The following is a 72,089-nucleotide window of genomic DNA, read 5'->3' on the forward strand; positions in this document are numbered from 1 at the left end:
TCTCAGTTAAACTAAAACCATACTATAAACCAATAGCTATATTAAGTAACTTTGGCAAAATATACATAGTAACTCAGTATATTTCGGAGAAACTGGATAAGGGTGGACAAGTGGATGTAATCTTCACGGACTTTTCTAATGCCTTTGACCCTGTTGACCACAACTTGCTGTTGAATAAGTTCAGTTTCTTTGGCATGTCTCCATCATTTATTAAACTTATTGAATCCTACTTGGTGGCACGAATTAACTATGTCTTATAATGATTACATATCATATGAGTATGTGTCAACGTCAGGTGTGCCTCAAGGTTCCAACCTGGGATCTCTTCTTTTTATATTATTTATTGACGATTATTGAGGGCACTTACATGTCCTAGACTTGGATTTGCAGATGACTTGGAAAATTTATTCTTCTATTGATAATCTTAATGGCACGAACTTCTTCAGACGAACCTAGCCGAGATTTACAGAGGGCGTGTAGAAAATAATATCCTTTTATACATTATTAAGTGCTGCTTTGTGACTTTCACTCGCAAAATAAATCATTTGTTTCCTACTTATTATATCAATGGACAAAATCTTATTAAAAATGACACCGTTAAAGAACTGAGGTAATCTTTGATTCACAGTTAACTTTTTCAGAACACACTGAAACTCTTGTGTCATCAGTCTCAAAATCTCTAGGATTTGTAATACGAATTTCTAAATATTTTAGAACTCCAGCTCTAATGAAATCATTTTGCTTTTGTTTTGTAGTCAGAAAACTCGAATATGCTGCAGTAATATGGTCATCATATTACTTATTTACAACACGAACTTATCATTGAGCGTATTCAACGTCGATTTCTGAAGTTTCTGTCATTTAAACTGTAAGGTTATTATTCTCAAAGAAATATGGAATATGGTGCTTCTTCTTGATCAGTGTAAGTTTCCATCATTGGCAATGCGAAGAGATATACCTACATTCTGCGAAATTTCTTTGGAAAATTGTACAAAATAGAGTTGATTGTCCTCACATCCTATTGATGATCAATTCCTATGTGCTACGTCGCCACGTCTGAATAATCGTCATGCGGTGAGATTTTATTTACCTAAACCAAAGACTAACATGTTAAAATAATCTCCATGTGCTAATAAGAATATAAGATGATATTTTTGCTAATGGGATCAAACCAGTAAATTTTTAAGTTATGTTTTTGTAAGTATTTAAGTTTATTTTTTCTATTATTGTGTTCACTGGTAATTTAATTTAATGTAAGTTAATTTTATTGAATTTGATTTTATTCTACATGTACACAAATATGTATTTTGTCTTGTTAATGGAAGACTGTTGGGCAAGAAAGTTATTATTAATATTATTATGTATTACATATTAATATTATTATTAAGTACCGTGTTGAAGAGGATGAGCAACTCCAAATGACTGAGCCAGCGCTCGCCCACGTGTCCTGAGTTGGGTGGAGTTTGGCAATAATAAGCGATTAACAAAAATAATGGCAGATATACTCCGGGCGGCAAGTAGGTATAACTGCTGTCCATTATTAACATCGTGGATAAAGTCCAGCAAAAGATAAATGCAAACGCCGTCAATTATTTTATGAGAGGTATTTAGTACTTTAGACCGCAATCTGCAATAAAACCATTACACAATTCCATTAGGGGTTGCTCCTAGAAACGGAAATTCATCGTCGATATAAAGGCCGTAATTTCTAATTTTTATATTTTCTTGTGTTTCCATTTTCAGTAGGGCTATTCTTTCATTTTCTTTGTCGTATTGAATGGCTTTCAGATGGCGCAGTGACGATTAATATAATAGAGACTCTACTAACTTTACACAGCTAGTTGTCTCTTCTTACAAACTTTGTAAAAGTTTGAAGCTGTTAGCATTTTTCGTGGTTCCCTTAGCCAGATACCACTATCAGCTTGCAGCCCTAGTGGCCAATTCCAAGCAAATTTTTGTCCCTGGGTTTTGTTGAGTTTTTGCAAGAATATTTTTTTCTTTCAATCGTATTCTTCTTCGGGCATATCCGCCTTCTGATAATGGTCACCATAATCTGGGTCGCATGAGACAGAAACTGCTTTCGCTTCTCTCCTGTTTTTCCGAAAATTTTTATATTTTCGTTGTGTCTTTGCGCGATTAGCTCTGCTTTCCTCCATTTGCTTTACAATACTTCGCGGGCTTCCGTATATTGTTCGTTGAAAACTGGAATGAATCTGTTTGGTGTTAAATGCCCCAACAGGTCCATTGCATCCAGCTTTATATGACCTTTTAGAAACATAGCAAATGCACTTTCCTGTAAATAAGAAAATATTTACTAAATAATACTAAATATTAAATAAGACGAATTTAATTCATTTTAATACACTTACCTCTCACAAATTTAGCAATTACTGAATTGAATTGTACCATGGCATTACTATCAACATTTAAGCTAAAATATACAAAGCCTTATTCTACAGAATGACCAGACCGAATTTTTTAATTTCTTTAAAAAATGCGTTACAAACGTGTGCTAAACTTTGACCCCTCTGGTTATTTTTTTTTATCTTTTAATAAGACAAGTGCGTTTTTAAATTTAGATTATCGTTGTGTTTAAAGTTGTGAGAACGGTAGGACAAATAGCGTTTTTTGGGTTTATTTGCTTGGGGTTGATCATCTCTGAAGCCCAACTTTCTTTCTTGATCTTCCACATCTTCCGTACGCGCAAGCGTATCGTTCTTTTAAAAACCCAATTTTTATCTCGCGAATGTTGTGGACTTCAAGTTTGCATCTGGTTGTGTATTGTGGAATGAAATAAAAAATAAAAAAGAAAGTACGGATAGTGTCGTGATCCAAGTTTATGTAATAATTCTTGATTTTGTATAGTTTCGCCTGTTTTGTTATTTTCGAAGAAAACATGCCAATCAAAATTGCAGGATTTATTTTTATAATTTTATATTCTGGTAAGAATTCTTTTATTTTTCTTGTTTCGTTGTACCTTTTATACTTTTATTAAAAATATTCATTTGTTCATAAATAAAATTTAAGTTTATTGCTATTATATTGTTAAAATTATAGTTTATAAATTTAAGTATAAACTCAGGAACTATGGAAATTAATGTAATTATGCTTATTAGTATTGCAAGTAATTGACGTGGTAGTTCGACTTGTTCCTATATTTTAGTCTTGAAGCTATAGGTACTTAAGGCATCTGCTTACACCACTCAAACTTCTCATTCTAAAAATCCAACCAGTGGTATTAGAACATGCCATTTTCGAAACTACCGTAAAGGTAGCTGGATCACTAAAGAACAGTTGGTAATAAAGGTTCGAGGGAACTTTACTGCGACTGTGAGATGGAGAAATAATCAGAATATCATTTATCATAGAGGGTCATGATAATCATTGACTTACATTAAAGGTCAAGTCAAAAATATCAGTGTCGTTAGGTCAGCTTATCTTTTTTTTACGAGAAGGAAAATTTGCCGCACGAGCCGAAGTCGAGTGCGCAAATCCGCCGAGTAAAAAAACGCCACTTTACTCACGAGTCGCATACAAAATTTTTTTCGCGTTCGTAACAAAACTCAACACCCACCAACTTCAAAAACTTTATATTTTGGAACATAGATATTAAATGTAGCCGTATTTGCCGTCTTGACAATTTTTTCGGGGGTGCACGAGAAATCTTAATCGCTGTCCGATTTCATTGTCCGACCACACAAATTACCACAACACACCGAGAAAATTAATATTATACAAACCATTTGTGTTGATGAATTATGATAGCAACGGCAGGCTTCTATATTTTACTTCCGTTAAAAAATGACACGCTACGACACTTTTTTTCACTCAAATACGTGAAAAAATGAAACGCTATGACACTTTTTTTCACGCTTCTAGTGCGATGAAATAAACGTATCCTTTATAAACAAAAATTAATAAAAAATGTTACACTTTTTTTAACGAACGTTAAAAAATGATATTTAACAATAAAATAATGTTGGGTGAGAAAACGTTTGCTCATTTTAATACAGATCTGCTTAACGCAGATTATTGCAATAAAATTAAGAAATAATTAAAATATTATTACTTGCACAAATTATCTGCTAGTCGACACTTTTCGTTTTCATCTTTCATCTTCGAGCTTTTGAAAAACTTAGATTAGCTAGTATTGCCTCAAACTTCACTTAATTTTAAAAAAGCAAAAAGCAAGTCACCAGTTTAAAAATTATTAATTTAACTACTGATCGTTATTTTATTAAAGAACCACTATTGACACATAATGTACAAATTAGCAAAAAAAAAAATGAAGACAAATAAACGCAGAATTAAATGTAATTTAACAAAATAACTCTCTTAGCTAGAAGCTTACAGGTTTTAGTTCTCTAGTATAATTGTATATTGGCAGAGGTCCATTCTTTTAGTTTAGTTTCACATTTGGTATGTTCAGTTAAATATTGTCTACCAGTAATGTACTTTTCAAAAACTTTATTTGTTGTTTTTCGTTTTCAGTTAACTGCAGTCCTTCGGAATCAAACGATTTTGATTCAGTCAGCGATTACAATATGCAAAATGACTACTATGGTGGAAGTTATGAAGACTATAATATGGAAGAAACGGCAACCGTAACGACTGAGCCTCCGTTACAAATAAATACACGTGATGAAACATTTATTAGAGATATTGGTGCAAAAGTTGTCTTACCTTGCGAAATTGCTGGTATCAGTAAGTATTATAGTAAAACATGGCAGGATTTTCGTAATACCAAAGTATCAAATTAATTGTGTAATTATTTCTCCCCTTGTGCCACTTTGTCATTGTTACAGAAACAGAAACAAACTTTTGTAGGCCAAATTTAAAAAGATTGGTCGAAAGTTGTTTCAACACAATTTCCCTCGCTTCTGAAGTAGATACTATGAAACATTTCCAGCATTTTAGAAAAATTATAAAATTTGATTTTGCGGATTTTATTTTTTTTATGAGAACCCCTATAAGTTGAAATAAACATATGTAAGTATATAATGTTATAGTAAATGTAAAGAAGCGTGCTACGCGTATGTTTCAAAAGAGTTTTTACTTTACAAGTTTTTGTGATGACGTCATCAACATTTTTTAAAGGATACGTACTTATATCTACTTGGATTGGTGCAGTGTACCTAATACTATAATAATTTTACAAAGTCTTGTAAAATAAAAACTCATTTGAAACATACGCCTAGCACGCTTCTTTACATTTACTGTAACATTATATACTTACATATGTTTATTTACTGTTATTAAACAGTATTGTATTCCCAAATTTTCGGGAAAAAAGAATGAGCCGTTCTTGATTTGACCAATAAAATAAATTGATTTATTCATACACTTTTTGAGCCACCTGCATAAGCAAATCTAAAAAATATGAAAGTCTAATCAAGTATGGAGTGACAATATTTTGCATAACTTGAAGAGGATTTATTCGACAAAATTTTGAGATGACGTCATAAATTTTTTAAATGAATACATTTTGATTAACGACGTACCAACATTACGATAACCTTAAAACGTTTGCAAGATTTCAAAGTATTCAGTTTCGCAGCTACTGATTTATTCAATAAAAATAAACTGAGTCATTCATTAATTTTTTTGAGACACTCTGTATAAGCAAATCTAAAAAATATGAATGCATTGATAAATTAATAGACTTATATTATTTTGCCCATTTTAGATAGGTAAAACAGGTATTCGGTAAAATTTTGAGGAGACGTCATCAATTTTTGGGGGAATAAACAAATATATTTTTTACAAGATTTCAAAGCATCCGGTATTTCAGATTCAAAATTAAATTGCAAAATGTTATGTAATTTAGTTTTTTCCCCAAAAATCCCGGCGGTTCGAGTAAAAACTCAACACGGATTCATAAACTACGCGTAGGACTATGTTATTTGATACAATTTAAAACCTATGTACTATGTATAATTTTGAGATGACGTCATCATTTTATTACGCGACGTGAAACTGCGCATTGAGGCGTTAGCCGAGATGGGGCAACACGTCAAGTAATAAAAGACATTTTTGCCTCCCATAGCATACAAGATTTTTTGTAATTTAGTGTTCATTTGTAGATATTTTTTCAAAAAATTTTGATTTAACTGTTAATCGTAATAAGGATCGTAGATTGCAGTGTTCCGTTGATACGGAAATGAAAGCGTTGCTATTTACATATTTTTGCAAAAACGCAAAAAACAAATTATGCGTTGTACTTTTTCGTTAATTTCATCAGTGTTTTTGTGTGTGACGCCGTCTTTGTATTAATAATCTTACGAAACATGAGTGATTCAGAAGATGATGTGCCGTTTGAGGCTGAAAACGTTGCCAAAGAAGCAATTTCAAATTTATTACCGTCAAACTCGAAGGAATTGTATGAAATGGCTTACAAACGCTATGAAGATTGGTGTTAGCTGAAGAATGTCAAAATTACGTCAGAAAAGGAAATTCTTGCGTACTTTTCCAAAAAAGTAAAAAGCCAAAAAGCGTCTACAGTGTGGAACCAATATTCAATGTTGCGACCAACGATAGGAATAGCAAAATGTAGATATAAGTAAATTTATACATTTGATTGCTTTTTTAAAGCGAAACGCTGAAGGTTATAAACCGAAAAAATTGGTCTAAAGAGTTTAGACAGTACTTCTCTCGCTGTCGGAAACGTGACGACTGCATGCCTATTATATTTTTTTTTCGCAGTAGATTTCAAAGAATTCGGTTTTGTAGTTCCTGAGTAAACCAATAAAATAAATTTCCGCATTCATTTTTTTTTTGAGTCACCCGGTATATGCAAATTCAAAAAATATGAATGGAATGATAAATTACAAGTACAGACACATCATATTTTGTATATTCTAGACAGGGGGTAAGCAAATATGTATATTTTGACTAAACACTTTTTATGCTCTTTATAACCTTAAAACATCTGCAAGATTTCAAAGCATTCGGTTTTGTAGTTCCTGATTAACTCAATAAAATAAATTCACGCAATCATTAATTTTTTTGAGTTACCCTGTATATGCATATCGAAATAATTTGAATGGAATGATAAATCACCATATTTTGTACATTTTAGATAGGATTTATTCAGCAAAATTTTGTGGTGACGTCATAAATTTTTTAGGGGGGACGATCAAATACATTTTGATCAAAAATTTACCATGCTTATGATAATTTTAAAACATCTTCAAGATTTCAAAGCATTCGGTTTTGTAGTTCCTGAGTAAATAAGTAAAATAAATTTACGCATTTATTAATTTTTTTGAGTCACCCTGTATATGCAAATCCAAAAAATATGAATGGAGTGATATATCACAAGTACAGACTTATCATATTTTGTACATTTTAGATAGGATTTATTCGGCAAACTTTTGAGCTGACGTCATCAAGTTTTTGGAGGGGATAACCAAATATATTTTGACTAAAGGTTTATGATGCTCTTTATAGCCTTAAAACATCTGCAACATTTCAAAACATTCGGGTTAGCAGATTATATATTATATATCATTCCATTCATATTTTTTGAATTTGCATATACCGGGTGACTCAAAAAAAATAATGAAATCTACTGCGAAAAAAAATATAATAGGCATGCAGTCGTCACGTTTCCGACAGCGAGGGAAGTACTGTCTAAACTCTTTAGACCAATTTTTGTTACTAGTGATCAAAAGAGTAATATTTCGTAACAGAAAATGCACTAAATTACAAAAACGAATGATCAATTCACGGAATCAATTTTCTGTAAATATTTTTGACACTCTTCAGTTAGTAAGTACAATACGAAAATGACGATCTCTCGTTGCCGTTTGTCTGTTGTGTGTTAATCGCGGAAAAAAATCGAGACGTTCACATACAAAACTGACGCTCTAATTAACATAATTCTGTTTGTTTCAACGACGGTGATGGCATGCATTTACAGTAACCCTGCTCGTCAAACTGTAAAACAATAAAACCATATTTAGAAACTGATTTACACTTATTTAAACAGAACTTTCTTCGCCTCTGAATTACAATCATGCAAATGCAGTTTCTTAGATAAATTATAAACTACAGGTACAGGGGAAGAAATACAGTATAATAATAACAGTAAGGACTTCGACGTGCAGTATCGGTCCGAGCTGACCGAGTTTGGACTTGTAGTAGTGTTTTAACAAACAGTTAATTTTAAAAGTTCGAACCGCATCCAGAATTTCAAGTTGTGCTTCTCCTTCAAGTCATCGACGTAATTTGAGGCCACTTTGGTTCTTCACTTGAAGAGCCGAACAGTATGTCACAAGATAGTGTCATGAACAGTTGATTGATAAGCCAGCAGAAATAGTGGAAGATCCCCAATTTTTCTGATGTTCGGCTACCACCTTCAAGAGATATTCTTCCAAGGTACGATTGAACCGTTCCATCTAACTGCGGATGCAAAAACGTAGTTCGTGTCTTCAGTAACCCTTTGAAATAGGTTTGACTCGAAGTTTGCGTTGAGAGGAGTGTCCGTTCGAGGGGATCGTACCGGTATTGTCTGGGGAAGGGAGGTCTATGGAGGACAGAAATGATCCCCGGAACTAAACACTCTGGGGGGTGGTGGAAATCCGATCTGGGGTTTTCCCTTGTCCAGATATGCAGGTTGGGGCTGCCATGCCTTAGTGATTGCCGGCTTAGACGACCGTGAAGGCAGTTCATTGAAGGCGGGTTGGAAATAAGCGTGCCCTCCCGAAAATAAAGTCCTGGCGTGGGGTCGTCAAAATAGCCTCACGAAGAAGCTCCTACGTGTTTGTCCCGTGCGTGTAGACCCTTAAAGAGGGATGAAGGAATCCTGGAGGTTGAGCCCTCCTTTCTGCGATCTAGTTACCAAGGTTGAGCGATATGCATCTTTGGTCTGGATTTTCACCAAAACAGGAGGTCGAGACTAATCGATCTCAGATCAATCGGGTGCATCGTCCGATCAGACCGCCGACAGGGTGATTCCTTGGGGGAAATGTGATCTGAGTACGAGTAGCGGCACTTGCTGAGGCTGTGTACCGCAGGATGAGCTTCCCTGGAGGCTATATCCTTCTGCTAGCTATGACATCGAAGTCTGACTTCCCCTTGTTGAACTCCGTGGTGGGTGGGGACGTAGAAGGACGAAATCAAAATCCAAATGTATGGATAACTCAACAAAAAAACACACTGAGGAAGTCCCTTGGGGTACACCTCAAACTGAAAATCCAGCCACTATGGGGCTGCAGCCTCCTAAAAGGAAGCGAATCTGCAAGGCAGAGGAAGGCTCGCTTGCAAACGGAGGCGGCAAATGCTGATCCGTCGAAATCAGGCCCATCTTCCTCTGGGTTAAGCCCCTCAGGGTCAAAAAAGGGAGTGCGCTCTTCAACCTCCGCACCTGCGGTAGCACAAAAGGAAAATAGAATGAAGAAACAGAAGACCGCCTCTTAAGAGCACAGCTACAGGGAGGTAACTGCAAGTCACATCCGTGCATCTGTAATTGATGTACAGCATCCACTTGGTAAGCTAACTACTGACTAGGTGAAATTAGTACAAAATGAACTGATGGGAGCACTTGATAGACAACTTGAATAGTGCCTGGCATCGGGAAGACATGCAGCCACTTTCAAGGGCATTAAGTACACAGGGGAAATCTTAAGGATAACCTGTGAGGACGAGGTGTCTCTGGAGTGCGTAAAGCAAACAATGCGCTCTCTAACACCCTTGTGGGCAGGCACACAACTTTACGTGGCCCCTGTGGCTGAGCTACGAGTACCAAAGCTGGTGAGGGCGACTCTCCTGTGGATACCGGACCACCGGTGGATTAAAACGTCGTACTTCACCGCGTAGGGGATCAGAACCAATGGACCCGCTTAAAAAAATGGTTTCTTTTCCATCACGAAGCCAAATCCGAGGCTGCCTCTCAACGCAACCTGTTCGTGTTTGGTCTTGGGATGGATGAGACCCACACAATCAGGGAGAGAAAGGGCAGGATCAACTATATGCTATCCTCCTTCAATCTAAAACTTAAGGAGAACGAGGCGTCGACTAAGGAAGGGCAGACCCCTATGGAAGAGGCAAAAACCCCAGGGAATGGAGCCTCTACCAGTGGGAGCGGGTCCGCCTGAGACATAAGCCTCCTGTCTCCTAAGATAGGAATGAGATTTTTCGTTGTAGGGATGGCGCTTTTTAACACTACAGCAATAATCCAAGAACCCTGGATAGTAAAATCCAGGAACGCGGGGCTGAACAATTTAAATAGCACTGTTGTTTCAGGTGCCACAATAGAATTTCCAAGGACATGTATTTACATTTCCAGGAATATTAAAGTCGTTCTCCTACGTCAGGTCAGCTCTAGGGATGTGACTGCGGTAAATGTTAAGTGTAACATAGGACGAGGCGAAGAACAATCTGGTAATAGTATCCGTGTATTTACCACACCACAAGGAGCACATGAACCATGCCCAACATGGGAGATGGTCAACTTGGTGAACAACTATGACATCGTAAATGTAAACCTCATCATCGGTACCGATGCAAATGCCCACTGTCTGGTGTGGGGAAGCAAAGATACTAATGAAGGAAGACGAACATTAGCTAAATATCTTTTAGCAACAAATCTAGAGATTCTCAATCGAGGTTGCGAACCAATTTTCGTAACATCGCTTAGTCAGACAGTAATAGAAAGTACACTGGCTACATGGGTTATCTCACAATATATAATAGAATGCCACGTCTGTAAAGAGGGGTTAATGTCAGACCATAAATGGATTATGTATATGTTAAAATGTATAGACATAGAGACATAGACGTACAGGAACCTTAGGCTGACGGACCGGGTTTTATACAGTGAAGAACTGGAAGACCAACTGGGGATTTCCGTACAGTTGATATCTATAGAATATAAATCGACAGAAGACATAGAGAAGACTTTGACCATTATTATCAATGACTGTCTAATGTTGCCCCCTAAAGGAGAAAGCCCTGGGCAAAGGTACACCATAGTGGAACCAAAGGCTCAGCCTCCTTCAATCGGGATTAAGAAAACTTTTCAATGGAACAAAAAAATACTAAGAAAACTGAAGACTGGGGAGCCTATTAAGAGGACCGGAAATAGTTTAACACAGAATTAAGAAAGAAGAAACGAGAAACACATCAATCAGGTTTCCTAAAGAAAGAAGATGGTACTTTTACAGCCACCTGTAGAACTTTTGCTGTAGACTATGTTTCCAGATAGCACAAAAATTACTTATCATGCCAAAAGGGATGTGGCCGGTACGCAACTTTCCCCGAAGGACCGGTCGCTGGTGGCAAAGGTAGTCACGCAGGCCAGAATGGAGTAGGCAGTTGACAGCATTTCCCCATTTCTGGGGGTGGACGGTATCTATCCTTCCCTCTTGCAGACGGAAATGAGCAAATTACGCCCTGTCTTGGTGCCAATGCTTCGGGAGTGTGTGGCTTTCAGCTACATACTGGCTGCATGACAAAACGCAAAAGTTACATTTATACTTAAGCCAGGACGACAAGATTACATTTTGGCTAAATCCTATAGACCAGTTAGCTTAACATCATTCTTGCTGAAAACGCTAGAAAGACTAAGCGAAAAAGACATTCTGGAGATCCCTTTAAACAAACAATCTCTACATCCGAACCAATATGCCGATATCCCAGGAAGATCCACGGATACGGTCTTACACACACTTGTAAACCGTATAGAGTGAGAACAAATTCTCCACCTTAAGGATGTTCTTGGATGTTGAAGGAACGTTCTATAAAACGACCTTCAAAAGCATAGGATTAGCCTTACAGCAGTACGACGTGAACCCCACCCTGAGTAGCTGGGTGACTGGTATGTTGAGTAAGAGGGAAGTATTGATTATTGTAGGTGGCATTGAGATCGAAGTTGTTGTAGACAGGGGATGTCCTGTATTTTGTCCTGTACTGTGGAACACTGTCATTGACAGCCTGATACGTCGCCTCAATGATCTTGGCTACCATACAATTGGATACACAGATGATCTAACCATTTTGCTAACAGGAAAATACGTAGATGCATTACGTAAAATAATGCAAGCTGTAATAACAATAGTCGAGGAATCGTGTAGCAAGCATACCCTGTCCGAAAATAGAGAGAAGACGAAACTAATCATGATCACTAGGAGAAGGAAAATTGGCACACTACAGAGGCCAAAAATATTTAAAACATCGCTTCAACTTTTAGACGAAGTCAAATACTTGGGAGTTGTATTGGACTGACGACTAAGCATGTAGATGATAAAATGGAAAAACCAACCTCGGCACTTTGGCAATGTCGTAGGGTGGTGGGAAGGTCTTGCGGTTTAAAACCCAAGATTGCCCTCTGGATCTATTCTATACGGCAATAGTCAGACCGATGTTGTACTACGGGACTTTAGTTTGGTGGCTCAGAGCCAACGAATGTACAGTCAAAGTCGTTTATAGCGACTCCGCTTGTAGCGACAAGCCGGATATAACGACGGAATTGATCCAGTTTGTTTGGAAACCCATATACAGTAGGGTAAAAAAAGTCGGATATAACAACTTCGCTTGTAACGACGAATCCGGCAATAGCGACCAAAACTTGCTGGACAATACTTTTTTTCCTCCGGTTATAACGACAATTGCACTAGAATTAGTGAATGTCGATCATAATTTAGAAACTTGTGGTGACATAAGTGAAGAGGACATTGTAAAAAACTTGTCAGAAGACCTTAGAGAAGATTTGGAAGAAAATGACGATGAAGACGTTGATGATCAAGTGCCATCATGTGCGGAAGCCCTTCAAGCTGTTTCTATTATAAAAAAATTCGTTACTTTTGAAGGTTTAAAAGATAGTAAACTATTGAGCTGTACACTAGACACTAAACTGACAGGTATTTATTACAAAAATAAATGTACCGGACAGAGTAAAATAACAGATTTTTTTACGTAAATTAAGTAACATTTCAGTATATATTTGTAGGTTCATATATGTATGTATATGTGACTACTGAAGTATGTACCTACTTATAACTACTACATGATCCTTGGATGTATTTTCCTTTCTGACTTGCGCCTATGTACGTGTATTAAATATTACAATTTGTTTAAATAAAGTTGTAATATTTATAAAATTAGCATTCATCGGTTATAACGACTTCCGGTTATAACGACGAAAATTTCAAGGTCCCTTCGATGTCGTTATAACCGGATTATACTGTATTTGCATATCTGAAAATAAACTAAAATGTATTTATTGTAATTCGTCCCCACTTGTGTCACTTTTAGAATCATTACCAACTTCTATTGTAATTTCTGGTCCTGTCCCTTTCAATAACATTGCTCGTCCACTCCATTCATTAATAACTTTTTCAGTGCGTTCAATACATTTTTTCCATGCATTTGCATCACACTTACTTAAAGAATGTTCCCACATATGCAATATTTAATCATCACCATAACCTTCTTCACCTATTTGTTTATTGTGGTAAGTTAGCCCAAATTAATTCAATAACGCTAAACTGACAGCGGTAAGGGGGAAGGCGTTTTACTGCATGTCCATTTTGTTGCAGCAATCGATATAATTACTTAGGTTTTCATGTTGTTTGGCTAAGTATAATAGTTCATTCTTATGCATAAACGGTTAATATCTTACACTGTTCTTAACTAGCCATTGCTGAATATCAGATTTTCGCTAGGATGTACAAGGTTGTTTTTCAGCGGTAATGGATAACGCTTCATGGTATGATAATCGGTGAAGGTTCTTTTAAATTTGGTATCAACTTCTCATCACACCATTTAGTGACCATCTCAGCATTCATTTCTCCGTGATAGTCCATTAAAGTTACATCCTGCATGCAATGTAGTGTAGCACTTGCCATCATGACCTTGTGGCCTTACAACGTTCTTACTGCTACTATACTGCCAAGATTTTATGGCATTTATCTTTCATCTAAGATCACATTTCTCTTGAATTCGGATTCTAAATTTTCTATATACTTGCGTAAAAAATGGGCCCTCTGCGAAGTACTGACTGTTTTTAGTTTACTTGTACATTTCGATGAGATCTCTCTTGTGTGGTTCTCGTCGGATCTGGCAATCGAGCACGGTAATCACGTTTCATACGTCCCTGGCTTAGAACATTCCATACTTTTCTTAGGAGGCGCACCATTCTCTCGACCTTCAACTAGGCCATCTACTATTCGCTGTGAGAATTTTTCCAACAGCTTTTGCACCTTGTCCATTTCTTCCCTCTCTAATTCTGCCATTCTGACTTTTGGGTACGTTATTGCAGTCTCCACTTCCAGCCCACGAATTAGGGCATCAGATGATGTCTGGCACCTGGATACTCGTAGAATCTTCTAAACTTCGACCTACCGTTGATAAAGCTCTCAACCGCAAGCCTTCCATTTATATTTTTTAAATCTGCTTACACAGGGTGGCTCAAAAAAAAAATTAACGAATTAGTCAGTCAATTTATTCTATTGATTAAATCAAGAACGACTCACTCTATTTTCCCAGAAAATTTTGGGAATACAATACTGTTATTACTAGTATTACACTACACCAATCCAAGTTGATATAAGCTTTCTTGCAAATATGTTAATAACCTCATCACAAAATTTTGTAGAGTAAATACTTATTTGAAACAAACGCGTAGCACGCTTCTTTACATTCACTTTAACATTACACATGCATATGTGCATTTCAATTTATGGGGGTTCTCATAAATAAATAAAAATCGGAACATCAAATTTTTTAATTTTTCGAAAATAATGGATAAGTATGTTTCATTGTACCTTATTCCAGGTACGGGGGAAGTTCTGTCGAAATCGAAACAACCTTCAGGCTTTTTTTTATATTCAATTCAAGATTTGATATACAGTGCTCTGGAAAACTGTAACATAATAGAATCTAAATTGCTAACCAGTATCTATCAGTTCCTCTCTACCGCAGGCTTCAACGGTTCAGAAAATTCGCGTCATGTGGAAATATTTATTTTATTTATTAGATTATGCAATATTTATTACAATATTATTAATTATTGTTTAGTTTATGATTCCCTTGTTGAAGTCTCAATTAAACATTTGTCACTCTTTTTCTGTGTAATAACTTTTGCCTTATCTTCTACAAAATAATTAATCTGACACCGTTCACTGCTTTTCCAATTTCTTTTGGGATCTTAGGAAGTTGTCACATTAAGTTCTCAGTCATGTATGCTCTAATAAATAAGTAAAAACATCATCTAATGATACATTAATTAAAAATATTAAAAATTCAAATATGACCGGCAATTTATAGATTCCTCGCGTTAGATAAAGAGGTGCTGAGATTTTATTATCAGCACTGATGCCATAATGTTTTGATACGTATCTCGCTTATGGATGATAAATTCTCACAGCTATATGAATTTAAGCTAAATTACTGGCATAATTTTTTTTTCGTTATAACAAGTTACTTCGAAAAAAACAAGCGATTCTGTTCTCTCAACTCATTAAAGTTTGTAAACTTCGCCATTTTATGTCCTTGTATAAATCTAAAGAACTACATATTTATCCACTTGATCAGTTTCTATTGTCCTCAAACGTGCAGTAGACGGCAAAAAAATTGTTATCTATTTTATGGAGTTTTGATATTTTAAGAACGAGAAAATCTTCAAAGTATGTACTAATTAACCCATTAAATATTTTCAGATTATGTGCAGTTCTGGACGAAGAATAATCCCGAAAGCAAGGAGATTCTTTTTCAAGGGGGACTTAGAATGACTGCTACACCAAATATGAAACTGTTAACAAATGGATCACTTGAAATTTCAAATTTACATGCACAAGACACGGGCGAATACGAATGTAAAGCAATGGATACGAAGCAAAATAGTCCAAAAATTCGACACAAAGTTATATTGAACGTACCTCCCCAAATTGAGCTTCTAGCAGCTAAGGACAATGTTACAATTGTACGTATATACATATTTAATTTTAAATTGTTTTGTGAAAGAATAATTTTTCATATTACAGTTAAAAAATGGGGACACATTGATACTAATTTGTAAAGCAAGTGGTTCTCCGAAGCCAGTTATTTCATGGCATAAAGGCCCTTCGAAATTTGATATACAAGGTGACGTTTTAGAAATTCCAAATGTTAAACATCATGATGGTGGTACATACAAGTGTGTAGCGGACAATAAAATTAGAGAACCAGCTTTTAGCTTCATAAATATTGAAGTAGAATGTAAGTATAAAGTTTGTAGTAAACATTCCATAAAAGATCAAGCGATCGCTAACTATAGAAAAAATGATGAAGTTCGAGACTGAGAGTCTGTCTGTCTGTCTGGTGTCTGTATCCATTTTTATTAGCCACGTAATCTCCGGAACTGCTGGGCCGATTGTTGCCAAATTTTGTATGTATATTAGAAATATCATGTAGATGGTCGAATGCTAAGCAAAATTTGGTTAATGAAAAAACGAAAATGAAGATTCTTCATTCATAAAGTACAACAGTGACACCGTTGACGTTTCTGATCGGGACGATCAGAACTAAGGAGGGGGCAGTGTTAGGAAATAAACCCAGACGCCGCCCCGGGCTTTCTAGTATGTACTATCACGGCCAAGAAAATGGAAACACCTGAATTGCTCATGTCATCGATTTTTTCTATTTAAGTGCAATTTCTCTGTCACGTTGACGTTAAAAGGCGTTAGAAAATCAGAGGCGTTCATTTTAAAGCGGATACAAAATAAATTTAACAAATTAAATTCTATTTAGCACCATTAATAAATTTAATATTTTGCTGCTGCTTCATTTTTCCTTATTACAGCATGTAATCTTCTATTCATAGACAAGACCGTGGTCCTTACATAGTTCTCATCAACATCGTGCCAAGCTTGTACTATTAATTCCATAATTCATTTTTTGTAAAGACCAAAAGTTTTCGACAGTGTTTAAGTTGGGACTTCTTGCAGGCCAGTCTAAGACATCTATTTCGTTGTTTTCGATTCATTCTTTAACAATTCTGGCTCTATGAATAGGACAATTGTCTTGTTGAAAAATGAAGTTATTTCCAGGAAATCTTTCTCTAGTGGTTGGCAACATAGGTAATATCATTTAATATATTTCGGTTAAACATCACCAGTTAGACGATTTTCTATATTGACACAGGCCCCTTTTCCTGGTGCGCTTGTCCACGCCCCCAGTTTACCGAAAATCGTCCCGTGTTACTTAAATTACAAATATATTTTTGTTCAAAACGTTGATTTCTTGGCCGATACACCCTGACCCTTCCATTATTGCAAGACTGGAAAGTCTTCTCGTCTCAGAAAACAATTCTATTCCAAAAATCGTCGTCTCTGTCTAAGTATTGAAGAGCGAATCCGATTCTCTTTCCTTATGATTGTTCTTCAGTTAAAATTGGTTTTCTTGCTGCTGCTCTATTGAACAACCTCGTCGACGAGCAGTTCTAATTGAACCTGGGAAGTTCACTTCTAGACGCCCTTCGACCAAAGATGAAAATGGTGATTGTTCCATATAATCAACCAGTAATTAACCAGCGGTTATCTTTGGCTGTCCAGATCCTACACGACGTTCGACCGTATTATGTTAGTTCCATTTTTTTTTAATTTCAGAAATACACCTATGTCAGGTGCGATCCGTCGCAATGACCACCCTTCTTCTAATTTCGCAATGATTCGAGTTTTTTCTCTGGTATTCAAGTGTCTGCGCATTTTTCAAAATTTTCACGAACTGACACTGACAGTACAATTTTTTTGAACAAAATTGTTGCGCCTATGATTTTATAACATCGGAAAGACATTTTCACAAAATAAAAAAAATGGTGTTTCCATTTTTTTGGCTGTAATAGTACGACAATGATGAGTGACTCATCGTCGGTGGCAGCGGACAAGAGACGCTCGCTAAAAAAACTCGAAAGCGGAAGTCGCGATGGATACTCCAGAAAAACTTTGATCGCGAAATATCAAGGGAAGTATGGGTTTAAATAGAGGCCACCTTTGGGAACGATTCATTCAGTCAATGAGAGAATCCAGTTAAGTTGCGCCGGAATTATTTTGTACATAATCGCTGTCATGTAAATTGGTGTTACTGAGAAATAAATTGTTGAGGCTTACCCACGCCGATTTTTAATTACCGATCAACGTAACAGTACTTTAAATATTTTTTACATTGTCCGTACGTTGCAGGGGCTTTGGGGATGTTATTTATGTCGCTGGTTTTTACTTTAGAGAGGTTATCGCAAAACGAAAATCGTAAAATCAAATTTTATAATTTTTTTAAAGATTTGTTGGATTATACCTCAAGCGCGAAGTTCTGTTGAAGTAGCATTCGAGCACGTTTTTCTTTCTATAATTTGCAAAGTAAAATTCGTTTTCCATGATAAACGCTTGGAAGCTAGATCTTAATTTGATGTGTGTACTAAGTTTATTTTTAATATTAATCAAATTCACTGCACTAAGAATGTTAAAACGTATATGTATACAAATTTAGTAACATTGTTGTTGATTTTTTCAGCTCCTGAACCGTCAGATTCGCCTTCCCTGACTCCAGCAAATTTACTTGTTAGCGTAGCTGTATTTGCAGTTTTTCAAATGAGGTCAGTATGGAAAAGGATATAAAAGTCCGTAAAATACCAAAATGCAACTGGGTATAACTTTCAGTACACTTATCGGTGGTTTAAAAGTGTAAAACAAAAAAAAAATATTTAGAAATTATTTTTAAGTAAGTTATAAAATACAATTACTCTTTTAAAAATTAAACTTTTGTACCGGAAACCGGAAGTTTAGTAACTGTACATATGTATACATACCTATTATACGCAGAGTTTTGTAAATTTTTGTGCTGATTTATTGAATAGGAAAGCTCTTCGTTAAATTTATCCAGTTAATCAAAAACAACACTAGTAAGTGCTACAAAATTTTACACATTAGAAATATGTCTTACAAGTAGAGCCCAAAAATTGATAAAATAAATCGTTGTTGCTTATTATACTTCTACATTTACGCAGAATTTTAAATATTTCAAAACGTGAAAGAACAAAATTTAATCGAGGATAGCATATTACGAAGTTTTTGAAATTTTTTTGTAGGTGGTTCATGAATTGATCTATTTAAATCCGCTTTTGTAATTTTGATGTATATGAATGTATAAATTAAATGAAACATAACATGAGTACTGTTTTTTTATTAATATCTACCATTGTGATTGGAAAATCAATCGTCATTGTATGCCATATCAAAGTCACAAATTTACCAGCCACAGGAAATTCTCGTGAGAGTTAATTTTTATTCACTTCGGCGTTGGGATATTGGTCGAGTTAATTTCGTATACTCTACATGTAAATGATTCGGTAATCGCGAAATACAAAATTTTCAAATTGCACAATATTTTTTTATAAAATCATTTGGTGTAAAATGATGGTGCTTCCCTTCCTGCGAAGAAACCCTACGGCGCAAACGTCAAGCGCCACAAGTAACTACCGATTAAATTTCTATATACCGTAAAATGTCTATATATGGGACATTACCACCACAGAACAGTCCACCTTTATGGGACACAAGGTCAATTTTTTAAATTTAGCACTATATTTAAAATAGGAACTGTTGGAAAATGATGTTTATATCGAGAACCAGAACAAGAAGATTAAAGAGAACGAGAGCAAGAAAAAGAAGTCGATTGTTTCAGATTTTAGTCTTTAAATGATTTCTTAACTTTCACAAAAGAAATATTTCTGTTTTTGTAGTATTGGTAATTTCTGCCTGTTTGATATCTGATTGGTGATTTTTTTTTTAAAGGCTTCTACCTGTTGGACAGTATTATTGTTGTTGTTATAAAATGTTATGATATAGCATTATTCCTAATGGTTATGCAACCACCATGACATAGCCGCTAAGCCAGTAGCCAACTAGTCGATGTGTCTCCGTACAGGAAAACAAAGACAACCGAGGGAACAAGAGATGGTGGAAAAGAAGACGGCCTCGGTCCCTTTACGATTCGTGCCAGGCACGGATACAGGATTTCGTTTGGGGGGAGGGGGGGGGGGGCAATTTTTGTGAGATTTTACCTATCTCCCAGAAATTCGTTCTAAACAAAAAATTTATAAATTTTTAACTAGTGTACTCTTTTTCACATAACATGGGTGACATTTGGTTGTTTTCGTTACACGTATAGTGTACAGTAGAACCTCGATAATCCGAATTAATTGGGAAAAAGGTGTGTTCGGATCAACGATTTGTTCGGATCAGCGATTTTCCCAAAAATCTGAAAGGAAATTGAATACAACTTCATACACAGTTGAAAACAAACTTCAAGAAATAAACCTTAATTTTATTAATCAAAATTAAAGAATTCTTAAGCAACAATGGATAATAGATACATTCTAAAAAAATATTACTCCGTGACCATAAACACGCTATCGTTTTGGAATCAACACGCCGGAATCTATACCCTGACTTTTTTCAGAATTTTTAGACGAATTTTTCAAAAATGAAATTTTCCATTTTGTATTCTCGACGATTTTCGAAATTTAACTAAATACATTTTCTTGTAAATTTTGGGCCTCAGAAGTCACTTCTGGCTTCATTTCTTCGATAACTTAAACAATTTTTCCAGATTCGTCCAGTTGAAAAACTCATGGCAATTTTTAAAAATTTCGAAAAATTCGAATTTCACACCGAATTTTCGAAAACATTGCTTGGTTACCATTAACATGCTATATTTTTGGAATCAGCACGTCGGGATATACATATATCCCTGAATTTTTTCAGAATTTTTAGGAAACTTTTTCAAAAATGAAATGTTCCTCATGCAAATTTCGACCCATTTTCGACGATTTTCGAAATTTAACTACCTAAATACCTTTTCTTGTAGATTTCGGGCCTCATTTCTTCGATAACTTCAACCTTTTTTCCAGAATTAGTTAATTAATTCAGTGTATTGAAATATAGCAATTTTTAAAAATTTCAAAATATTCCATACAACATATGTAGAAAGATCTTGCGTCATTTTTGCAAGTAGGTGCGTGTTTCCAAGTTCAGTTCGGATTGCAGAGTTTTTGTTCGGATTAAAGAAGCATCGACTTCAAATAGCCTCTGTTCGGACTACTGGATATTCGGATAATCGTGAATTCGGATTATAGAGGATGTAGGTACTGTATTTACAAAATGAAATACGATTTCAAAATTTTGAAATTGGTCAAAATAAAGTACCTCGGTCGTGTGTCAGGAGGGGGGGGGGATAATTGCACCCATTGCCCCCCCCCCCTGGATCCGCGCCTGATTCGTGCGGTCCAGTGAAGCAGTTGATTGCAGTATCGTTATTGTTCATACCTTACCTCCGTTGTTATATTATTAAAATAAAACGTTAAAACACAGTACGCATCTTCAGTAATATTTGGTGTACTCCGACCAAGTGTAGAATACTTTACTGTCGCTATTTTTTTAAACTAAAACATAGTTAACTGTTTGGTTTTGATAATTTGTAAATGTACGTCAACCGTTCATTAAAAGCAAAAACCAACAAATTCAAAATAAGAGCTCGTTAGGGTGTCTTTCTATACAGAAACATGAAACATCATATATCAAAATCACATTATTTCATGATATCATTCATATCGTCCAGCCCCGTAGCTACGGGGGGGCAAGATGGAGCTGAGCCCCCCCTAGCAGTTGTGGTTGCCCCCCCCCCCCTGGAATACTTAGACATTATAAATTTCAAATTAGTAATAAAATTTCAATATAATGCTGATTGCTAAAGCATATTTAGTAGCCCCACCTGGCCACCCTTTATTTTCTTACAGGGTATGTTATTTGGCAATATATACGAATTTTTAGATGCAGTACAACTGTTTGTAAATCTACATTCTCTGAATCGATCGCAATGACGCATCAAAGATTGGCAAACTTGGTTTTTCTGGCTTTTGAAAAGTACCGTACCAATTCTTTGGACTTGGACAGGTTTTTACGAAAATTTAATTGCGGAAAAAACGACGTTTACGATTATTTTAATGAAAAAATAAAGCAGTTATCTGAGTACATTATTGAAATATATATATTTACATGAAGCCCCCTCTGTCGACAAACTTGCCCCCCCTGAATAAGTTTTCTAGCTACGGGGCTGATATCGTCATATTAGTTTTTCCGTCGTTTGAATATCAACTCTGCGCACCTGATGTTCACCATGACATACAAAAATATAAAAAAGTCTACGTTAATTTGAGGCTTGCTTATTACCGATTATATATTTTTTAAGACTTTAAGTACCTATAATCAATGAAGAGTCGAAATACTATAAGAAAAATGTGGGTCACCACAGTCTGCCATTTGAGTTTTGACCAGTAACGTATCATTTTCGTTTTGGAATAATGTACTGTAATACCCCAAACATCCAGTCGAAATGAGCCATCTGCACAAAATTATAAACTTTCAAAAATTTAAAGTTTGGCCTTGAGTTGTAATCGTCAACAAAATAGAAACTTACGTTGTGCTTTGAAAACGACGGAATGCGTTCAAATGCTAAGTGGAAAACACTAGGTACTCGTGAAAAAGTGACCTTATCTCAAAATGCAAAATATGGAGGACACATCGTTTATTCCTCCTTCCTGGCGACAGCCTTCTCAACTTTCAATAATCAAATGTTAAAAACTGATATCCAAATCTTTGAATATTATGAACTTACACCCAAAGAAAGAAAAATTCTATTCAAAATAATGGTCCTAGTGTCAATTTATTACGACGGTATTGTGGCAAATTTAAAGTTTGGTAGTCGACCCAGAAAGGGACTGAAGTTAAAATGATTGTAAACTATGCAAACGAGTAGCGGCAGCGGGTACGGGGCGCTTTCTCGTGAATGTCTGTTTCCACTAACAATAGCTACAACATACTAAGCGCTTCTAACAAGAAGAAACCCACCGCACCGATGAGGCTATGCCCCAGTCCTCGCAAAGGAGACTAAGCAAAATCCAGTATTGTAGATAAACATTCACATGAACAATGACAATGAGAGAACAACTGTAACGTTCGGCCACACGATCGTGCGTTTATCTCGATTATGGTTTAAAATACGTAGACTTAGACAAAGCCACAACTGGTACTATAATAAACTCAAAGTCATTTAGTAGATAAAGGTGCCACATTGGAATGCCACATTGTCGACGTCATAATGGAGCTTTCAAATGGCGCAAAATTTGTCCGTTTTAAATGCTCGAGTAACGCACTGAAAACAGAAAAATCGTGCCCGCTTCGTCTTTAAAATTTCATTGCCGTATTAATAAAAATTTTTAAACAAAAACGTTGTCTTTACAAGTCATTGCCATTTTTTATTAGTTTATTACCTTTTTTTATTGCAAAAAAAAAAATGTATTAATTGGTTTACTTTTCCCAAACAAATTTATATTTAATTCATTATAATGTTCAATTTACGAGAACATTATGACTAAACACTAACACTAAATTCGCAGAGTCGAATTTTTTAATTTACATGCACAGGATTATTCACAGTATTCACGAGAGAAAAGCTCCATGCCTAAAAAAATTCAAAATGTAACCAACACTACTATTGTATAGCAGTCTTTGATAATTATAACATAATTAGCTGTTTGTTGTGAGAATTTGGAAATAAATGTCAATTTTTAGGTTACAACCAAAACAAATTCAAAACAAGAGCTCGCCCTATACGGATAATGTTTAAACGCGAAATTGAAGCCGTATTTTTCTGCACTTACCATATCAAAATCATGTCAGTCAATCAGTCATTTCGTCGGTTTAATACATTTTGCATCAATTCTTCTGAAATATCCAGTTTTAATATGGATGATACAACAAAACAGATAACTATGTTTAACGTAAAAAAAAGTGATATAGTTTCCTCAAACCTATAAGGCGTTTATGGCTTTGACGTTTAAAGTACTTTACAGCCGACCCTTCATAAAGCTTAGTAAATGTAAACCATGCCACGTTCCAGGGACGGCCGAGACGCGAAGGACCGGACTAAGAGTAATTTTGTTTTTAACGTTTCTTCCGTACCTTAATTATTTAATCATTATTCTGCACATTTGAAAATATTATTAAGATACTGTAAGCAAAAAACATAAAATCTGTAATAAGTAAAACTGGCCCACTAAGTTTTTTGATAAATCAACTAATTTTGACGATGTCACCGTCCTTTGTTTCAAATCCAGAGGGTACATTCATATTGCTGTTATATTAAAAATAATACATGACTACAGAGCGAAAAGTATGCAGAAACATTTTGAGAAATATGATCATTTAATATGCATGAAATTTATGCAAATATGCTGTAACTTTATTAATATACATATGCCGAGATATGCAGTTGCATATCCTCCAAAAATTGAAAAGAAGTGTAATAACACAACTAAATTTATTTACAAATTATAAAAAGAGGTTTATCAAACTTAATTTTTTTAATAAAAAATACATAGATAAATAAAATTTTTTAAAATTATTGTCTTACACTAAATAGTGACAAATAAATAATAGTTATTTATGTACCAAGTCAGTAAAGTGATTCTTTATGGAACGAGTCTGAGATTATGAGCCGAGCGAGCGAAGCGCGCGAGGCGAGTAACAGGCGAGTTCGATAAAGATCCTTTACTGACGTGGTGCATACAAATTTTTATCGCCAACCTTAAAAATTTATAATTAAAAATAATGGAAATGTTATGACTTATCACATTTTATTATGACAGTAAACATATAATAACAATGAGTCAAAAGATATCTACTTATTACTTGTTATATTAAATGTAAATGTACAACCTGACGGATTATAAAAATTGAGTCCTGAAGTCGAAGGAGTTTGAAGTGAAAATGTTTGAGGATTAGCCGTGCTAATAATTTCATTAGGTGAATCTTGAGTAAAATTATCATTGGTATAGTAGCCTGCATAGATATTGTAGCCGTCCATAGAGTCGAGATTTGCGAATAAAAATAAAATAAAACCGGCTCAAACGGAGCCAACGACGGCTTGCAAGTTCTGTCACTACGGCACGCGTCATATCACACAGGGGTGTATTTAAGGCTGTTTGCACAAAATCTTAGGGTTACTGTAATCTTACTATTTTCTATCTACGACAAACGATTTGTCACACAGCTACGAAACCGATGAATTAGAGAAAGATGGAAGTTTGAAAATTTATTTCAACAAGTGTAATAACCGTTTGGTGCAACACAATTGGTTCAAGCAAACTAAAATATGACAGGAAACAAACAGTCCACGTGGACTAGTTTATAGGCGTGTTTGCTGCTATATAAGATGACCAGGTTTTTCGCTCCACCTGCCTCCGCAACGATGAATATACCATACCACAACTTGTGTACAGTGAACAGAGCTTCGATTTTATTGACGAGATTCAGCTCAGAGATTAAACAGATTATATCATAACGGAAAAAATGACATTTAACATTAAATACGTCTCTGTGCAACGTGTGCCAGAGTGATGTCAGACTTTGCAAGCCATCGTCGGCTCCGTTTGAACCGGTTTTATTTTATTTTTATTCGCAAATTTCGACTCTATGGACGGCTACAATATCTATGCAGGCTACTATAACAAATATGTTGTCAGTTTGACTTTCACCTAAAATTGTCTCTGCGATTTTCTTTTTATTGAGCACAGATTCCTCAACATAGGACTCTGCAATCGTATCGCTTTTCCACCCTCCGTGGCGTTTTAAATTTTCCTTACTGCCGCCTGCGTTGGCAAAGAGAGTGGCAGATGTTCGACGGAAAAAATGTCCCGTATAAAGTGATGGTTCTGGCAAATGCAAATACGTAGCAATTTTGGTTGGTATACTTCCAAAAGTATGGATCCCTACTGGCTGGACTGTACATTTGTGATTTCTATAAGTTAGAAAAAATCGGTCGTGGGGCGTCTGCTTAGGACGCAAAGCTAAATATTTGTTAAATAATTCTATGGACTTCACTTTTCCTTCAAATTCTGATGTGATTACAAATAATCGAGGCCTGTTGGTTTTTGTTTTAGTTATGTGAACAACAAGAATTGTTTCTTTGTGCTCGATGTCACTTACTTTTAAATTCAGAAGTTCATCATTACGGCAAGCCCCAGCAATGCCAAACACAACACAAATCTAAAATAACACTAGTTTACAAGGTTTTATATCCAAAGACACAAATAGTTGAATCTAAAGGATTTGGGTTCGGGAAATTCAAATCTGAAAGCAGAAAAAATCCATCACGTCAGGTTTTTGAGATATTTATATAAAGATACCCCGGATTTTTTTTCTTTTATACAACTCTTATAACTTTTTTATTTTTAAATATATATGAACATATAGTTCTTTAAGCAAATTTGTATCATTTTAAAAGACCATTTAGGTAAATAAATAACATGAGTGTCAATTTTTCAAGCTACTAGATTGTCATCAATGTGTTATTTAAAATTTTTCAAGTATTGATTTTAGAATAATTGGTTGCTTTTGACTTATCTACGGGAAGTGATAATAAAAATGTGAGGTGTGACCTCACAAAGATCTTTTAAAATGATACAAATTAGCTCAAAGAAATACAGGTTTATCTATAAGAATAAAGTTACAGGGGTTGTATCAAATAAAAGCAACACCCAGTATATATTATAAACATTATGACTGAAAAATTAAAAATGGTTAACACTGACGTTCTTTTATTGGCAGTACTGTCAGTTTCCCTTATAATAGACCAACAGTAACACATTTTCGTCCCAAAAACCTCTATACCTTCATTTTAAGCATATTTGAACAGGTCTTCCCGCTTTAGGTACTATAATTTTACTACAAATGTAACAAAACTGATTTGCACTTACTTTCCACGATCTCGAAGACATTTTTAATGCGACAATTGTGCATTAACATGAATTAGTTTAACACAAACTTGAAGGTAAAGCAAAGTTCATTCTTTTGGATTTATGAAAAAACCTGACGTGATAAGGATTATCCGTTTTTGGATTTGTTATCAGTAAGTAATTTAGAAGTAAAAAATATTTTTTTTATTTTTGGATACGAAAAAAAGTTTAAATTTGTAAACTAGTGTAATTATTACATTTATATCAAATTGGGTTTAAAAAGTTTGCATAAAATACCTTCATCATCAAGTAGATTTCATCCGGAGCATTTAGTAAAAATTTAAGTATTTCAACTTGTGAAAGAGTTTTAGACTTTTTTGGAATATGATTTCTTCCTTTTTGTTTTAAAAAAGCCGTAAGTTTCTTGTATTTACTAATGTCGACGTCATTTTTTACAGAAAGGGTTGCTTTCACCATGGAATAATACGACCACATTGAAGAAGGAGAATACTTTTTAGATAAATCGGAAAAATATGCCAGTAAAACGTTTTCATTATATTTTGTAGTTTCATTTTTGTGGTAGAAGTTCGAAAGACGTCTCTAGCGACTTTCAGGCGGCGTGCATTGAATGTCTTCTTCCATTATTTTCTATATAATTCGCGACAGAACTTTTCTCGTTGGAACCGTGACAGTGACAGACAGAATGTCATACAGTCATGGTTATGTTGACAATTATAAGCGGCAGGTAAAGTGCTTGATTTTTACAGTAAAATAAAGTGTTTGTTTACTCCCGAAAATCGCTATGGTAATGCATGTCTCTATTGCCGGTTGGCGATAAATAGTATATTATTAGCCAAGGTTGCAGAACCAAGCATTCTAGACCGAGCGCAAATTAGAACCCGAGACGCGCAGTGTCGAGGGCTCTAAGTGCGAGGTCTAGAAGTGGCTTTGCAACCGTGGTTAATATACTATTTTTTTCACTAGTAGAAACCATAAGACAATAAACTGAAAAACAAACGTTCAATTTTTTGACGTAACATGATTTTGTTTTGATTTCTAATCAAACTTGATCTAAATCTTCAACACAAAGAAAACCGTTTATACTTGTCGCTGAGTTAATCATTTTATCTTCTACCGTCTACCAACTACCATGCGTATACTCAAGTAATGTTTGTAGCACACATTTGTTCATTTTTTAAGAAATAATCACATCAAACATTTCGTACATAACCTCAATTTTTCTTTTTGAACCCGTGGTAGCAAAAGTTGAATTTGCTACCACTAAATGAGTCGACATTTGCATGCGTCCAAGCTGCTAGTGAAAAAAATAATAAATAGGCCATTTAATTAGTAATATCTGGTTGACCGAGCTTCACTCGGCTCGTTTGGTAGTATTAGATCAGATTAGGACAGATAAATATGCGTAGAGTATGCATTTTGAAGTAGACGCGCTAATTAAAAATACACATTAAAAAAGAAATTCCATAAGCAGCCTTTGTTTTAAACACTGATAAGTGACATGTAGAGATTAAAGAACAGAAAACTGGAATTATTGTTTGACATTTATTACAATCTCATTTGTTACCCAAGTTTTCTCTCTGTCGTTCTTTTTTTTTCCTAGTTCTCTCTCTCGACTCTAGAAAAAGGTCACAACTACATTCTTACTGCCAGAAGAGTTTCGCCTCTGGTCTGGTTAACATACTGAGTTACCGTGCTCTTTTGCGTTATTCCTAATTTCTCAATCTCAACCCTGCTCCCGAAGATGCCACTTACGAAAGTGTGCGAAACGTTGAGGCCAAAAACTCAAATAACACGCTCCCATCCCGGAAAACGATCACACATTGACTCCGACCGTGGAACCTCTGAAATGAATACTTGACAAAATAATCTCAATTGAACTCACTTTCATGTGCCTTTTATCCACTCACTGTTTAGTTTTCGGTAAATTTTCTCACCTCAGAAGGTGAATTTTAACGTCCTCTATACAGTGGAGTATGTTTCGGTACGTACAATAATTGAAGATAAAAAGGTACGTCAAACGTACTGTCAGACTGTCACCCAAACTTCTCTTATAAAACAATCTCGTGTTCGTGTAGTGTCATCTGAAGTTGCCTAGCAACAAATATAATTCACCGCCTGAAAATTGCTGAAAATGCATGAAGCTGTAATTTTCAGAAGTTAAAACTACGATGAATCGATTTCTTGACCCAAAAAACCCCCAACCTGTAAATTTCATCGAAATCGTTAGAGCCGTTTTCGAGAAACCCATTACATATATATATATATATATATATATATATATATATGTTAATGATAACTTTCGACCTCAAATTCTCTCACGTATATATACTTTTGGGCTCAAATTGGAAGTTTCGGCCTCGCCGTAGCTTTTGAGGCCGAAGTGACTCACACATTCAACGTAACATTTGGACTCACGCATATCCAGTGACATCTTTTAACAGTAATTTTAACAATTTTGGTTTGAGAAAAGATTGTTAAGTATAAAAGTTGGTTGCATAGATGATTTACTTAACAAAGCTAATATTATGATTAGGTTTTATATAAATGCGGGAAGTTGTTTGAAGGTAGTAATTTCCAGAAGAATGTTGGAAATTTATCTAAAATTAAAGAAAATATAAAGCAACTGAAAACAATTGGACAGTAGAAGAGCCAAAAATTCAGAAAGAAGTTAGAGAGTAAGAAATAAAAAAAAAAGATACACAACAGCTATAGAATGTAAGAAACGGAAAGTTGAGGACATGGAATGAAGACAGGGAAATTTGGATGAAAAATTTTACAAAGAGAGTTGGAATTAACTGAGCAAGGAAGCATAAAGAGAAGGGGTGGTAATTATAAAAAAAATAGAGAGGGAATGGAAAAGAAAAGCGGGGAGGACAAATGGGGTTTAAAATTGCTTGTTTGAAATATTGCATTATTAAGAAAAATAAACAGAATTTATTTAATGAGTACATAAAATTTTGATTTTGTGTGATTAACAGAAACATGGATACTAAAGAGTAAGGGGAATAAATTGAACAAGGAAAAAGGAAAAGTTGAGGGTGAAGCAAGTGGGGGATCCATAACAGGGGTGACAAAAGATATAAAACAAATCGAAGAGCGGGTAATAGAAGTGGAACGCATAGTGGAAAGAAAGATAAAAGAAAAAAAGAATTTGCATATTGTATTGCATTGGAATTACAAAAAATTTGAAGAAAAAAATTTAAGAAAAAATTGAAGAGTCTAACGAAGAATTTCTTCTGATAGGAGATGGTTTTAACGCCAAAATAGGCAACAAAAGCAGGGAATATAGCGGAGAACGCACAGAAAAATCTAAAGATAAAATTTTAAATAAAGACAGAAAATTTCTATGGAAATTAATTGAAGAAAGAGTTTGGTAGTCTTGAATGGGGTGAAGGAGGGGGATGAAGATAAAGAATTTACCTGTATATGTAACCCAGTAGCTGATGAAGAAGCCGAAACATTTAAATTAGGAGAAAGAATTGATTCCGACCACATGCTATAAGAAGTAAAATTGAGGGATAGAAGTAGAAAAGTCGGAGTCACAAATAAGGAAGTAGATAAAAAGGAGAAGGGAACTGAGCATTATAAAAGATGTTGGAAATTGAATTCAAAAGAAGTAAGCTAAAATAAAATAGAAGAATTAAAAATAACAACTGAAAAAGCAGCAATAAGAAAAGCATTTATAACGAAGAAATCAGAAAAGAGAAACAAATGGCGGGTTAATAGATGCAGAGATTTAAAAACATAAGAAAGAAAATGTTTACGAAGGTGTAAAAAGGGAAAGATAAAAAAGAAGAGTACTGTCCAGCAAGAAATAATAACAGGTCGGTGTGAATAAAAAAAAGAAGAGATTCCGAAAGAAGAAATAAAATAAAAGCCATAAAATCAGAGCAAGAACAAAAATAAGGAAAAACAAAAACATGATCAGTGAAGAAATGCTAATAATACAATGGAAGTACCATTTCATGAAACTAATGAGTGGAAATGAGAGTACTGTAGCGCAAAAGAGTTAAACCGAGAATGCTGAGAGAGTTGGAGGGTCGAAAAGAGGGAAAAGACCAGGGAGGAATGGATTGGTAAATGATGTATGGACGTTTAGAACGGATGATTTGATTGAAAGACTGTGTGAAATAATGAATGAGATGTGGAAAAGTAAAGGTCTCCTCGAAAGTGGCAACAAGGACAAATATGTCCAATGGCGAGTATAAAGGAACCTAGGTACAATGGGGGTTATACTCGTCTAAAGATAATATCAGAAACAACGCCAAGGTACCTAGAGAGAGAAAGAACGAAGGAGAAAAAGTAATTGCTAGACAGAGGGGTGGACATGAAGAAAGAAACAATAACTTTTGCTTAAGCGAAAGCAGAAGAATATATAGGATGTGTGGAGAAGTGCAAGAGACTTTAGAATACATGCTACAAGACTAGAGCGAAATTAAAGAAAAAAGGAAAGTATAACAGAAATATTGAATGAAGATGGAAGAGAAGCAGGGTGGATGAAAGGAGTGGAAAAGAGCGGAGTAAGGCTGGAGCAAAGGGGATGCGATAAAAGAAGTAAATTGTAAAATCCTTGATTGTTGACCATTATTATTGCTATATCACACCAAAATTGTATAAATAAAAATAAATAATTGGCAGAGTGGTGAACTATCTAGCCTAAAATTATTTTCATCTTTTGTACAATTCGGCCTCACAGAATCGTAGAAAACAACTTTCAAACTTACAACCCAAGCTAAAATTAACTTAATAGCAGTTATTTTAATAACAAATAAGAGAAATAAACCTACAAGAAAAAGTCATAATTATGTTATTAATTATGAAGTAACTATTAAAAAAATCTAAAGATTGTGATGCCAAAAGTTACTTAAAATCAAATAATGGCTTTCATCCATAGAAACTTTTGGTCTCATAATTACATGACGAATAACTTTCGGACTCATGTGCTAACATACATTAAAGTACAAGGTACATGAATAAATCTAAAATCGGAAACCCAAAATTTGGTCAAATCGAGGCAGTAAAATTCATGTGAATCAATATTCGGTGCTATATATTCAGGCACACCCCCAAGTGTAAAGATTCAGATTTTTTCCATAATACGAAACATTTTGTATGAAGTTAAAACAAAATTAGACTGTGAAGGGTAGAAGTATCTGTAGACGCATTCATAAAAATATTTTTATTCAAAGTTAAAGTGATAATTTACATTTTTTAAATACTTGCTACTTAGCCAAATATAAAGGACGACAGGTCCAAAGTTGCTATTAATGAGCCAATTATTTTGATATGTTTGTTTCCATATTAGCGTGGGTATAAAGTTGGGTTAGGTAGTTCTGCAATCAACCAATTATTTATTTTTATTTATACTAATTTTGGTGATACCAGTTTCAGGGTTCATCCCCTTCCTCAGCCACCTCGTCAGTAAACCTATAACACTTTAAAAAAGTCAATATTTGGTTAAATTTTTAGACTTATTAGTGTTAATATTATCAGGAATTTGATCTGCCGTTTTTTGAGCCTAAAATACTTGATTGTTGACCATTATTCTTGCTATACCACACGAAAATAGTATAAATAAAAATAAATAATTGGCAGAGTGTTGAACTATCTAACCTAAAATTATTTTCATCTTTTGTAGACTTTGGCCTCACAGAATCGTAGAAAACAACTTTCAAACTTACAACCCAAGCTAAAATTAACTTAATAGCAGTTATTTTAATAACAAATAAGAGAAATAAACCTACAAGAAAAAGTCATAATTGTGTTATTAATTATGAAGTAACTATTAAAAAAATCTAAAGATTGTGATGCCAAAAGTTACTTTAAATCAAATAATGGCTTTCATCCATAGAAACTTTTGGCCTCATAATTACATGACGAATAACTTTCGGACTCATGTGCTAACATACATTAAAGTACAAGGTACATGAATAAATCTAAAATCGGAAACCCAAAATTTGGTCAAATCGAGGCAGTAAAATTCATGTGAATCAATATTCGGTGCTATATATTCAGGCACACCCCCAAGTGTAAAGATTCAGATTTTTTCCATAAAACCAAACATTTTGTATGAAGTTAAAACAAAATTACGACTGTGAATGGTAGAAGTATCTGTAGACGCATTCATAAAAATATTTTTTATTCAAAGTTAAAGAGATAATTTAAATTTTTTTAAATACTTGCTACTTAGCCAAATATAAAGGACGACAGGTCCAAAGTTGCTATAAATGAGCTAATTATTTTGACATGTTTGTTTCCATATTAGCGTGGGTATAAATTTGGGTTAGGTAGAGTTCTGCAATCAACCAATTATTTATTTTTATTTATACTACTTTTGGTGATACCAGTTTCAGGGTTCATCCCCTTCCTCAGCCACCTCGTCAGTAAACCTATAACACTTTAAAAAAGTCAATATTTGGTTAAATTTTTAGACTTATTAGTGTTAATATTATCAGGAATTTGATCTGCCGTTTTTTGAGCCTAAAATACTTGATTGTTGACCATTATTCTTGCTATACCACATGTAAATAGTATAAATAAAAATAAATAATTGGCAGAGTGTTGAACTATCTAACCTAAAATTATTTTCATCTTTTGTAGACTTTGGCCTCACAGACTCGTAGAAAACAACTTTCAAACTTACAACCCAAGCTGAAATTAATTTAACAGCAGTTATTTTAATAACAAATAAGAGAAATAAACCTACGAGAAAAAGTCATAATTGTATTATTAATTGTGAAGTAACTATTAAAAAAAATCTAAAGATTATGATGCCAAAAGTTACTTTAAATCAAATAATGGCTTTCATCCATAGAAACTTTTGGCCTCATAATTACATGACGAATAACTTTCGGACTCATGTGCTAACATACATTAAAGTACAAGGTACATGAATAAATCTAAAATCGGAAACCCAAAATTTGGTCAAATCGAGGCAGTAAAATTCACGTGAATCAATATTCGGTGCTATATATTCAGGCACACCCCCAAGTGTAAAGATTCAGATTTTTTCCATAAAACCAAACATTTTGTATGAAGTTAAAACAAAATTACGACTGTGAATGGTAGAAGTATCTGTAGACGCATTCATAAAAATATTTTTTATTCAAAGTTAAAGAGATAATTTAAATTTTTTTAAATACTTGCTACTTAGCCAAATATAAAGGACGACAGGTCCAAAGTTGCTATAAATGAGCTAATTATTTTGACATGTTTGTTTCCATATTAGCGTGGGTATAAATTTGGGTTAGGTAGAGTTCTGCAATCAACCAATTATTTATTTTTATTTATACTACTTTTGGTGATACCAGTTTCAGGGTTCATCCCCTTCCTCAGCCACCTCGTCAGTAAACCTATAACACTTTAAAAAAGTCAATATGTGGTTAAATTTTTAGACTTATTAGTGTTAATATTATCAGGAATTTGATCTGCCGTTTTTTGAGCCTAAAATACTTGATTGTTGACCATTATTCTTGCTATACCACATGTAAATAGTATAAATAAAAATAAATAATTGGCAGAGTGTTGAACTATCTAACCTAAAATTATTTTCATCTTTTGTAGACTTTGGCCTCACAGACTCGTAGAAAACAACTTTCAAACTTACAACCCAAGCTGAAATTAATTTAACAGCAGTTATTTTAATAACAAATAAGAGAAATAAACCTACGAGAAAAAGTCATAATTGTATTATTAATTGTGAAGTAACTATTAAAAAAAATCTAAAGATTATGATGCCAAAAGTTACTTTAAATCAAATAATGGCTTTCATCCATAGAAACTTTTGGCCTCATAATTACATGACGAATAACTTTCGGACTCATGTGCTAACATACATTAAAGTACAAGGTACATGAATAAATCTAAAATCGGAAACCCAAAATTTGGTCAAATCGAGGTAGTAAAATTCATGTGAATCAATATTCGGTGCTATATATTCAGGCACACCCCCAAGTGTAAATATTCAGATTTTTTCCATAATACGAAACATTTTGTATGAAGTTAAGACAAAATTAGACTGTTAATGGTAGAAGAATCTGCAGACGCATTCATAAAAATATTTTTTTATTCAAAGTTAAAGTGATAATTTAAATTTTTTAAGTACTTGCTACTTAGACAAATATAAAATACGAGAGTTCGAAAGTTGCTATAAATGAGCTAATTATTTTGATATGTGTGTTTCCATATTAGCGTGGGTATAAAGTTGGGTTAGGTAGTTCTGCAATCAACCAATTATTTATTTTTATTTATACTATTTTGGTGATACCAGTTTCAGGGTTCATCCCCTTTCTCAGCCACCTCGTCAGTAGACTTATAACACATTAAAAATGTCAATATTTGGTTAGATTTTTAGACTTATTAGTGTTAATATTATCTGGAAATTGATGTGCCGTTTTTTGATCCTAAAATACTTGATTTTTGACCATTATTCTTGCTATACCACACGAAAATAGTATAAATAAAAATAAATAATTGGCTGAATGTTGAACTATCTAACCTAAAATTATTTTCATCTTTTGTAGACTTTGGCCTCACAGAATCGTAGAGAACAACTTTCAAACTTACAACCCAAGCTAAAATTAACTTAATCGCAGTTATTTTAATAACAAATAAGAGAAATAAACCTACAAGAAAAAGTCATAATTGTGTTATTAATTATGAAGTAACTATTAAAAAAATCTAAAGATTGTGATGCCAAAAGTTACTTTAAATCAAATAATGGCTTTCATCCATAGAAACTTTTGGCCTCATAATTACATGACGAATAACTTTCGGACTCATGTGCTAACATACATTAAAGTACAAGGTACATGAATAAATCTAAAATCGGAAACCCAAAATTTGGTCAAATCGAGGCAGTAAAATTCATGTGAATCAATATTCGGTGCTATATATTCAGGCACACCCCCAAGTGTAAAGATTCAGATTTTTTCCATAATACGAAACATTTTGTATGAAGTTAAAACAAAATTAGACTGTGAAGGGTAGAAGTATCTGTAGACGCATTCATAAAAATATTTTTATTCAAAGTTAAAGTGATAATTTACATTTTTTAAATACTTGCTACTTAGCCAAATATAAAGGACGACAGGTCCAAAGTTGCTATTAATGAGCCAATTATTTTGATATGTTTGTTTCCATATTAGCGTGGGTATAAAGTTGGGTTAGGTAGTTCTGCAATCAACCAATTATTTATTTTTATTTATACTATTTTGGTGATACCAGTTTCAGGGTTCATCCCCTTCCTCAGCCACCTCGTCAGTAAACCTATAACACTTTAAAAAAGTCAATATTTCGTTAAATTTTTAGGCTTATTAGTGTTAATATTATCAGGAATTTGATCTGCCGTTTTTTGAGCCTAAAATACTTGATTGTTGACCATTATTCTTGCTATACCACACGAAAATAGTATAAATAAAAATAAATAATTGGCAGAGTGTTGAACTATCTAACCTAAAATTATTTTCATCTTTTGTAGACTTTGGCCTCACAGAATCGTAGAAAACAACTTTCAAACTTACAACCCAAGCTAAAATTAACTTAATAGCAGTTATTTTAATAACAAATAAGAGAAATAAACCTACAAGAAAAAGTCATAATTGTGTTATTAATTATGAAGTAACTATTAAAAAAATCTAAAGATTGTGATGCCAAAAGTTACTTTAAATCAAATAATGGCTTTCATCCATAGAAACTTTTGGCCTCATAATTACATGACGAATAACTTTCGGACTCATGTGCTAACATACATTAAAGTACAAGGTACATGAATAAATCTAAAATCGGAAACCCAAAATTTGGTCAAATCGAGGCAGTAAAATTCATGTGAATCAATATTCGGTGCTATATATTCAGGCACACCCCCAAGTGTAAAGATTCAGATTTTTTCCATAAAACCAAACATTTTGTATGAAGTTAAAACAAAATTACGACTGTGAATGGTAGAAGTATCTGTAGACGCATTCATAAAAATATTTTTTATTCAAAGTTAAAGAGATAATTTAAATTTTTTTAAATACTTGCTACTTAGCCAAATATAAAGGACGACAGGTCCAAAGTTGCTATAAATGAGCTAATTATTTTGACATGTTTGTTTCCATATTAGCGTGGGTATAAATTTGGGTTAGGTAGAGTTCTGCAATCAACCAATTATTTATTTTTATTTATACTACTTTTGGTGATACCAGTTTCAGGGTTCATCCCCTTCCTCAGCCACCTCGTCAGTAAACCTATAACACTTTAAAAAAGTCAATATTTGGTTAAATTTTTAGACTTATTAGTGTTAATATTATCAGGAATTTGATCTGCCGTTTTTTGAGCCTAAAATACTTGATTGTTGACCATTATTCTTGCTATACCACATGTAAATAGTATAAATAAAAATAAATAATTGGCAGAGTGTTGAACTATCTAACCTAAAATTATTTTCATCTTTTGTAGACTTTGGCCTCACAGACTCGTAGAAAACAACTTTCAAACTTACAACCCAAGCTGAAATTAATTTAACAGCAGTTATTTTAGTAACAAATAAGAGAAATAAACCTACGAGAAAAAGTCATAATTGTATTATTAATTGTGAAGTAACTATTAAAAAAAATCTAAAGATTATGATGCCAAAAGTTACTTTAAATCAAATAATGGCTTTCATCCATAGAAACTTTTGGCCTCATAATTACATGACGAATAACTTTCGGACTCATGTGCTAACATACATTAAAGTACAAGGTACATGAATAAATCTAAAATCGGAAACCCAAAATTTGGTCAAATCGAGGTAGTAAAATTCATGTGAATCAATATTCGGTGCTATATATTCAGGCACACCCCCAAGTGTAAATATTCAGATTTTTTCCATAATACGAAACATTTTGTATGAAGTTAAGACAAAATTAGACTGTTAATGGTAGAAGAATCTGCAGACGCATTCATAAAAATATTTTTTATTCAAAGTTAAAGTGATAATTTACAATTTTTAAATACTTGCTACTTAGCCAAATATAAAGGACGACAGGTCCAAAGTTGCTATTAATGAGCCAATTATTTTGATATGTGTGTTTCCATATTAGCGTGGGTATAAAGTTGGGTTAGGTAGTTCTGCAATCAACCAATTATTTATTTTTATTTATACTATTTTGGTGATACCAGTTTCAGGGTTCATCCCCTTTCTCAGCCACCTCGTCAGTAGACTTATAACACATTAAAAATGTCAATATTTGGTTAGATTTTTAGACTTATTAGTGTTAATATTATCTGGAAATTGATGTGCCGTTTTTTGATCCTAAAATACTTGATTTTTGACCATTATTCTTGCTATACCACACTAAAATAATATAAATAAAAATAAATAATTGGCTGAATGTTGAACTATCTAACCTAAAATTATTTTCATCTTTTGTAGACTTTGGCCTCACAGAATCGTAGAGAACAACTTTCAAACTTACAACCCAAGCTAAAATTAACTTAATCGCAGTTATTTTAATAACAAATAAGAGAAATAAACCTACAAGAAAAAGTCATAATTGTGTTATTAATTATGAAGTAACTATTAAAAAAATCTAAAGATTGTGATGCCAAAAGTTACTTTAAATCAAATAATGGCTTTCATCCATAGAAACTTTTGGCCTCATAATTACATGACGAATAACTTTCGGACTCATGTGCTAACATACATTAAAGTACAAGGTACATGAATAAATCTAAAATCGGAAACCCAAAATTTGGTCAAATCGAGGTAGTAAAATTCATGTGAATCAATATTCGATGCTATATATTCAGGCACACCCCCAAGTGTAAATATTCAGATTTTTTCCATAATACGAAACATTTTGTATGCAGTTAAGACAAAATTAGACTGTGAATGGTAGAAGAATCTGTAGACGCATTCATAAAAATATTTTTTTATTTAAAGTTAAAGTGATAATTTAAATTTTTTAAGTACTTGCTACTTAGACAAATATAAAATACGAGAGTTCGAAAGTTGCTATAAATGAGCTAATTATTTTGATATGTGTGTTTCCATATTAGCGTGGGTATAAAGTTGGTTTATGTAGTTCTGCAATCAACCAATTATTTATTTTTATTTATACTATTTTGGTGATAGCAGTTTCAGGGTTCATCCCCTTTCTCAGCCACCTCGTCAGTAAACTTATAACACTTTAAAAAAGTCAATATTTGGTTAGATTTTTAGACTTATTAGTGTTAATATTATCAGGAATTTGATCTGCCGTTTTTTGAGCCTAAAATACTTGATTTTTGACCATTATTCTTGCTATACCACACGAAAATAGTATAAATAAAAATAAATAATTGGCTGAATGTTGAACTATCTAACCTAAAATTATTTTCATCTTTTGTAGACTTTGGCCTCACAGAATCGTAGAGAACAACTTTCAAACTTACAACCCAAGCTAAAATTAACTTAATAGCAGTTATTTTAATGACAAATAAGAGAAATAAACCTACAAGAAAAAGTCATAATTGTGTTATTAATTTTGAAGTAACTATTAAAAAAATCTAAAGATTGTGATGCCAAAAGTTACTTTAAATCAAATAATGGCTTTCATCCATAGAAACTTTTGGCCTCATAATTACATGACGAATAACTTTCGGACTCATGTGCTAACATACATTAAAGTACAAGGTACATGAATAAATCTAAAATCGGAAACCCAAAATTTGGTCAAATCGAGGCAGTAAAATTCATGTGAATCAATATTCGGTGCTATATATTCAGGCACACCCCCAAGTGTAAAGATTCAGATTTTTTCCATAATACGAAACATTTTGTATGAAGTTAAAACAAAATTAGACTGTGAAGGGTAGAAGTATCTGTAGACGCATTCATAAAAATATTTTTATTCAAAGTTAAAGTGATAATTTACATTTTTTAAATACTTGCTACTTAGCCAAATATAAAGGACGACAGGTCCAAAGTTGCTATTAATGAGCCAATTATTTTGATATGTTTGTTTCCATATTAGCGTGGGTATAAAGTTGGGTTAGGTAGTTCTGCAATCAACCAATTATTTATTTTTATTTATACTATTTTGGTGATACCAGTTTCAGGGTTCATCCCCTTCCTCAGCCACCTCGTCAGTAAACCTATAACACTTTAAAAAAGTCAATATTTCGTTAAATTTTTAGACTTATTAGTGTTAATATTATCAGGAATTTGATCTGCCGTTTTTTGAGCCTAAAATACTTGATTGTTGACCATTATTCTTGCTATACCACACGAAAATAGTATAAATAAAAATAAATAATTGGCAGAGTGTTGAACTATCTAACCTAAAATTATTTTCATCTTTTGTAGACTTTGGCCTCACAGAATCGTAGAAAACAACTTTCAAACTTACAACCCAAGCTAAAATTAACTTAATAGCAGTTATTTTAATAACAAATAAGAGAAATAAACCTACAAGAAAAAGTCATAATTGTGTTATTAATTATGAAGTAACTATTAAAAAAATCTAAAGATTGTGATGCCAAAAGTTACTTTAAATCAAATAATGGCTTTCATCCATAGAAACTTTTGGCCTCATAATTACATGACGAATAACTTTCGGACTCATGTGCTAACATACATTAAAGTACAAGGTACATGAATAAATCTAAAATCGGAAACCCAAAATTTGGTCAAATCGAGGCAGTAAAATTCATGTGAATCAATATTCGGTGCTATATATTCAGGCACACCCCCAAGTGTAAAGATTCAGATTTTTTCCATAAAACCAAACATGTTGTATGAAGTTAAAACAAAATTACGACTGTGAATGGTAGAAGTATCTGTAGACGCATTCATAAAAATATTTTTTATTCAAAGTTAAAGAGATAATTTAAATTTTTTTAAATACTTGCTACTTAGCCAAATATAAAGGACGACAGGTCCAAAGTTGCTATAAATGAGCTAATTATTTTGACATGTTTGTTTCCATATTAGCGTGGGTATAAATTTGGGTTAGGTAGAGTTCTGCAATCAACCAATTATTTATTTTTATTTATACTACTTTTGGTGATACCAGTTTCAGGGTTCATCCCCTTCCTCAGCCACCTCGTCAGTAAACCTATAACACTTTAAAAAAGTCAATATTTGGTTAAATTTTTAGACTTATTAGTGTTAATATTATCAGGAATTTGATCTGCCGTTTTTTGAGCCTAAAATACTTGATTGTTGACCATTATTCTTGCTATACCACATGTAAATAGTATAAATAAAAATAAATAATTGGCAGAGTGTTGAACTATCTAACCTAAAATTATTTTCATCTTTTGTAGACTTTGGCCTCACAGACTCGTAGAAAACAACTTTCAAACTTACAACCCAAGCTGAAATTAATTTAACAGCAGTTATTTTAGTAACAAATAAGAGAAATAAACCTACGAGAAAAAGTCATAATTGTATTATTAATTGTGAAGTAACTATTAAAAAAAATCTAAAGATTATGATGCCAAAAGTTACTTTAAATCAAATAATGGCTTTCATCCATAGAAACTTTTGGCCTCATAATTACATGACGAATAACTTTCGGACTCATGTGCTAACATACATTAAAGTACAAGGTACATGAATAAATCTAAAATCGGAAACCCAAAATTTGGTCAAATCGAGGTAGTAAAATTCATGTGAATCAATATTCGGTGCTATATATTCAGGCACACCCCCAAGTGTAAATATTCAGATTTTTTCCATAATACGAAACATTTTGTATGAAGTTAAGACAAAATTAGACTGTTAATGGTAGAAGAATCTGCAGACGCATTCATAAAAATATTTTTTATTCAAAGTTAAAGTGATAATTTACAATTTTTAAATACTTGCTACTTAGCCAAATATAAAGGACGACAGGTCCAAAGTTGCTATTAATGAGCCAATTATTTTGATATGTGTGTTTCCATATTAGCGTGGGTATAAAGTTGGGTTAGGTAGTTCTGCAATCAACCAATTATTTATTTTTATTTATACTATTTTGGTGATACCAGTTTCAGGGTTCATCCCCTTTCTCAGCCACCTCGTCAGTAGACTTATAACACATTAAAAATGTCAATATTTGGTTAGATTTTTAGACTTATTAGTGTTAATATTATCTGGAAATTGATGTGCCGTTTTTTGATCCTAAAATACTTGATTTTTGACCATTATTCTTGCTATACCACACTAAAATAATATAAATAAAAATAAATAATTGGCTGAATGTTGAACTATCTAACCTAAAATTATTTTCATCTTTTGTAGACTTTGGCCTCACAGAATCGTAGAGAACAACTTTCAAACTTACAACCCAAGCTAAAATTAACTTAATCGCAGTTATTTTAATAACAAATAAGAGAAATAAACCTACAAGAAAAAGTCATAATTGTGTTATTAATTATGAAGTAACTATTAAAAAAATCTAAAGATTGTGATGCCAAAAGTTACTTTAAATCAAATAATGGCTTTCATCCATAGAAACTTTTGGCCTCATAATTACATGACGAATAACTTTCGGACTCATGTGCTAACATACATTAAAGTACAAGGTACATGAATAAATCTAAAATCGGAAACCCAAAATTTGGTCAAATCGAGGTAGTAAAATTCATGTGAATCAATATTCGATGCTATATATTCAGGCACACCCCCAAGTGTAAATATTCAGATTTTTTCCATAATACGAAACATTTTGTATGCAGTTAAGACAAAATTAGACTGTGAATGGTAGAAGAATCTGTAGACGCATTCATAAAAATATTTTTTTATTTAAAGTTAAAGTGATAATTTAAATTTTTTAAGTACTTGCTACTTAGACAAATATAAAATACGAGAGTTCGAAAGTTGCTATAAATGAGCTAATTATTTTGATATGTGTGTTTCCATATTAGCGTGGGTATAAAGTTGGTTTATGTAGTTCTGCAATCAACCAATTATTTATTTTTATTTATACTATTTTGGTGATAGCAGTTTCAGGGTTCATCCCCTTTCTCAGCCACCTCGTCAGTAAACTTATAACACTTTAAAAAAGTCAATATTTGGTTAGATTTTTAGACTTATTAGTGTTAATATTATCAGGAATTTGATCTGCCGTTTTTTGAGCCTAAAATACTTGATTTTTGACCATTATTCTTGCTATACCACACGAAAATAGTATAAATAAAAATAAATAATTGGCTGAATGTTGAACTATCTAACCTAAAATTATTTTCATCTTTTGTAGACTTTGGCCTCACAGAATCGTAGAGAACAACTTTCAAACTTACAACCCAAGCTAAAATTAACTTAATAGCAGTTATTTTAATGACAAATAAGAGAAATAAACCTACAAGAAAAAGTCATAATTGTGTTATTAATTTTGAAGTAACTATTAAAAAAATCTAAAGATTGTGATGCCAAAAGTTACTTTAAATCAAATAATGGCTTTCATCCATAGAAACTTTTGGCCTCATAATTACATGACGAATAACTTTCGGACTCATGTGCTAACATACATTAAAGTACAAGGTACATGAATAAATCTAAAATCGGAAACCCAAAATTTGGTCAAATCGAGGCAGTAAAATTCATGTGAATCAATATTCGGTGCTATATATTCAGGCACACCCCCAAGTGTAAAGATTCAGATTTTTTCCATAATACGAAACATTTTGTATGAAGTTAAAACAAAATTAGACTGTGAAGGGTAGAAGTATCTGTAGACGCATTCATAAAAATATTTTTATTCAAAGTTAAAGTGATAATTTACATTTTTTAAATACTTGCTACTTAGCCAAATATAAAGGACGACAGGTCCAAAGTTGCTATTAATGAGCCAATTATTTTGATATGTTTGTTTCCATATTAGCGTGGGTATAAAGTTGGGTTAGGTAGTTCTGCAATCAACCAATTATTTATTTTTATTTATACTATTTTGGTGATACCAGTTTCAGGGTTCATCCCCTTCCTCAGCCACCTCGTCAGTAAACCTATAACACTTTAAAAAAGTCAATATTTCGTTAAATTTTTAGACTTATTAGTGTTAATATTATCAGGAATTTGATCTGCCGTTTTTTGAGCCTAAAATACTTGATTGTTGACCATTATTCTTGCTATACCACACGAAAATAGTATAAATAAAAATAAATAATTGGCAGAGTGTTGAACTATCTAACCTAAAATTATTTTCATCTTTTGTAGACTTTGGCCTCACAGAATCGTAGAAAACAACTTTCAAACTTACAACCCAAGCTAAAATTAACTTAATAGCAGTTATTTTAATAACAAATAAGAGAAATAAACCTACAAGAAAAAGTCATAATTGTGTTATTAATTATGAAGTAACTATTAAAAAAATCTAAAGATTGTGATGCCAAAAGTTACTTTAAATCAAATAATGGCTTTCATCCATAGAAACTTTTGGCCTCATAATTACATGACGAATAACTTTCGGACTCATGTGCTAACATACATTAAAGTACAAGGTACATGAATAAATCTAAAATCGGAAACCCAAAATTTGGTCAAATCGAGGCAGTAAAATTCATGTGAATCAATATTCGGTGCTATATATTCAGGCACACCCCCAAGTGTAAAGATTCAGATTTTTTCCATAAAACCAAACATTTTGTATGAAGTTAAAACAAAATTACGACTGTGAATGGTAGAAGTATCTGTAGACGCATTCATAAAAATATTTTTTATTCAAAGTTAAAGAGATAATTTAAATTTTTTTAAATACTTGCTACTTAGCCAAATATAAAGGACGACAGGTCCAAAGTTGCTATAAATGAGCTAATTATTTTGACATGTTTGTTTCCATATTAGCGTGGGTATAAATTTGGGTTAGGTAGAGTTCTGCAATCAACCAATTATTTATTTTTATTTATACTACTTTTGGTGATACCAGTTTCAGGGTTCATCCCCTTCCTCAGCCACCTCGTCAGTAAACCTATAACACTTTAAAAAAGTCAATATTTGGTTAAATTTTTAGACTTATTAGTGTTAATATTATCAGGAATTTGATCTGCCGTTTTTTGAGCCTAAAATACTTGATTGTTGACCATTATTCTTGCTATACCACATGTAAATAGTATAAATAAAAATAAATAATTGGCAGAGTGTTGAACTATCTAACCTAAAATTATTTTCATCTTTTGTAGACTTTGGCCTCACAGACTCGTAGAAAACAACTTTCAAACTTACAACCCAAGCTGAAATTAATTTAACAGCAGTTATTTTAGTAACAAATAAGAGAAATAAACCTACGAGAAAAAGTCATAATTGTATTATTAATTGTGAAGTAACTATTAAAAAAAATCTAAAGATTATGATGCCAAAAGTTACTTTAAATCAAATAATGGCTTTCATCCATAGAAACTTTTGGCCTCATAATTACATGACGAATAACTTTCGGACTCATGTGCTAACATACATTAAAGTACAAGGTACATGAATAAATCTAAAATCGGAAACCCAAAATTTGGTCAAATCGAGGTAGTAAAATTCATGTGAATCAATATTCGGTGCTATATATTCAGGCACACCCCCAAGTGTAAATATTCAGATTTTTTCCATAATACGAAACATTTTGTATGAAGTTAAGACAAAATTAGACTGTTAATGGTAGAAGAATCTGCAGACGCATTCATAAAAATATTTTTTATTCAAAGTTAAAGTGATAATTTACAATTTTTAAATACTTGCTACTTAGCCAAATATAAAGGACGACAGGTCCAAAGTTGCTATTAATGAGCCAATTATTTTGATATGTGTGTTTCCATATTAGCGTGGGTATAAAGTTGGGTTAGGTAGTTCTGCAATCAACCAATTATTTATTTTTATTTATACTATTTTGGTGATACCAGTTTCAGGGTTCATCCCCTTTCTCAGCCACCTCGTCAGTAGACTTATAACACATTAAAAATGTCAATATTTGGTTAGATTTTTAGACTTATTAGTGTTAATATTATCTGGAAATTGATGTGCCGTTTTTTGATCCTAAAATACTTGATTTTTGACCATTATTCTTGCTATACCACACTAAAATAATATAAATAAAAATAAATAATTGGCTGAATGTTGAACTATCTAACCTAAAATTATTTTCATCTTTTGTAGACTTTGGCCTCACAGAATCGTAGAGAACAACTTTCAAACTTACAACCCAAGCTAAAATTAACTTAATCGCAGTTATTTTAATAACAAATAAGAGAAATAAACCTACAAGAAAAAGTCATAATTGTGTTATTAATTATGAAGTAACTATTAAAAAAATCTAAAGATTGTGATGCCAAAAGTTACTTTAAATCAAATAATGGCTTTCATCCATAGAAACTTTTGGCCTCATAATTACATGACGAATAACTTTCGGACTCATGTGCTAACATACATTAAAGTACAAGGTACATGAATAAATCTAAAATCGGAAACCCAAAATTTGGTCAAATCGAGGTAGTAAAATTCATGTGAATCAATATTCGATGCTATATATTCAGGCACACCCCCAAGTGTAAATATTCAGATTTTTTCCATAATACGAAACATTTTGTATGCAGTTAAGACAAAATTAGACTGTGAATGGTAGAAGAATCTGTAGACGCATTCATAAAAATATTTTTTTATTTAAAGTTAAAGTGATAATTTAAATTTTTTAAGTACTTGCTACTTAGACAAATATAAAATACGAGAGTTCGAAAGTTGCTATAAATGAGCTAATTATTTTGATATGTGTGTTTCCATATTAGCGTGGGTATAAAGTTGGTTTATGTAGTTCTGCAATCAACCAATTATTTATTTTTATTTATACTATTTTGGTGATAGCAGTTTCAGGGTTCATCCCCTTTCTCAGCCACCTCGTCAGTAAACTTATAACACTTTAAAAAAGTCAATATTTGGTTAGATTTTTAGACTTATTAGTGTTAATATTATCTGGAAAATGATGTGCCGTTTTTTGATCCTAAAATACTTGATTTTTGACCATTATTCTTGCTATACCACACGAAAATAGTATAAATAAAAATAAATAATTGGCTGAATGTTGAACTATCTAACCTAAAATTATTTTCATCTTTTGTAGACTTTGGCCTCACAGAATCGTAGAGAACAACTTTCAAACTTACAACCCAAGCTAAAATTAACTTAATAGCAGTTATTTTAATGACAAATAAGAGAAATAAACCTACAAGAAAAAGTCATAATTGTGTTATTAATTGTGAAGTAACGATTAAAAAAATCTAATGATTGTGATGCCAAAAGTTACTTTAAATCAAATAATGGCAATCATCCATAGAAACTTTTGGCCTCATAATTACATGACGAATAACTTTCGGACTCATGTGCTAACATACAGTAAAGTACAAGGTACATGAATAAATCTAAAATCGGAGACCCAAAATTTGGACAAATCGAGGCAGTAAAATTCATGTGAATCAATATTCGGTGCTATATAATCAGGCACACCCCCAAGTGTAAAGATTCAGATTTTTTCAATAATACGAAACATTTTGTATGAAGTTAAGACAAAATTAGACTGTGAATGGTAGAAGTATCTGTAGACTCATTCATAAAAATATTTTTTTATTCAAAGTTAAAGTGATAATTTAAATTTTTTAAGTAGTATAAATAAAAACAAATAATTGGCTGAATGTTTAACCATCTAACCTAAAATTACCTTCTTCTTTTGTAGACTTTGGCCTCACAGAATCGTAGAAAACAACTTTCAAACTTACAACCCAAGCTAAAATTAACTTAATAGCAGTTATTTTAATAACAGATAAGAGAAATAAACCTAAAAGAAAAAGTCATAATTGTGTTATTAATTGTGAAGTAACTATTAAAAAAATCTAAAGATTGTGATGCCAAAAGTTACTTTAAATCAAATAATGGCTTTCATCCATAGAAACTTTTGGCCTCATAATTTCGGACTCATGTGCTAACATATCTTAAAGTACTAGGAACATGATTAAATCTAAAATCGGAAACCCAAAATTTGGTCAAATCGAGGCAGTAAAATTCATGTGAGGCAATATTCGATGCTATATATTCAGGCACACCCCCAAGTGTAAAGATTCAGATTTTTTCCATAAGACGAAACATTTTCAATGAGGTTAAGACAAATATTGGTGGATTGAGAAATAAATCTAAGAAATAAATTCATAATGATGTTGTTAAGTGTAAAATACCTATGAAAAAAGATCTAAAGACTGTGATGCCAAAAGTTACTTTAAGTCAAATAATAGTTTTCATCCATAGCAACATTTAGCCTCATAATTGCATGTTAGGTAACTTTCGGACTCGTGCGCTTCGTATATGTGAAAACAGGTAATTAACCCATCATTCCGGGCACAATTTTGTTTTTGGAACGAAGTACTAGATTAATAAATTTAAAATTGGAAACCCGAAATTTCAACACAAGCCGGTGAAATTCATGAGGTGTATTATTTCACGATATGGATTCGTAAAATTTAAGGCACAATCTCAACATTCAAATTGTAATTGATAGACTCCGGCTTTATCTAGTTAAGTAATTTTATCTTTGTTGTTCAGTAACTGATTTCTGGTTGAATTAATTTTTATAAATGAAATATTAACATTTTTATTCACTCTATTTAGTATGTTTTTAATTTTGTAAGATAATGTTTCAATAAAATCCAGAAAATAATATCTACCTATGTCTTCCTTAGTATCATGGTCCGTTTTGAACAACGAGCAACATTGTTTTTTTTTTAATTTTGTATCTTATTTTGTCAATTAGATTGTGGATTAATTTTACTTTAAAGTCATTATTTATTGCAATTTGTTTTATGGACTGAAGTTCTTTATTATAGTTTTCATGGTTTAGATTAGAATTGAACAATATTTCAATTAAAGATGCAAAAGTTGATATTTTATGAATCCATAGGTGGTTGGAAGAATTGCAAATAATGTTGTCTGTGTATGTTTTATTGGCCCAATATCTTACAAAATTAAAAACATTCTTGGAGAAATATTAAACACGAGAGGCCAAAAGTTGCTATAAACGAAGTCATTCTTTTCATCTTTAGTACACTTTGACCCCATATGGATTCATACAAAACAACTTTCAGGCTCACAGTCCAAGGAGACATTAAATTAGTAACCCTTGTTTTAAGAATACCAAATCGTCTTTCAAATATCGGCGGATTGAGAAATTAATAAATCAAAGGGACAGATTTATAATTATGTTGTTTACTGTGGAGTATCTACGAAAAAAATCCAAAGACTGTGATTCCAAAAGTTAATTTAAATCAAATAATAGTTTTTATCCATAGCAACATTTGGGTTCATAATTACTGCTCCATTAAAATATTAAACTGGTTTTTCAAATTTCGCTTGTTTCTTGGATAAAATAATATAAAATACGAGAGGCCAAAAATTGCTACAAATGTAATTAATGATTATAAAAGAGTATAAGTAATTATTTTCATCTTTAGTACACTTTTGTCACACAAATTCATACAAAACAACTTTCAGGTTCACAACTCAAGCTAAAGTTAAATTAATTGTCGTTGTTTTAAGATTATCAAATTGTGATTCAAATACCGGAAGAAAGAAAAACAAATCTAAGAAACAATTTCATGGTGATACTATTAACTGTAAAGTACCCATGAAAAAAATCTAAAGAATGCGATATCAAAAGTTACTTTATATCAAATAATACATTTCATGCATAGTAACATTTGATCTTATAATTACATGTTTCGGAATAATGAGCTTCATATCTATCATTTCAAGTACAATTTTTGTTTTTGGAAATGAAATTCCAAGTGATTAGAAAATAAAACAGAAGCTCAAAAATGTATGGAAACGATGCATGACGTTCCAAGATATTAATTCCTAAAATTTAAAGCACACCCTTAAGCAAATATCCAGATTGGCTCCATAAGTAGAAAAATAATTTAAGAGATTAACAAAAACTTGTACTGCTAATTGTAGAAGTGCCTGTACACACAACCATAAAAGTAAATTTCTTACTCCAACTTAAACTGGTATTTTAAAATTGACATGTACGCCTTTCTTGGAGAAATATAAAAAGAGAGGTTAAAAGCTGCTAAAAAATAGTAATGTTTCTTTTTTCGAAATCGCGCAGTAATGTGCTTTTTCTATGTTCAAAAATCGGCACAGAAATTAAATGCGGTGTTGTCATATTAGTATTATCTACCTCCACAATTACATTTTACAAGGTTATAAATTGTTTTTCGGTTTAGCAGTAATTCTATACTCTTTGATAACCCTTTTTATTAGTTATTAGAAACACATCCGGTTTATTAATTTTATAAATATAATTTATTAACTAAATTTGCGCGTAATCTCGCAACGTCGCAACCTTGCATGGCAACAGCGGATTTCTTGAAGTGCAGCGACATTCTATGGCAGCGAACAATGTGTATCCACATAACCTGTAATAAGTTTTTGTTCGGTGCAGAAACAACCATGGAAAACATTATATGGAGAATATCTCATTTTGCATACGAGTATTTCGCTGAAAAAGAAAATTCTGTGAAATCAACATTTTGGGCTACATAGTCGTTGTTAAAGTCAACTCTGTTAATATAAAACAGCATAGATATAATCTAAGTACACCAAGTTCTCAAGCAAAAAATATAGGTTATGTTTCCCAGAAATCAAATATATTTACAAGAGAAAACTTACGAAAATTTTTAACAGAGTCCCGTGATTAATGTACCTAATGTCAAAGGTAATCTCAAAGAAGGTCAATCACATTGTCTATAAAACATAATGTTTTAGGTATATTTTTTATTCGAAGTTGTAGGAGTATGCGGAAAGGAAGAATTTGAACAATTTTCTTGTATCTACATAACCTATAATAAGCTTTTATTATTATTACAGAACAGATTATTAGCTTACATGCCCATTTTAAATGAAAGTATGAAGCATACCTCTTATTTTTCGGCACTTTTAATATTTTTGCTTGCAGAAAGATCTGCAGCAATTGCAAAATAGAGATGGATAGCAATAATAACAAGCAGTTTACATGCATTCGACCGAACTTGCAAAAACTGGCAGATAATATATCAAATTTATTACCTAAAAACTCAGCCACAGTTTATGAAAAGCGGTATGAATTTTTTTTTTTTTTTGCGCAGAAACAACCATGCAAAATATATGGAGAACACCTCATTGCATACGAGTATTTCGCTGAAAAAGCAAATTCTGTGAAATCTTTAACACTTTGGGCTGCATAGTCGTAGTTAAAGTCAACTCTGTTAATAAAAAACAGCATAGATATATCTAAGTACACCAAGTTTTCAAGCAAAAAATATAGGTTACATTGCCAAGAAATCAAATATATTTACAAGAGAAGACTTACCAAAATTTTTAACAGAAGCCCGTGATTAAATGTACACGATGTTAAAGGTGATCTCAAACAAGGTCAATCACATTGTCTATAAATCATTATGTTTTAGGTTTATTTTTTATTAGAAGTTGTAGGAGCATGTGGAATGGATAAATTGAAAAATAATGACGGCATTCAAGACAAAAACGATACGCTAATAATTAAAATTCCAACGTCTAAAACTGGCAAAGCACGAGAATTTACAAATATGTGTAAAAATATTTATCCAATTGAAATATAGTAAAAATACCTAATTTTAAGACCGCACCATACACCAGACAAATCATTATTTATACATTACATTTGGATAGTGAATGCAGCAGCTGCTGCATTGTACAAATATACCTGCAAACACACTGTAACAAATTATGCAGACACCTCTTTTGACTAAAAGATATATATTTAACTTTATCCATACGTTGTCAACTTTGTTAATAATTGCAATCTCTAACTTCAAAAGAAATATGAATAATCTACTTTGGTGTTTTATAGTAGTATTAAATGTTCATAGAATATAATTGCACTTACTACGAAGTAAGCTTTCCTAGTTTTAAGTTGTTTTCTTTTCTCTTTGATTATCTTAATTTCTTCAGCCTCTATGTGGCTGTTTTAATTCCAAAAAATTGTTTCTGAATAAACTGATTCATACCACTTTTTCTTTCTTTTACTCGAAAACAGTTTAAACTATAACTCCAAATATTTACCTACTTTACAACGTGTCAAGCATTCGGTTGTTGTAAATGATGCAACCATAAATACAAATTTGAACACTGATATGACAGGTTTGAGGCTAGGATGTGGTTTTCATATACTCCCATTACTTGTTGCCTAAATCTGGCGCGAGGCCAAAAGTTATTATTGACGTATATATATATATATACAAACTTTGCTCGTTTAATAGTATTAGATTAGATTAGATTTTTGTAGCAATTTATTTTTAAATACTTTTCGAAATATTGTAGCAAAAAATTTTGCCGATGATCCGAAAACATATATGTATTTGTAAATAGAAATGCGGTTTATAGCAGAAGCTTCAAAACACAGTGCCTTCTTGAAGAATAAATTCAGGAAAAGACCAGTACAGGTCACGGTTGATAAAACCGTTAATTGTTAATTTAGAAGAGTCGAGTGATGATGACAGTGACTATTTCGATCAATAAATAAGCAGTAGTAGTTAATAAGTAAATAGTTGTGTATGTCAAAATACTAACTAATTTGCTGTAATAAAAAATGATTGAGTACAAAGTTACTTTGTTTTTACTTAAAATAAAAAAATCGAAAGGCGCAGTTGTCGGTAAATGCAAAACTCAGTCCTGCCCTGTGCTTTTATACTATCCTCAAACATATTTGGCGTTTATGACTTCACACCAATTTGACTCCCATTATAATTCAATAGGCCGTCACAACCGGATGTCTTAAACCCGCTCACCGATACCTACCTGAAAAGACCTTTTCTGGTAAAAGCACAGGGCAGGACTGAGTTTTGCATTTACCGACAACTGCCCCTTTCGAGTTTTTTATTTTAAGTAAAAACAAAGTAACTTTGTACTCAATCATTTTTTATTACAGCACAACTATATATTTACTTATTAACTACTACTGCTTATTTATTAATCGAAATAGTCACTGTCATCATCTGATTCTTGACTCTTCTAAATTAATAATTAACGGTGTTATCAACCGTGCCCTGTACTGGTCTTCTTCTTTTGTGGAATGTCGTACACAATTGGCCCACATTTCGGCAGTTATTTTGGAAGCTTCTTCCCTAATTATGTCAATTGTTGCACTACTAAATTTTGGTGCCGTATTATTCCTTCTTATATTATTTTTCATTTGCGACCAGATTAGTTCGATGGGGTTAAATATACAATGGTACGGCGGAAGTCTAATCACCCTAAATCCACGATCTCGCGCCATAGCATCTATTTTATATTGTTTCTCAAATTTTCGAGTGTGTAACACTTCTAATAATTGTGTCTTTGTGTAATTTTCTTCAAAGTATAAATCATGTTCTGTAAGGAAATTTTGAAATTTGAAAATTTTAACAAACAAAATTACTCTGAGTCCGGTCCTTCGCGTCTCGACCGTCCCTGGCACGTCGAAAAGGTCTTTTCAGGTAGGTATCGGTGAGCGGGTTTAAGGCATCCGGTTGTGACGGCCTATTGAATTATAATGGGAGTCAAATTGGTGTGAAGTCATAAACGCCTTATATGTTTGAGGGAACTCTACGAAATATCAAAGATGGTTTTCAAACTGTATTTCTGGTTGCGTTTTGATTCTTGTTACGTCTTGAATTTTTTACTCATCGTAAAATAACCTTGCATAAGAAACTGAACCTTACGATCGGAAAGTACAAATACAAATTGAAGTTGGTGAAAAGGAAAATAGTGAACCTGTAACTACCCAAGACCAGTTGGCCTACAAACAAACAAAAAAAAAGAATCAATTTTGATTAACTATTTACTTAGAATTTTTGGTTAGCGCTTTGCCATCTATACGAAATTCCTAACATACAAATATATAAAATTTGACAACAATCGATTCAATAGTTTTGGAGAATATCTATATAATAAAAATTGTTATAGACAACAGACATAGAGAAACGGAGGACCTGCTTTTTCATACTCCAGGGGTCATAAATGTCGAGAAAACCTGAAAATAGCGATGGACTCTATTACAATACTTCTTTAGCTTAGGTGGTTCAGGACGTAACGAGGTAAGAATGCTTTCTGAATCGACTTTGAAATCTGTTTTCGTTGAACATAACGACAGAGTAATGGCGAAGACGTTATTTGCGGAATTTTGCAAATATAAAAAATTCTGGTACCGTTGTATTAATAAATTGTGGGATGTACAAATTATGTACAAGTAAACACAATAGAGCCAAAAATGTATAAAAATTTGGGTTACTTTCCCATTCTCCATTTACTCTAATATTCACGGATGGGGAGACAATTTAACCTGTTTTACACGTACAGTTGTGCAGATAGACTGCAATTTATAAAACGATTTAAACGGTGGTAATGAACACTCCTAGGTTGATTGCAAAGACACCCACTCATATTCAATTTAGTCTGTTGCAGCTCTACTAATTACCAATTAAGTGTAATCTTGAAAGTATGATCTCGAACTACGTAATGATAATAAAATTCACTTTACTTAATAAAATGTTCATAAAGAATATAAATAAAATCTTTGCGCGTACTGGTATTTAAGTTTTATAGACAATAGCGTTTTATTATAAGCTAGAGAGCGGATTTATAAGCACAAAAAAAATTAAGAATAAGCGCTTAAATAAGCACAACATTTTCAATAAAAAAGTTTTATTTTAAGCAAAAAAGCATTAAATAAGCATAACACTTTCATTAAAAAAGTTTTATTTTAAGCAAAAAAGCATTAAAAACATAATCATATTACAAATCAAAGAACACTTCTTAGAACTTTGGATAAAATATTATTACAATAATCCTAGACTTTATATTTTACACACGTATTTCAGTTTTCTTTAAAACAATTTATGATTGTAATATGTTCCAAGTTGTCCACTGTAAAATTTTTTCGCCGATCATTTAAAATGTGTTTAAAACTGGAGAATGTGCGTTCAACATCCACACTCGTTGTTGGCGCAAATTTGAATTTTGCAACTAATGTTGAATCTAACTCCAAATTTTCCACCTTCTGGCCTTGTAAAACACGAGCAACGTCGGAAAGAACACCGAAACCTGCATTTTTATTTAACATTTGGTCAAGTTTTTGAGATACTCTAGTACCAATATCGCCCCATACTGCGTTTGCTTGTTGTTTAAATTCTTTCACTAAGTTTATGGCATCTACCAACAACATGTTGGGTTTTTCTAACTTTTCTATTACCTCACATACGAATTGATAATTGCTTCTTAGAAAAGCTAGATCTTGTCGCAAATCTTTGTTTTCCAAAATATTTATGCAATCTTTAAAATAAAATGTGGCCTGTAACCATGTTCCCCACCTCGTTATAATCGGCTCTGGGGGCAATGGTATGTTTGGAAATTTTTCCTTAAAATCTTGCACTCTTAGTGGGGCTTTAACAAAAATCTTTTTACCATTTGCCACTAATTTATTAACAGTAGGAAACTGCAAACGTATTCCTTCAGCCACTCTGTTTAAACCGTGGGCAATGCAAGTAGAGTGAATTTAATTGGGGTACAATATTTTTAGATTATTCCCTGCTTTCAACATATAACGAGCTGCATCCGAGATCATCAATAAAATTTTATTCGCCGGTACGGTGTTTGGCAAAAATAGTGACGTAAGACTGTCATTTACAAATCTGGTAATCGTATTGCCATTTGTTTTATCCAACATTTTCAAACTTACTACATACCCCCGACTAGGGAAATTTTCATTTAAAATTCCAACAATTAAACTTGCCACGTATCTTCCACAACTATCGGTTGTTTCATCGACAGCGAACCATAAATAATTATCTCCAATACGATGTTTAATTTCGTTGTAAACTTGTTGAAACACTGGGCCTACATAACTTTTTCGGAGAGTACTTTCAACCGGAATATGTCGATTGCAGTGTTTTTCAAGGAATTCTTGAAGAGGGCCTTTCTCCAATTTTTTTAAAGGTATATTGGACTGGATCATCATTTTACATAAATCGAAATTAAACTGAAACGGCTCATCTTCTGTGGAAGTAGATGCAGCAGATTCATGTATGGTCTGTTGTTTAATTTTAGAAACTTCAAACATTTTCTTCCTTTCTACATTTAAAGAGTCGTTCTGACATGTTGCGTCACGTTATATTTTTTATCACTTTGAATCTAAAACAATGTACATATACAGGATTAACAAAGGAAAATAGATTAAAAAAATTAGTGGGCTTACGGTTTTCACACAAGCTCTGCAGAATATTTTGTTGTCTTTTCTAATTTTAATTCTGGAAAATCCCTTATCCACTCATCCGGCGTCGATTTTACTTTCGGCATTCTTTTAAAATATTAGTAATATTACCAAAAAGAACTCAACATGTAACAAGGGAGAACCCCGTATAACACTGTACTACGACATATGCGATAGACTGATGGTTGTGAAATAAACGGTTCATTTACTTAAAAGTTTCCATTAGATAAATTTTAAGGTAGGTAGTTGGGTACAATAATCCTTTTTTCTAGAAAAACGGTCTTGCCGCAAAATGCCGAAAAAAAACATCTGGTTAAAAGCTTTAATTCATTATCAACGGAAGTAAGGATTTAAAGTTATAAAATCTATGGAGTATTTTTCCAATCCTATAATAAAATTTGATTACCCAAACGACCGGAACCTATTCACAGAAAGGGTCTTGAGTAAGTGTACTTCAATGGTCAAGTCCAGGTAAAATGCATACGATACGATACGGCCAACTAACAAGTATTTGTCATCCCGACAAGGCCGGCATTGGAACAAAATATGCATTAAAACTGATATTCGTCGAAAAAAGCATTAAATAAGCATATAAGTTTTAATATGCATAAAATTGAAAAAAAAGCTAATAAGCATAAAAAAAATGTGTCAAATGACTCCAAATTGTATCATAGTTACGGATATAAAAAAGTTTTGAAGTGCTTACATTTTTCACAAAAAGCATTAAACCTAGAAATCCGCTCTCTAATTATAACGCAAAAGTGCTTCAACAGATAATTTATTAAACTCAAATTTGAAACGCATGTCACTTCAAAATTTGTACTCTTTACTCGTATAAAACAGACACTACTATACTTGTTCAGATTTTAGTGATTAAACGAAGTTGATTCTCAAATCCTCTTTCGTCTGTGACAGGGATAACAGGGAAGGTCGTAACTACAGTATCGAATAAAATGAAAAAGACAGCAATCAGTTTTGCAGACTTGTACGCAGCTCATCACAACACATCACTTTCTGTCAAAAAAAGTTCCCACAATTTTTGTACGAAAACAAAGGACAGAAAGATATATCTATTTCATTTGCCGTAAATAGCTCTCACTGTCTACTTCCAAGAGAGATTTTGTGATCTTTACTTTACGAATCTTTATTCTTATTCATTAACATTAACTTACTCCTTTAGCTGAACCTTTGTTGAATGAAACATTGCAGTTTCTCATATAGACCCTACATAACGTATATTTGGAATTTTTGCAAGGCACTCTACAATGATTTATTAGTGATCCTCCTCTCTGGAAAGTTGATGACGTCATAAATCTATTAATATATCTTTGTTAAAGATATGTTTCTAAATGTTATGTTTGCCTTTGGCGAAGTATTTTTATTTATTAGAATTGTTTATAAAACATGACTCGGTAAAATTAATTAATGAAGCAAATTTGAATCTTGATTAAATTAAAAATACTTTGTACAATGATATGATTTGAAGTGAACTGCTCTTACTGGTAATTTAGCACATTGATTTGTATATAGTATAGATCATGGTATAGACTGCTTATAGGGGATGTCAAAAATGGTCAATGTATGAATGGATTTAATGTTTTTATTTTTTTTCTCGAAAGAGTCCATCTTATATTATTTCAAAAATAAGTACTTTAATTTCCTGAAAATCGTAAAACAGGATAGTGGTGTGTTAGAGTTAATTCGTTAAAATGAAATGTTTACGAAAATTAATAAATCAATCTTTATTAAAGTATACGCTCGAACAATATCTAACACGATGGTGCTTCAGGTGCAAGGGAAATTCTGTCTAATTAATTTTAAATCAAATTTTATTTCATTATCGTATTTTACATATGAGGTTCTGATTATAACACACATAACAGCACACTCTACACACAATGGTGTACACACGCAGAGTTAACCAGCGTTCCTAAAATTAGATCTTGCTATGCTACAATAATGTTAATTTTATTACAAGGAGAATGCAAAAAAATCGCAAATTGGACTTTATGTGTGAGTTACAGCTATGATTATCGGACCTACACCACGCAGACAAGAATTAACTTAATAAGATATGAATAAGAACGCTTTATTCAATTATGTTGAATTGAGATACAATATCAAATTGGAGTTATTGCTTAAGTAGTCACATGTGGTTTCTCTTTCCTTATTATGAACTTATACAAAACTATAATTATGTAGCATGTGATCTAAGTGGTTTTTTTTGCGAAATGTAAATTCACTCTTCACATAGTGGTACCTCAGACATTAAACATTTAAATTATAAATAAGACTGATAATTAAATAAAACAAAACATAATTTTGTTTAAAAAAGTTAAAATTAATTTTTTGTCATCTATTAATTTTTTAATTGTTGTACACTTAATCAAAGTACGCAATTGCTATTTTTAATCCAATAATCCACTGACAAGATTACATTAATTGAGACAGAACTATTTTAAAATGAATAGCCCTCGGCCCCTGGTAATTGCTGACTACTCTTACATCTGCCATAATCGGCTTTGTCACTTACAAGCGCTTCATTGATGTAGTTCCTTTTTTTAACACGCATCTACGCGCACCTACACACGACAGAACAATATGTATCATAATTTATTTTTATTTATAGTTGTGGTGATTAGTTCCTGTAGTTTGATCAGATGTGATATGGGTGATTTCTTAAGTGTACCCACAACAGTTAAAGCACAGGAAAATAATACTGTACTTCTACCTTGTTATCTAAACACGGCTTCTAATGGTAAGATTTTTTTGCTGTTCTTGCAATGTATGCACGATTACACAAAATTATTATTTTTTATTAAAAACAAGTTTTTAAGTACTTACATGTTCGATAATAAAAAAATTACGTTTATCTATGCAGTTAGTACAGTAAAATTCTTAAATAACTTAGTTATACGCTTTTTTGTTGGAGATCCTTACGTCGAAGGAAGCTTATAATAATCAAAGTTTGCTAAAACGAATTGTAACACTATATACTTTTATTGACAATGCGTTTATGCACCAGTTATTTAACTTATTTAACATCACGTCATCAGATAAAGGTGTTTTTTACACAGGACGTCCGGCATTTATTATATTTCTACCTTTATTAAAGGACGAATGGGACAAGTGGTAAATAAACTATATGCTCCACTGGGAGAATAACAAAGTTTTAAGTCACAATTATAGTCTCACAACAAACACTTTTCACCTACAAATCATAAAATAATTCAGATAAAACTGTATATTAGAAATATTAATGATGTACAAATATGTAGATTTTTATTTTCTAATCAACAAAATTTGTAAGCATTTTTAAAAATTATAGTACAAAGTGGATAATATTACAAAAAAAATTGAAAGTGTAAATTTAATTGAATATGAGTGTAACCTAAGGTAGTATTGTAGTCGAGTCCATCGGGCGATTGGTGCTTTCATGTTTTCTCGACGTTTAATAATCCTTAAAAGTACGATAAAATAAATCTCCCGCTTTCGTCTACGGTCTGCCACCGAGTTCATTTTTATTAAGCAGATAATACCCGAAATTACTGGACCGATTATCAATATTTCATGTACTTTAGACATATGTACCATGTATGTATATGGTAAAACGCTAACCAAAATTTGGTTAATCAACCCCTTCAACAATGGAATGGCGTCATCTCCAAAATTTACAATAGTTATACCTGGTTAAGTTATTTAAACTTTATAAAATATGATACATCTGAATTTATGGTTTTTACCCTAGACATACAGTAAAAAAAAACGAAAACAGACTCCAATTTAACTCTGAAACTACAAAACCAAATGCTCTGAAATTTTGCAAACGTTTTAAGATTATAGAAACCATTATAGGAAGAATATATAGGAAGTTGATCAAAATTTATTTTGTCGAATTTCTTTAAATTTATGAGTGTTTGCACTAGACAACTAGTTTTTTGGGAAAAAAACCGAGTGTGCTTAATTAATTGTGTTAAAGAGAGAAAATCAATCGAATTTTATTTTCTTTAAACCCAAATGACGTCGGTCATGTATCTAACTTAAACGTGATAATAGTCAAATTCTCTCGAAGTATAAACAACGAAGTTAAGCATGTACTAAGAAATTGGGAACACATTTTTTCTCGTTGGTTATCTGTTTTAAATATATGTATGTTTTTCATATTGTATGCACTTGTTTGGAATTTACGTCCTCGTGGCGCAGGCACTGCGGAAGTGTTATTTACGCCACTGGTTTTTACTTTATTGAGGTGATCATAAAACAGAAATCGAAGAATCAAATTTTATAAATTTTCAAAAAAGTGCTATTTGTTGGGATATACTTCAAGGACGAAGAGAGTCTATCGAAAAAACCTTCGACCAATTTTTCTTCTTTAGTGGTGAAATTGTAGTACATTTTAGAGTCATCTAATAAGTAATAAGTATAGTTGTCTAGGAATTCATACATTTTGTAACATTTAAATCTAAAGTTTTCATTACATTTCATAAAGTAAGGGAGTGTTTTGAAAGCCTAAATAACTCACGAACCAAAGACGTATACATATATGAGCTTAATGCAGAAGTTATTAAATTTTGAAAAATTTTCTAATCATCCCAATAACAAAATTGATTAATGAGTGTATAAGTAAATTTATTTTTCCCAGCTGTTTTAATCATACCAATCTATAAAAAAGGAGATCCTGAAGATTGAAATAATTTTCGTCCTATAGCTATCTTGCCTATACTGTCAAAAATTTGTGAGAAGATAATTGTTCAGCCACTTTCGACCTATTTAGAAAAAAACGATCTACTCTCTAAACAGCAATTTGGTTTTAGGAAAAATTCGTCCACAACACAAGCAATAATGGAACTCACAACTCGAATCATCGAAGCTTTTGATAACAAAAAATATTACTTAACAATGTTCTTAGATTTAACGAAAGTGTTCGGGTTTCGGTTTTACCTACCAACCGCAACCCTTGTCAACAAGCGTCCCCAACTTTCTCTTTTACCTGCAATCTATCGCTTCCGATTTTAACAACTTTGTACATAGACTCCGAACTGTCAACAACAAGTAAATACAGTGTTACACAGCACATGTTTGTGTATCATTTATATCAATCTTTTTCGGTACGTATGTATGAATAACAATCATACATCCAACATTGGTCCTTCGAGCCGGATCTCTCCACATGTGTGATCCAGTGCTGTGAATTCAACAATAAAACGCGGTGGTGCCATTTTTCGACGCCTGTATCGGGAGACGTGATCTACCGGCCATCGGAGTTCCCTACCGGACAGGAGAGCAGCGAATCCAGCCCATCCAGTCGTTTCATCCAAGGTTCCAAGTGACCTTATCACGTTTTTGGTAATTTTCGACGCCTGTATCGGGAGACGTGACCTACCGGCCATCGGAGTTCCCTACCGAGCAGGAGAGCAGCGAATTCAGCCCATCCAGTCAATTCACCCAGGCTCCAGGTGATCTTATTACGGTTTTGGCAATTTTCGACGCCTGCATCGGGAGACGGGATCCAGCCATTGGAAATTCCCAACCGGACAGGAGAGCAGCGAATCAGTCTAGCCGTCCCAGGTGCCAGAGGGCCTTATTGCGGTGAGTGGGTTCCAACTATTCCTTTTCTTTATCTATTTCCGGTCAAGCACGCATTCGACCGTAATTGCACGTCATTTTATTTAAATTTCATTGGCAAGTACCATTTACCTTGCCCGAACTGTACCAGTTTTACGTATTTCAACTAAGCGGTTTTTCAAATGGTTATGACGCGTTCGCAAACTTTCGATGCTCCACACATGGCAGGCGCGGAAGGTGACGACAATGCCGAAACATTTTCGGACTCAAATCCTACACCAGAGGATGCAGGAAATTTACAAATTTTATTCTTAAAAAGAAATCGCATTCACGACGAAATATCGCGTTTCAAGTTGTGGTTTGAAACAAACAATCTAAGTACATCCGCTTCTCGACTAAGAGTAAGATTGCGCGATTTTGTACGTATTAAGGCTCAGTTTGACAAAATCCATTCTCAGATTGAAGCTCTTGATGACGCCACCCCCGATTTAGAACAAGCTACCACAAGACTTTATTTTGAAAACGCGTATTACGATTTATGTGCAGATGTCGAAGATGCTATTGAACAAAAACGCGTTAACACATCTTCACCTGCACCGCAAGGTAACGCACCTACGAGCACACCGTCACCATCGGTGCAGTCGCTCCCGATTGTTATTAAACCGTTTAGCGGAATTTATACTGAATGGCTACCTTTTTATAATACACTTAAAACACAAAAGGTGTCTACATTTACAGCGGCAGTAAATCGCAATAGTACACAATCCACTTGTTATTTTTGTAAAAAATCTCATTTAATTTACAACTGTGTTACCTTTTTAAAACTCAGTGTTTCGGAAAGAAGGTGTCAGGTAGATAGGTTGAAATTATGTCAAAATTGTCTCAAACCATCGCATACGTCCGATAGCTGTAAATCTATGGCATGTAAATTATGCCAATTGAAACATAATACACTTTTACATAGTGACCAACCCTCCCATTCAAACGATGATAAGTCGCTCACAGCTCCTGAAACACAACATGAGAACTATTTTATTAACAATGCCACTCAATTATCCAACGGACGATTTCAAGTCAGATTAACATTTAGCAAGTGTTTCCCAATCTTGAGGGATTCGAAAGAAATCGCGCTTCAACGATTGTACTCATCGGAACTTAAGTTCGCAAAAAATATTATGTTAGAAATCAACTATCATAATTTTATAAAAGAAGACATTAATTTAGATCATATGCTTTTACTAGGTTCATTTACAGAGCAAAAAATCGAAAGTAAACCCCATCATTTTTTGCCTCATCATGCGGTTTCCAAAACTGACGGGGTCACTGAAAAGATTTGCGTAGTGTTTGATGGGTCAGTTAAACCATCAGTCGGAAAAAGCATAAATGCTTATCTCAGTACAGGGTCAAAAGTACAAAACGACATTTCCGATGCAATAATTCGATCTAGGACGCATGAGGTCGCTTTTACAGCGGACATTTGTAACATGTATCATCAAATTTTAATTCATCCCGAAGACAGACGATACGAAAAAACTTTGTGGTGGGATGATCCCGTGCTTTACCAAGCACGTGTCACTTTAGCCAAACGGGCTTCGAATACAAATTTGCTGAATGATTTGACAACTAACCACATCAATTTTCATTTCATTCCGCCTTCCGCGCCACATATGGGGACTATCGGGGAAGCAATGGTCAAATCTACGAAAAGTCAGTTGAAGCGCGTTACTGGTATATTTTTATTTAATTTGCAAGAAATGCAGACGTTGCAAATACAAGTCGAAACGTGTTTGAATTCGTACCCGTTAACCGCCATGTCCAAAGATCCAAATGACCTGACTCCTTTAATTCCCGGTCACTTCCTCGTTGGAACCCCTCTAACTGTTATTCCAGAGGATAACGTCACCACGGTCTCAACGAACCGGCTCTCCAGGTGGCAACAATTCAGCCGCACTCAGCAGCAATTTTGGAAAAGGTGGACGATTTGGTGGTCTTTAAGGAAGACCACACACGCCCGCTTATATGGACCACTGGGACGCGTTATTACTGTTCATCCCGGTCTACATGCCCCCATTCGCGTAGTGACAGTGAGAACCGCGCATGATGTGATTAACCTGCAAGTGACTAAGCTGTGTGTGCTTCCGACATAAACAAATGTGCAGTGTCTAAATTTACCCCTTTTTTTCTATATGTTCTGTACTCTATTTCATTGTCAATGTATGCACCTGTCATGTAGACACATATTATGTATTCCATATTTGCAATTGTTATACTTTGTCATGTTGAAAGTTAGTTCTTTCAAGGCGCCGGACCATGTTCGGGTTTCGGTTTTACCTACCAACCGCAACCCTTGTCAACAAGCGTCCCCAACTTTCTCTTTTACCTGCAATCTATCGCTTCCGATTTTAACAACTTTGTACATAGACTCCGAACTGTCAACAACAAGTAAATACAGTGTTACACAGCACATGTTTGTGTATCATTTATATCAATCTTTTTCGGTACGTATGTATGAATAACAATCATACATCCAACAGAAAGCGTTCGATTGTGTGTCCCCTAAAATACTAATTAGCAAACTAATGCACTACAACTTTCATGATAATAGCATAGTTAATAAAATCCTATTTATATTCTAGATATCAAAGAGTTAATCTTAATGGTTCAAATTTGGTGTACCGCAAGGGTCGATACTTGGGCCTCTTTTAGTCTTAATCTATGTAAACGACTTGCCAATCTATATAACGCATTCTGATTTGATTCTTTATGCGGACGATACAACCTTGAGTTACTCAATTATAATCAAGCTGTGAGTTGGTTACAGTCTAATAAATTATATGTAAATAAGGATAAAACAGTAACAATCAATTTTACTTTGAAAAATACTACTGATAAGAATAAAAAAAACCTAAATTTTTAGGAGTTAATATTGATACTACTTTAACATGGCAAAAACATACAGAATACATAGCTGGAAATTGTGTAAAAACATAATACTTAATGCGGAATCTTGGAGCCAGCGTTTCGAAGCCTATATTTAAAGTAGCCTATTTTGCTCTTGTACAATCACACTTAGATTACTGTATAGTAAGTAATATGGGGGCACTGTTTCTCCGCGCTAAAGACTCTTCAGGTTACAACGAAGATCTATCAGAATTTTGGCAAGTGCACTTACACGGAAGATTGCAGAATACACTTCAGAATTTTAAAGATATTTACCCTGCTTATTTATCTATAGGAGTTTAACGTATTTACTAGAACATAATTATATTAATTCATTTAGCTTCACAAGTTCAAACCACTACTATCCAATCCGAAATAACTTAATCTGTCACCAAAACTTCAGACTAAATAAGGTGAGAACTCGTTTTAATTATATCTGCATTAAGTTTTATAATGCCATACCCTTCCACTTCAGGAACAATTCTCAGATAGTCATTAAAAAAAGCATCAAAAAATATTTATTGTTTAAGTCCTTTTACTCGATTGAGGAATATGTACATAACGGTTTTTCAGATTTTGATATGGTTTGTAATATAATAACATATGAGTATAATTTACGTTAGTTAAGCTTATAATTTAGGTAATGTATTTTCTGTTTCTTTGATGTGTGTTAAAATACTTTGTATTTATTACACAAATATATGTTTACGAAACACGCAAGCACAAACAAAATAACTCAATTATAAAGTTAAAGTTTGTAGAATTTACGTTTACTATTTTTCTTTATAATGTTTTGAAACGTCAAAACCCTTCCGAAATCTGCAGTTGAGTATAAATTAGTTATAACTTATAACATAACCTACCTATCATTGTTTTCCGCCCATGTTAAACTTCGGATTTACCTACTAAGTACTGCGGTGTTGTCAGTTGTATTTTCAAGGTAGAATGCAGTGTTGGTGAGACGATATGTAAACAAATGAAGATCTTTAGAAACGTATTATGGGTATCAACAGACAAATAATCTACTCAGGATTTCTTTGTTTAACCGCTTCTAGGTTTTCATGCCACAGATCCATTTTCTTGGAAAATTTTTAAACAGATCTTTTTTGATATTTGGAAATTTTATTCTGAATTTTTTCGGTAAAACAATTGATATTAGGCGTAGCAGGACTAAGAAGAATAACTTCTTCGGTGTGTTTTTTCATCGGTATGATAAAGTTAAGTTGCCTGTAATGTTTAAATTTGTAAATAATTTTACCTCTTACATTACAATTTGTAGTTCTTATTTTCAAACGGAGTGGACTCGAAATGAATTCTGGAACATATAGAGGGTCTATAAATGATTCACACATCTAGCACGCATTGGCAAATTTTAATTCTTTTAAATTAAATAATTTTGCCGCTTGTAAGAAAAAATGTTGTACAGAAAATTTTAGTTTTAAAATTAACATTTAAACAAGCCACAATAATGTTAAAAGTAGCCTCAATCTTGGTATAAATACAACTTAACCCTTTTTCAAAAGTATTGCGAAGAATTAATCATTTATAGACACTTTGTATTTATAAACATTCTATCTTTGAAAACTAAAACCGCAATTTTGTTACATAAATGAGAAATTATATATTACTGTCTTTAAAATATGCATTTAACTTAATCTTAACAAAAAATATTTGTGGAAAAAATCAAACATAAAATATGAAAAACATACCAAAAAATCGAGGCTAAATTTTCAGAGTAATTTTGAATTTTTTTGGTCTGTAACGTGAAAGTTTGTGGTATCATCTCATCTGTTTTCACTGAAAACAGTTTTATATCAGATTTTGTAAATGAAAAGAAAAACTAGAATAAAAATGAATACAAATTCATTAGGTCAATTATTTCGCCCAGGCGATATTAGTTAATTATTTTTAAGACGCACTCCATCTTTCAAGGAAACTGGAGTTTACGTTTATATTTTCTTAAATAATAATAAAGGAACTCTCGATTTCCTTTGGTTCTTGTAGAAGTTTGTTAAATAAGGGCTAAGACATTTTTAAGGTAACCGCGACCTTACGGTGGCTCATCCGTGATGGGAACGATCATACTGTCTTATTAAGCTGAGATCTCGTCGTTTCGACGTGCTCATTTTTACATAACTACTCAAATTTAAAACAAAAAAATTCTTTCGTTCAAAAGACGGAAACGCACTGATTACGTACCTAAGTCTGTCACTGATTGTGATTATACAAAATGAGTAGTATAAGCGAATGTATTTTTTGAAATCAATCATTCATTAAAACAGAATACCAGTTTCAGTCGTCTCACTTCTGCCAAAAAGCAATTCCAACTTGTGTAAGAATTGCGAGATTGATCACAATAAGCGAAATATTGGTCACAATAAACAGAAAAACTGTAATGCATTGGTATTGCGTGGGCCCGTTCCAAGCCTTTTTGATCACACTAAGCGGTTGATAACATTAACCGCGGCGTCTATTGTATTCCGATTGACCTCTGACTTCTGGTTTACAGTAGAGTCGAAATACTGCGAAAAGAATATATTGAGCCATCATTATCTGTCACTGTCTTGACCAGTGACGTTCACGTCAGAACGCAATGGTATTCTGATTCTAAAAAAAATATAATACCTATATATTTTTTAAATTAGATACAGTTCCTGTGCTCATTTAAAGTCTTCCCCTAAATTCGCAACTGGCCCATCCGGACGCTTTTAAGCTTACTACAGCGACATATTAGTGTGTTCTCAAAATATTTCCACTCTATAATTTCGGCATAACAATGTATAATTTGGGAAAATAAAACTGATTTATTTTAAGTTTAAAGCATAAAGAAAATTCTGTCGTTTTCATAATTTCAGTCTTTCCTACTTTACTGAACAAATCTTAAATTATATGTGGTTATTTTGCAGACGGTTCTTTCATTACGGCAATCAAGTGGTACAAAGACGATGATCTTATTGTTGATAGTGCTGATGAAGAATTGCCTCTTCCAGAAGGTCATATGCTTTGGGAAAATGGTTCTTTAGAAATATTTCGAGTTACTCCAAACGATACAGGAACTTACATATGTGAAATTATTAGACCAGAACCGTGGTCTCCTATCAAACAGCGTCATGCTATTGAAGTATTACGTGAGTCTGAGTAGTCATAAAAAACTTACAGTAGTTTTAATTGAGACAACATGTCCACAGATCCACCGTCCGTAGAACCTTTTCCACCTGATGGATTCTTACAAGTTAAACTTGGAGAAGAAGTAAGAATGTCTTGCAAAGGGAGCGGTGTTCCATATCCAATCATAACTTGGTATACGCAAGTACATAGATATCAAGAATGTATTTATCTTACAAATATTAACAAAATATATTTTAAGGGAGAAGAAATAAAACTTCTTAACCACAGAGAATTATTAAAATTTACAGCTTCTGATCGTCAGATGGCAGGGATTTATGAATGTAGAGCAGCCAATGGAGTAGGAGAACCAGCTACAGCTCAAATTGAACTGAATATAATTTGTAAGTAAGCAAATTTGCCCAAAACAACGACGAGAGAATTTTTTTTAGATCCTCCAGAATTAATGACATCTAGGTCATGGATACACACTGCGCCTGGACACCGCGTCCAACTTGAGTGTAAAATCTCGGCAGATCCACAAGCTACTGTTACTTGGACAAAAGGAGATATTCCTGTTCCTTTAGATAGCAGAGTTGTATCTTTAGTTGATGGAGATAAATATACATTACTTATTAAAAATGTTCAAAAAAGCGATTTCGGAATTTACACGTGTAAAGCCATCAACGAACTTGGGCAAGGCGAACTTCAGATACAGTTATCAGGTAAAGAAACGAATTCTTAGATTTGTGCTCTTATTTTGCATGCCATTTCGTTTAGGTGTCCCGAACCCTGGAGTGTTCAAAAAAACTGATGATAAAAATATAAATTCCAAAAACTCGTATACGTTAATTTGGGAAGTTGATAGCTACACGCCCATTATTGAATATAATTTGTGGTTTCAACCTTACAAACCTAAAACTGGTTTAAGTAAACCTGAGTGGACCAAGTTAACCATCCCTACAGAACACAGTAGCTCTGGCCCTGTTTATTCAAAATCATACACTATCAAGGGTTTAAAAGAAAAAACCGTCTATGAAGCACTTCTCGTATCACGAAATAGATACGGATGGTCAAAACCATCACCAATTTTAAGATTTGCCACTCTTGGGGCAGGTAATAATAATTTTAACCAATATTGACAACAATAGTTAACGATTTTCTGTTGTAGATTTAACCGAAGAAATAATCACTCCTGTACAGCATCATACTCAAGACAACATCATTCCTCTAGATCTCAGTTCTGCTTCCAAAATTCATCGCTTGCACATATTTAGTTGTTTGGTTTCGTTTTCAGCAATAATTTATTGTTTCAATTTCTAATAAACTCTTACAAAAAAATTGGCGTAGCTCAGAGGTAAAACTTCTGCTTCATAGATCCAGGATCGACGGAATGAAATTAGCTGGCGGCGCATACCTTTTCTTTCAATTAGATAAGATTTAATCAAACTTTCATTCTTTACTTCCCGGGCGTAAGCTAAGGAAGTATTGTAATCGGGTCTATCGGGTGACTGATTTTCATATTTTCTCGATCGGTCATGACCCCTAGAGTACGAAAAAATGGGTATTCCGTTTCCGTCCGTCCCGATTTTTATTAGACAGATAATCTCCGAAAGTACTGGGCCGATTGTTGTCAAATTTTGTATATATTTATATTAGGAATATCATGTAAATGGTAAAACGCTGATCAAAATGTGTCTAATCATTCCCACCAACAATCTGATGACGTCACTTCGAAATAGCAGATGGTAAATGGGTTTTAAATTGTATAAAATAACATGTAGTTTATTACTCCCTGTTGAGTTTTTGCCCAAACCGTCCAGATTTTTGAAAAAAAAAAAATCAAAATTATAAAACAACATTTTGCAGTTTAATTTTGAATCTGCAAAACCGAATGCTTTGAAATATTGCAAATGTTTTAAAGTTATGTAATATATTTGCTTATCCCCTCCAAAAAAATGATGACGTCAGCTCAAAATTTGGGCGAATAAATTCTATCTAAAATGTCCAAGATAGGATGAGTCCATACTTATGAGTTATCATTCCATTAATATTTTTTGAATTTGTTGATGCAGGATGACACAAAAAAATTAATGAATGCGTGAATTATTTTAATGATTTAATCAGGAACTGCAAAACCGAATGCTTTGAAATCTTAGAGATATTTTAAAGTTATCATAAGCATGGTAAATTTTTGATCAAAATGTATTTGCTTATCTCCCTAAAAAATTAATAACGTCACCTCAAAATTTTGCTGAATAAATCGTATGTATGATAGGAGTCCATACTTGTGATTTATCACTGCATTAATACTTTTTAGATTTGCTTGTACGGGGTGTCTCAAAAAAATTAATGAGTCAATATATTTTATTCACAATCAGTATGTAATATGTCACTTGCTAACTTTTTTGAAGTTTGAAAGTGAGGAATTGTCTGTCATTTTTACGAACCTCGTTAGAGGTCGACAAATTTTTTGCGAACCTCCACGCCAGTGACGGCTTGATTTCTCTAGTATTGTTTGATTTTCAAATAAATTGTTCCTTAGATATTCACTTCTACCCCAGCGTATGGTTGGATAACAACCTAAATAAATCTACAGGTGCCCAAATATTGCCTCAAATAATTTAACAAAAAACTTGACAAATTATAATGTCAACTTTGACATGCAACGCCTCCTATTATAATTATAAAATGAGTGAAGTGAATTTTTATTTCTACAATACTTATTTTTATTCATAATGAAATGATTGTGAATAAAGTACTTTGTATACATACACTCGGTGGACGTGTTTTATTCCCGCCTCGGTATGTAATATACTATTACAATGTCCGTACTTGTGCCGAGACGGTTTATACGGATATACTTGTGATGCTGGACCATCAGGCTCCCGAAGTTAAGGAATCCCACACACAGTAAACTGCACACTTTGCATTTGCATTAATATTTTTTGGATTCCCTTATACTAATACATTTTGATCAAAAATTTAGCATGCCTACGAGAACTTTAAAATATCTCCAAGATTTGAAAGCATTCGGTTTTGCAGTTCCTGATTAAATCAATAAAATAAATGCACGCATTCATAAATTTTTTTGAGTCACCCTGTATAAGCAAATCCAAAAAACAGGAATGGGATGATAAATAACAAGTACAGACTCATCATATTTTGGACATTTTAGATAGGACTTATTCGGAAAAATTTTGGGCTGACCTTATCAAGTTTTTGGAGCGGATAAGCAAATATATTTTGATTAAAAATTTATCGTGCATATCATAACTTTAAAACATATGCACGATTTCAAAACATACAGTTTTGAAGATTCAGAATTAAATTGCAAAATGATGTTTTATAATTTTGATTTTTTTTTCCAAAAATATGGACGTTTAGGGTAAAAACTCAGCACGGAATCATAAACTACATGTACAGGAGTATTTTGTTTATAAAATTTAAAACCCATTTACTATGTACACATTATTGGTGGGGATGATTAGACAAAGTTTGGTTAGCGTTTTAACATCTACATGATGTTCATAATACACGTACAAAATTTGACAACAATCGGTTCCGTAATTTCTGTCTAATAAAAATTCACACAGACGGCAGATACACAGACAGACAGACGGAAACGGGAGACCTATTTTTTCATATTCTAGGGGTCATGAAAAGTCGAGACAACTTAAAAGTATTGCGTCAGGCGATGGACGCGATTACAATACTTCCTTCGCTTACGCTCGGAAAGTAAAAAGGGGCACCAAATAAATAATTGCATTAGGTTCCTAAAAATCTAGATTCGCCCCTGGACGTTCTCTTGAACTTTGCGCTCTCACGGCACAGGGGCTGCTGGTTTTTACTACATAGACATTTTTAAATGTAGGTATAATTCAGGTAGTAATGACCTATTCAAATTTGCTTAAAATTGAAAACAAATTTTTATCCATAATATTTTCCGTGTTCACCAAAAGAAAAAAGTTTCCTAAAAGTTATCTTGATCACGAAAAAACTACATCTATTGTAGATGTGATGTTTTTTGTCATTTAAAAAGTAAGTAAACGTAAAATTTCCTCTTACGACAAAATAGCACATTCGAAGCTTAAAATTTAGTACATCTGTTAAAAACAATTGCCAAATATTATAACTATATAGAATACACTCAGAATTGTTAAATATTTATCCATTTTTGTAAAGATATTAAGATTCGACCGTTAATGTTATAAAACGTTCAGGGCGCGACTGTCGGAGGGTTCGTTAAATCTCTACTACTACAACTCTAATACTAATTGGTACGAAAACTCAGGACAATACAGTCACACCCATGATACAACGAAATCTACTTGCAAACTTGAATCACATATTACCATGTTTTTAATTTTTTGGTGTTGAGATCATATTTATTCTAAGAGGACTTTAAATGTATACTAATAAAATTGTAAGCCATGTAGCGTGCCTACAGAATTTCCTGTGCTGCCCCAAGCAGACGGTCT

At 33.0% G+C, this 72,089-nt stretch overlaps 2 protein-coding genes and 1 long non-coding RNA gene across 4 annotated transcripts; all 3 read left to right on the forward strand.

Moving 5' to 3' along the window:
* The first annotated feature begins 2,587 nt into the window (after positions 1 to 2,587).
* Positions 2,588 to 19,143, forward strand: LOC135135044 (hemicentin-2-like). Its single transcript, XM_064063984.1, has 6 exons — positions 2,588 to 2,812; positions 2,866 to 2,942; positions 4,492 to 4,704; positions 15,660 to 15,922; positions 15,984 to 16,197; positions 18,487 to 19,143. The coding sequence occupies exons 2-6, from the start codon at positions 2,897 to 2,899 to the stop codon at positions 18,588 to 18,590; spliced, it is 840 nt and encodes a 279-aa protein (XP_063920054.1). The 5' UTR covers positions 2,588 to 2,812; positions 2,866 to 2,896; the 3' UTR covers positions 18,591 to 19,143.
* Positions 19,144 to 48,853: 29,710 nt separating this feature from the next.
* On the forward strand, positions 48,854 to 51,762 carry LOC135135293 (uncharacterized). Of its 2 annotated transcripts, XR_010281493.1 has the most exons (4): positions 48,855 to 50,451; positions 50,502 to 50,640; positions 50,692 to 51,131; positions 51,182 to 51,762. It is a non-coding gene; the product is annotated as an uncharacterized LOC135135293 (long non-coding RNA). The 2 variants fall into 2 exon arrangements; XR_010281492.1 differs by having other exon boundaries at positions 48,854 to 50,451; positions 50,502 to 51,131.
* A 6,731-nt stretch (positions 51,763 to 58,493) lies between these two features.
* LOC135135113 (limbic system-associated membrane protein-like) lies at positions 58,494 to 69,322 on the forward strand. Its single transcript, XM_064064106.1, has 7 exons — positions 58,494 to 58,756; positions 67,410 to 67,631; positions 67,692 to 67,813; positions 67,871 to 68,012; positions 68,061 to 68,333; positions 68,389 to 68,724; positions 68,780 to 69,322. The coding sequence occupies exons 1-7, from the start codon at positions 58,600 to 58,602 to the stop codon at positions 68,929 to 68,931; spliced, it is 1,404 nt and encodes a 467-aa protein (XP_063920176.1). The 5' UTR covers positions 58,494 to 58,599; the 3' UTR covers positions 68,932 to 69,322.
* The last annotated feature ends 2,767 nt before the right edge of the window (positions 69,323 to 72,089 follow it).

This window comes from Zophobas morio, unplaced genomic scaffold (genome assembly GCF_036711695.1).
Source record: "Zophobas morio isolate AGI-343-1 ecotype UQ-CSIRO unplaced genomic scaffold, CSIRO_AGI_Zmor_V1 ptg000024l, whole genome shotgun sequence".
Lineage (NCBI taxonomy): Eukaryota > Metazoa > Arthropoda > Insecta > Coleoptera > Tenebrionidae > Zophobas > Zophobas morio.

Bases quoted from the DNA above. Each gene is read 5' to 3' on its own strand.
- LOC135135044 (XM_064063984.1), top strand. From the start codon at position 2,897: ATGCCAATCAAAATTGCAGGATTTATTTTTATAATTTTATATTCTG. The intron at 4,705-15,659 runs GTAAGTATTATA...AAATATTTTCAG, and splicing joins TTGCGAAATTGCTGGTATCA to ATTATGTGCAGTTCTGGACG. The intron at 16,198-18,486 runs GTAAGTATAAAG...TGATTTTTTCAG, and splicing joins CATAAATATTGAAGTAGAAT to CTCCTGAACCGTCAGATTCG.
- LOC135135113 (XM_064064106.1), top strand. From the start codon at position 58,600: ATGTATCATAATTTATTTTTATTTATAGTTGTGGTGATTAGTTCCTGT. The intron at 67,814-67,870 runs GTACATAGATAT...ATATATTTTAAG, and splicing joins TCATAACTTGGTATACGCAA to GGAGAAGAAATAAAACTTCT. The intron at 68,334-68,388 runs GTAAAGAAACGA...CATTTCGTTTAG, and splicing joins ACTTCAGATACAGTTATCAG to GTGTCCCGAACCCTGGAGTG.